The sequence below is a fragment of the Squalius cephalus genome (genome assembly GCF_949319135.1).
Source record: "Squalius cephalus genome assembly, chromosome: 4".
Taxonomy (NCBI): Eukaryota; Metazoa; Chordata; class Actinopteri; order Cypriniformes; family Leuciscidae; genus Squalius; species Squalius cephalus.
The window spans coordinates 32,456,199-32,528,287 of NC_137125.1; the positions used below are offsets into that span (position 1 = coordinate 32,456,199).

The 72,089-nt window shown below is 37.7% G+C and overlaps 1 protein-coding gene and 1 long non-coding RNA gene across 2 annotated transcripts; one reads left to right on the plus strand and one right to left on the minus strand.

Moving 5' to 3' along the window:
* Nucleotides 1–4,330: 4,330 nt before the first annotated feature.
* Nucleotides 4,331–15,081, minus strand: LOC307157144. The gene is made up of 3 exons (XR_013820880.1): nt 14,916–15,081; nt 14,729–14,814; nt 4,331–4,394 (listed from the first exon to the last, which is right to left on the minus strand). It is a non-coding gene; the product is annotated as an uncharacterized lncRNA (long non-coding RNA).
* Nucleotides 15,082–31,313: 16,232 nt separating this feature from the next.
* On the plus strand, nt 31,314–37,627 carry LOC307157772 (uncharacterized protein). The gene is made up of 10 exons (XM_079869695.1): nt 31,314–31,364; nt 32,154–32,294; nt 32,384–32,532; nt 32,691–32,827; nt 32,936–33,029; nt 33,170–33,269; nt 33,474–33,727; nt 33,838–34,024; nt 34,642–34,769; nt 34,855–37,627. The coding sequence occupies exons 3-10, from the start codon at nt 32,416–32,418 to the stop codon at nt 35,170–35,172; spliced, it is 1,335 nt and encodes a 444-aa protein (XP_079725821.1). The 5' UTR covers nt 31,314–31,364; nt 32,154–32,294; nt 32,384–32,415; the 3' UTR covers nt 35,173–37,627.
* Nucleotides 37,628–72,089: the final 34,462 nt, after the last annotated feature.

Consider the following 72,089-nt stretch of genomic DNA (forward strand, 5'->3'; position numbering starts at 1 on the left):
GCGCCGCTCGTCCAGATAGTAGGGTAATGACAAAAGCCACTTTAGATTCCTCAGTGGGAAATGATGAGTGCTGTAGGGCAAAAAACAATGAGAATTTTGTCAAAAATGATCGACATAGATGTGGCTCACCAGCATAGGCAGCAGGAGGAGACAGACGGGGCTCCGGATTGTAGGCGGGGCGATCCGTGGGTGGAACAGCGGGTGGTGGATTAGGCGCAGTGGGCGCGTGGGCAGGCTCGACTCTAAGATGTTGCTGTTGCGATGTTAAATCAGATACTTGCGTCACTAAGGCCTGGATTGCTCGACCAGAAGCTGTGATTTGTTCGTCCTGCCGATCGAATCGAGCATTAATATTGTGAAGGGCTTCTCTCAGTTTGTTAATACTCGCTGGATCCATAACGTGGGTCAGATCGCTATGTCAGGAAGCATACAACGGATCCAGTAGCGAGTCGAAAAAGGTTTATTGTAAACAGTCAGTAGAACAAACAGAGGCTGGCAATAACAGGCACCCAGCAGGTCCTAGGAAACACGAGAACAGTAGAGTAGAATCCAAGCAGGGTAGAAGAGAAGTGACGCGCCGTGAGTCCTCAGCACAGGCAGACCACAGTTCAGGCAGAACGACAACAGGAGATCCGTGCAAGCCGAGAGCAGGACCAGAACTGCACAGAACAGATGTCAGCACAAGAACCAGCAACCAAAACGATCTGACACAGAACATGAGTAACACAGCTCTACATATAGGACTAACAAACGAGAGACACCTGCGACTGATCTGATCACTCGTCAGCGCAGCTGGTGCTGATAGGCAATCAGATCAGCGCAGTACACACAGAATGAGCAAGCAAACCCGCAAACCGTGACAATGATGTTCAGTTTCTAAATACAAGATGCAATAACCAGTTTATTAGAAACCTTGTGACTCTAGAATTATATTCATCACTTTTAGATAAATAAAAGTATACAAAATACCTACAATATCCAATTACACCTGTAACTGCAGAGGACACTAGGAGACTGTGTATCTTGAGCAGGATTCTTTGAGAACTTACTGTGCCTCACTGCAGTCTAACTAATGCAGTGAAACAGTAGTTTTATTTACATTATAGTGGTCCGTCCTTACAGGTAAAGAAACACTCAGATCACAACTTTAAACAAAAGATGTAAACAGTTACAGGAATCTGCCCAGATTTTCACCAGCCCTGATTCAGTCCGCATAACTATACCACACTTATTATCATAAAGATTTGTCCACATATTATTTAAGCACTGCATTCACACTTAACACACTTAAAAGGTATTGATCAGCATCAACAATAGCTATCAATGAAAGGAATGAAACAAAAGGTGACAGCCTCAGTTACCATTGTTTTACATTTGTATACCCACACACCTAAAGCAAATAGATTTATTATGAAAATTTTAAACAACATTTATCCTTCTGCTGACTTTTGAGTTTGATTTCATTATATTTCATTTTCAGTTAGATCAAAATAATTGTGTCTTCTGCACTAATGAAACAACAGATCATCATTTCTTTTCATATACAATTGGAAATAAATTTGTCAAGGAGGAGTGGAATAACAAATGTATTGATGTGCCTTTGTTAGAGAGTAAACATATTATTTTGAAGTATTTTAGAGAATAAAAATAGTGGCTATTTAGTAAAATATACATTTATTCTTGCTAAATTATTTGTATAATTTTTTCAAGCCCCAACCTCTTTTAAAAAAATGTAAGTGAACTGGAGATAAATATTTCATCCTGTTCATTATATCCTGTAAAACAATTAAGGTTAATTAAAATGTGTTTTTATTCTAAACAAATGGTAGAGCTTTCTGTGGAGTTCAGTAGGTGTAAATTGTGGCTGTGTTCACTCAGTAGTGTGCTATTTAAATCAGCTTAGGCAGCAACTATGTGATTTTAACATCACAATAATTACTGAAGATATCACGGGATTGAATTAAGTTACAAAAAGTGTTGTCCTCCTAACAACTTTTTTCTAATAACAAAAAGAACTCTGAACATTAAAATACAATAAAAAAAAATAAAAAAAAATAAATAATATATATATATATATATATTTCAAACAGATTAAAGTGCAGAAGAACTATAAGAAATAATGTATGAAAGGCTGTGCTGTTTTGTGAATACTGTCATGGCTGAAGGACGTTGTTAGTCACAAAACAAAGCGGAGCTCACAATACCACTCCTCAAGTACCTTATTGATTTGACAGTTACTTACCACACAATACAAATATTAAAGTCAAAAATATATGTGATAATGTTACTTTTTTTTTTAAGTACAATTATTAAATTCCACCCTTCTGCTACAAAAAATATTCCCTGACAGTAACAGCAAACTGCAAGAGAATGTTCCTAGATGTAATGCCTTAAATAAAAAACAAAAGGTGTGTCCCAATTCGCACTTATGCATTATTCTATGCTGTTTTGTAGTACGCTTTTTCGTGTGTCTTTAAAGTCCACAAGACAGTCATTTTAGTTTTGAGAAAGCTCCCATGAGTGCTATATGCACCCTCGATGCGAGGGCTTAGGGTTCCATTTAGGCCTCTGAATGGGTCACTGAATCATTGGCTCACTCGATTTGTTAAAACTGGGGATTCATTCAGTAGTGAAACACCATTTGCTTGGAGACACACAAAAGAGCTGCATTTAACTCCGCTTTTAGACATGCACTAGCGAACATCCCTAAGCACTTCCCCTCGGGGGAATCCCGCCACCATTTTAAAGTGCGCTCAACTTCGTCAATTTTGACAGACCCTCGACCCCTCGATTTTGAAAGAGGGAGTGAGTCTACACTTCAGGCATCTCCATATACCACAATCAGTGTTATTCAACTATTATTTCCCTCCGATTTTAGGGATAACTTAATGTTATTCCAGGATCAACAAAATATGTTGACCCTGGAACGCGTCAAACTTGGCAAAATCAGGACGTGCAAAATCGATATTGTGCTTGAACTGTGGCGAACTTCACCCGTATGGTGATTTACCCGTATAGTCAAAGATTCTACAGAGATGGTCTTCTGCGGCACTCAGTATATAGACCATTGTCCATTAAATCTGGTGTGATTTAATAGGGCTTCAGTATTTCCAAATAAAATATACCTATAGCGTCAGCTACCTAAGCAATGTCTCATTCCCTCTAGTCTCTTTGAAACCTCCAGGAGTTTCAAAGTTGTCATCTGATTGGTTGAAGACGTGTGTCGTGCTTTTTAACCATCCCTCATGGAAGAAGAAAGCCGCCATGTTAACAATTGTGACTGAGCACTTATTGGGATCAACTAAACACTGGATTTTCAAAAGAAGTTCACACCAAAGCCTTTTTAAAATAGGTTCACAAGTTTTACACAAGTTCACAAGTTTTTGTTATTGTAGGGAGATCGAAATTATATTTTCACACCCTAAAAATGACGCGGAACAAAACTAACTGTCCAAGGAAAGCTGATGTGCAAGACTGCATTCCCTCATCTCAATGAATGATGATTCATGATTTCTGAAATTGGATACATGACTAAAAATTGTTTGTTTGTTTTCTTTTTTTCACAAATTTATGTGAAATTAAAGTTGATGAATAATGAAAAGTTACACCCTTAATTAACTAAACTACTAAATAAATAGAAATACTAATTTGAACTAAATTAACTTTTGTCAGAAGGCCTAAAGTACATTATATATGAGTTTATATGTGTGTGGTGTGCATACATATCTACAAAGGGACTTGATATTAAAGGTGCTGTAGTGATTTAAGCATTTTATTTATTTGATTTATGCATACAGAAAATGATCTTGAACAGCATTACTAGTCATTTTTTTAGAACAAATAATAAAGAAATTAATATAGCTGTACACTAAATTTTCAAACAAAAAAGTGTTTTGTTACAAGCAAATAAAAATTATTTTTATCAGGAAACAGAATGACACCCCCCACTGTTCAATGAAATAAAAGCTGCACTGAAATAAAACATGAATTTAACAATTAAAATGAAAGTGATTAAGCCATGTTTTAAGATTGTTGAAAGAGTTTACAATATATCACAATCATATACCAATATACTTTTTTACGTGTACTGCTGAATTAACAGAATTATAACATTTTTAATTTGTACTGAAACAGTGTCAATCCTTCTGAGAACACAGCTGGAGTCAAAGTGAGCCACCTCTGTTGCCCCCTCAAACTAAGTGCACTTGAGGAGAGTGTAAGAGAGAAGAAAGTCCATAATTTCTTGCAAATCCCAATAATTTGATAAATCAACTTACAATTGTATAACTAATATTTTGTTTTCAAGCACGTGAAAACACATTTCCATTTGGCTGAACTCTCCATGTCACTCTTGTTTCCTTTTCAATCCCCCATTCCTTCAGCTTCAGCTTTGTCTGAAGAAGAGAATTGGTTATTACAATTGGTTATTATTAGTGATTCAGGATAAGACAAAAACACAGTTTGGAAGATTCAGAGTGTTCCTTTAATAAAGCTGTTTTATTATTATTTTATTATTTATTTTATTATATATATTTTTTTACAAATTGTCATTGAATGGAGTTGCTTAACATTCACAAAATATTTAAATCTCAAAAGGACAAACTAAATATTACATTTAAGTTATTTCATTAGTTATTTTGGGTGCACTAATATGCCTTAATTCATGCTTAATTAAGCTATTCAATAATGATTGCTGCATCAGCAATTAAAAACCCCACTAATTTCTGAGGTTTGCCATTTTTAACTAAAATTGGTTGCAGGATTGAAATATAATGAAGCTGTCACTCAGCTAGTTTATGACCAAATAATGGTTTGTGGTTATTGCTAACTGCCTCATGCAGTAAAATTGTTGAGCTTGAAAATGTAGTTAAAACAACCGCTTTTCTGAAAACTAAGAAACTGGAATGAAATGATTTATCATTATATGAACCCTTTTTACAGCAGTTTCAGTGCTGTAGAAAGGGTCCATATGATGTTATTTTTTTGAGCATCACAATAGGGGGAAATGTCACAATATGGACACAGTAACATTGTACTGTCCTCCATATGTATCCTCTGTATACTTCGACAGCAAGCTAAACTCCCCTCATCAACTTCACAGACACAGAATGTCTCTTTCCAGATTTTAATAAGGGTAGGGTAAAACAGCGAAGTTACTAAAGGCCAAGGAGACCTGTGGTCTCTGCTAATTTCAGCACTATAATCCTCAGAACAGCCAGTAGGGGCAGACAAATGACCAATCAAACAATTACTCTTTAATTAATAACTTTGACAGTTACTGTAACAGAACACTCCCCGCCTGGCATGATTGAGCACCACCAATAAATAACTGCTTGTTGACACATTACTTCAGCTTGGATTCAGGAGGAAGGAGTACGACAATCCCTGTTACGCGTCTACGGAAGAGCTTGATGCCATCTTGTCTAGGAGCTTTTATTTCCACCTTGCAAACATTTTTTTATGTATATATATATATATATATATATATATATATTTTTTTTTTTGCATTTGTTTGGAAAGACCTGCGTAATAATTCCCATTGGCCATTCATTTCTTTTGGTTTGGCTATATTTGAGGCGCACAATGCTACCCTGATTGCCGATGGGTTGATCAGATTTCCACTTCCTACGTGTCTGTAGTAAAGATAGATACTGTTTCCTCCATCTATCCCAGAATATGTTAACTAGATGTTGGACTTGACGCCATTGACGCTGCAAAAGATTGAGCGACAGGGGTGCACACTTTCTGTGTGAGCAGGGCCGGCCCTGACCAATTTGCTGCCCTAGGCAAGATTTTACCTGGTGCCCCATGCATCACAGCCTATTTCACCCCGTCATTGTGTTCATGATTATTTACCCTATATATATATATATATATACACATGTATATATATTACATCTAGAGCATTACATCTAGCATTCAAGTCAAGTCCCCATTATCTTTTATAGCACGTTTTACAATACAGATTTAATGTAAACTTTGCTATTTTTAATAAACCTGTAGCCTAAATAAATATCATTATTAATTTTGGCAAATAAATTTTAAAAATGCCATATATCCCCCCCAAAACTGCACAACTGTAGAGTAAAATATTAATTTAAAAAAGTGATAAAAAATGCGTCTTAAAACTGACATGACTGTTACAAAATGTAACACAGTCTGGGGCCTCTGGAGAACTCAGAACAACTACTAACATTAAGTTTAAGGTAAAAATAACTGCCATTAAATTATAGTATCTTACTCCTATGCAATTAGATAAACTGTTCATTCACTACATCACTTTACCTCTGTCTTCATCCCCTTTTATCCTCTTCTCTTCTTTTTGGCACGGTATCTATCACAGATTATAATGCTAATTTATAACGTGTCATGTAAATTCGGCCATCCGTCCCAATCAGGAAACTTTCACCGTGTCTAGACCTGGCGCGAGCTGCCAGGCTCGTTTCTACAGGAGAACCTGAGTGTGTTAAGTGCCCTCAAACAAAAGCAGTGCTGTCTACATTGGATGCGGCGTCGCGCACGCTACACAACAAATTACCAACAACTGATCGCGCGCGCGCGCGCTCTGTTTCTGACGCACTTCAAGCACTTGCTGGGCGGGGGAAGATTGATGTGCCGGACTTTTTTTGCTTTATTTGGTAGTATTTCGAACTAATGGTTTTAAAATAGTATTATTAAAAAATAACTTAAAAAAAAAAGTTTAAAAAAAACAAAAACTATGATGAGTGCCGCCCCTAGCATTTGCCTATTCCGCCTATGCTGCGGGCCGGCCCTGTGTGTGAGGATAACAGAAGGTGTGAGGAGAAACTGGTAATTCGGATCAGTAGACACCAAGGCCTACAAGCCATCTTCTGAATTTGGAGGTGGACGGAAAGTTTTCGGCAAAGGACACAATGGTATATGATGTTATTCACAAGCTTCTTGCCCCCAATGATCCAACGACTGGCTGCACGGATAGCTCCTTCAGTGAGCAAGCATCCTTGATGCAACCAAACATTTACTCTTTAATTATTATTAACTTTGACAATTACTGTAACAGAACAAGCATGAATGGGGAATGATGCCCTCTGTCTAAAGAAGCTGCGTTTCGGTTAACACAACCTCAACATTGTGGTTGTAGCAGGGTGTGCAGTCAGACACTTCATATTAAATTAGACTGTTCATTCTTCCTTTCCACCTCATTTTATGTTGACAACACTCGAATTGTGCATTTTAAATGGCAGTTTTTCTCGCTCATGCTCTGTGCAACAATGCCCTCAGTGCATTGGAGATGTGCCTTGGTTTTTACAACCACTATGTTGTTGTTCCACTCATGGTGTATTCTGGGCCACTCAAGTTGAGTCAGCAACTTCGGGGTCTGGTTCAGGAAGGTCTGTAGCAAACTAGGGCACAGAATTAATCTATGCTCCTCAAATGTCACATGCTGACTGCAGATGTAGATATTTTCCGGTCTGCACAGTCAGTCAATCATATTGCCTTGTATGGGTCACAGTGCTCACTTTGAAATGTCTGATGCCTCTATCAGCTCATTTGACAGTGACTTCTATCAAATATGTCTTCTTAGGTTTTTCAAACCTTAGAGAAGGATATGCAATCCAACTACAGCTGACATGCTCCCCACAATGTTCGGTTGCTCAGAGACTCAGGAAGTTGAGTGACAGGAGGCTGGGGAACACAGGAGACAGACTGTGTGCTGTTGGTGTGACATATTTACATTGTCATTGCCGTTTGCACTGATGCACCCCCATACCATGGCAGATGTTTGCTTTTGTACCTGTCGCTGATGAAAGTCTGGATGGTCCATTTCGTCTTTGGGAATGAGAACTCAATGTCTGTTTTCCCAAGAACAAGCTAAAATGTGGACTCATCTGACCGTAGCACAGATTTCCACTATGTTTTGGATCATCTGAGATGAGCCCGGGCCCAGAGAACTTGCTGGCATCTCTGCATAGAACTGATCTATTGATTTCTCCTTGTGTAACTGAGATTCAAGTGGCATGCCTTGATGCAGCAGCAGACGTGTTAAGTAACAATGGTTTTCCAAAGTATTTCTGAGCACATGTGGCTGCATTTAACAGAGTAGCATGACGTTTCTCATGCAATGCCATCTGGGGGCTCAAAGGTCATGCACATTCAACAGAGGTTTCCTGCCTTGCCCTGTACATGAGATTTCTCTGGATTCCCTGAATCTTTTTGCAATGTTATGTGCGGTAGATGGTGCAATCTTGCATTTAGAAATGTGATTTTTGAATTGTTTGAAAATTTTCTCATGATATTTGGCACAAAGTGATGAGCCACGACCCATCTTTGCTTGCAAAGTCTGATATGCTCCTTTTACACTCAGTCATGATACCTTCACTTATTACCAATTCATTTACTTATTGTGGACTGTTTCAAAAGAGTTTAACTAGGATATTCTATAATATTTTTACTTTTATTTAGCCTCTGTCCCAACTTTTTAGAGTGTGTTCCAGCCATACCATTTTCCTATCCGTAGTTAAGATAAGATTATACACTTAAGAAATGTAATTTTGTAATAGCTTTTGTCCTAAATTGGGTCCTAACTGAAATTGCCATCGTTATCAAATGGATAAGATAGGATTCTAAAGTTAGGATCTTTCTGTAATGCGCCCCCTGGTCCCCAGACTGAGCCTGCGTTTTCCCCAAGGTTTTGTCACTGATGGAGTTTGGGTTACTTGCCACTGTCTCAATTTGGTTTGCTTAGATGAGGACACTTAATATTCTGCAATATTATTGACTTGACTGCACTGACACTATTGGATGAGAATTAAACTGAGCTGGATTATGACATCACTGCTTTCTCCAGAGCTGCTTTATAGATTAACTTAACTCTTTCCATAATTTATGAACTTTACACAGTCATTGAACTGAACTGAACTGAACTGAACTGAACTGAATCAACACTGAACTAATTTCACCTGAATAATGACTGTTTACCTAAATAGTGTCAGCCACTTATGTGTAATCAAGATGTTTATCAATAGCTATAAACCAACATTTGGTCTCAAATTAGCTGAATTAAAATTAGTCAATAATTACACTTTTCACTATAATGAACAGAACATCAAATCAATATATTACAACAAAATGATAACATCTGATTTTTGGATTGTTGAATAAAGGAGATGAAGACCCCTGACATACTGTAGGACAGGCCACACTCACCATTCGCTGATAATTTAAAGGAGAAGATACAGGTATTTCATATGTTTTAAGCTAGTTATTTTTCATGATGGGCTAATTTTATGTTATATAATAACATGGGATGTGTGCCACTAATGCTTCATGGGACATTAGATTGTATACTACAATACTACGTTCGGACGCTCTTGCTTACTGCTCCGCGCTTTGCTCTATCGCTTTTACATTTTATCTCCTATATTTTATTTCCTTTTATCACCTAATTTTAACTTCAGCAAACAGCACAGTGCTCAGACAACAAAGTTTGGATTACTACAAAAACGCAGAATTCTTTTACCCGACCAGCTTACATTCCGGGAAAGGAAAACACAACTGCCTACATTCATACGGATAAGAGAAAATGCCTCTTCAGGTTCAAGAATCTACTTGCTGCACTAACTGCCACAGACTTTTACAAAGGATTGCAGTTCTCGAAACAAAGTTACTTACGGGACCATCAAACCAGACGGAGCACACAACAGAGCTTCGTCATGAACACCCTCAGCATACCGGTGAGTCCCATGAAACTAGTGCTCCTCGACAGGTAGAGAAACAAGCCGATCGACTTACTAATCGATGGCACAAACAGGGAGCGAGACCAAAAGGCACTCGAGACATCAGATTGTCACGAGCAACACATATTGCCGCAGTAGCATCCTCTACCCCAGATACAGCTCTGACAAGGATTGCAAACACCGGTCTTCTACCACCGCCTATACATCTTGAGAACAGATTTGAAGTACTAATGAATGTAAATGAGGAATCCCCAAATGTGATGAATGTGATCGAACACAGACTGAATGGGCCAGCAGCTAACACTGATGCTAACTGGCGCTCAAGATCAAGCAGACAGCGGCACTCAGCTCAGAACGCTGCCGAACCCAGGACTCTGATAGTGGGGGACTCGATAATCAGAAACATTAGCAGCAGGGATACAACTATGTGCTGCCTTCCACAAGCAACAACTTCTGATATAAACAGGGAACTTCAGAACATTCTGATGAAACATAAGACTGCAAATCGACTCATCATTCATGTGGGGAAGAATGATATTCATAAAGAGCAGTCAGAACTCCTTAAGAAGGATTTCAATGAACTCTTTGAAACACTTAAAAGACTGAAAGTTCAAACATTCATCAGTGGACCTCTCCCAGCAAGAGGAACAAACAGGTTTTCACGGTTGCTTGGGCTAAATACATGGCTGCAAAAAACCTGCAATATAAAAGGAGTAAACTTCATTGACAATTTCAATCTTTTCTGGAGTCAGAGACAACTGTTTCATCGGGATGGCCATCACCCAAACAAACTTGGTTCAAGAGTGTTAAAGGACAATTTCTACTTCTCCCTCAATCATCCTTCTGCAGTGTGTGCCAATCCACTCAATCTGAACGGCACACACACACCTGGACACAGTATGAATGACCACAGGACTTCACTTCAGCAGCAAAATGGACATGCGGTTGACATATCACACAAGGACAATGATAACACCACTCCGCCACAACAACCTCTGCTCACGGACACAATCTCAGCTGAGCCCTGCCCACAGAGAGACATATCAGAACTGCTTGAAGATTCAGCACCCAAGGACGACTTCCTGGAAAACAGCCAGGGAAGCCAGGACAGCATATCACAACCTCCTATAACACCAGAGCAACAGCCCCTTTCACCAGATACGCTATCCCTCTCTCCAGCATCGCCACTTCTGTGTTTCTCACAGAAAATGGAAGAACTGGTGTATGCTGGAACCAAACTATCCCACTCTTTTGCTGCAAGCCCCCAGATACCAACCAAAAAACGGCAGGCACCATTACCACCCGCACCAAAGCCTGCAGGCCCAGCTCGCCCTCCCCCTCCTGTGAGAGCTCTTCGGCCTCTGCCACAACGCCAGGGCCCACACCCTCCTACATCTGCTCGAGGTGAACCAAAAACAACTGATACCAGCTCTCAGTGATGTGTTTTGGGTCCCCGCTCTGATAACAGTAACTTTCTCAAATGTTTACAGAACAAGCGGGAACCCAGTGTGCCTGTATCTTTCTCTATTGCTGTTTTATTACAAGATAGAAAATCTAAGGCCTTCAATAGCCGTACAGCAAACCTAACTAATCTGGTGCCTATTACACGTCAAAGTAAGATTGATGTGGGGACAAAAAGTAAGACTGTTAAGTTAGCACTTTTAAACATTCGTTCACTTAAAAATAAATCACTTCTAGTCAACGACTTAATAACCACAAACAACCTGGATTTTATGCTTCTAAATGAAACCTGGCTAGAAGACAGCTTTAGTGCAACAATCCTCAATGAAGCAGCCCCTCCTAACTTTACTTTTATGAGTGTCTGCAGAGCTGTTAAGAGAGGTGGGGGTCTAGCTGCTCTTTTTAAAGATATCTATCAATGTAAGCAAATATCATTTGGGAATTACCCTTCTTTTGAATATCTGGGTATTGTGTTAAAAGGTGCTCCACGCATTTTACTTATCATTATTTACAGGCCTCCAAAATTCTCTCTAGCCTTTGCTGAGGACTTTACAGAACTGTTATCAGCAATTACCTCAGAGTTTGACTGTTTTGCCATTGCTGGAGATTTTAACATCCACATAGATAGTGCAGAGAACAACATGGCTAAAGAAATCAAAACTGTTTTAAAAACTTTTGATCTGACTCAGCATGTACATGGACCCACACACAATCGTGGACACACTCTAGATTTACTTATCAGTAAGGGTCTTAACATTTCATCGATTGTTATTAAGGATGTAGCACTGTCTGATCATTTCTGTATTTTCTTTGATATATTGATCTCTCCTGCCACTGAAGCTAGATCTGTGTCTGTCAAGAAGAGATGCTTAAATGAGAACACTAGTGTACTATTTATGAAGGCTATATCCTTAACACCAAGCATATCTGCTGACTCTGTTGATTTTCTCCTTGATTCTTTTAACTCAAAAGTTAAAAGTGTGATTGATGATATTGCTCCTGTTAAAGTCAGGAAGAAGAGTGGCAGACAAAAAGCACCTTGGAGAAACTCAACAGCAGTGCAAAATATGAAAAGACAATGCAGAAAAGCAGAGCGCATGTGGCGGAAGACAAAACTTGTAGTCCATTATAACATCTACAAAGACAGCCTTCATGCTTTCAATATGGAACTAGGCAAAGCTAGACAGACTTTCTTCTCAAATATTATAAACAGTAATTTAAACAACACACGCACTCTTTTTGCTACTGTAGAGAGACTGACAAACCCCCCAAGCCAGATTCCCAGTGAAATGCTCTCAGACAACAAGTGCAGTGAGTTTGCTTCTTTCTTCTCTGAGAAAATCAGTAATATCAGAAAGGTGATCAGCACATCCTTGAGTTGCCCTGGGGTCAGACAGATCAAACCACCTGAGAAAGTAGTTACTATGTCTGACTTCAAAGAAATTGATGGCAAAATTTTGGAAGAAACCGTACGACACCTTAAAACATCAACCTGTGCTCTTGACACACTTCCCACATCATTTTTCAAAAGTGTGTTAAACAGTTTAGAAGCAGATCTTCTAGAAGTGGTAAATGCCTCACTTCTCTCTGGGAGTTTTCCAAACTCCCTAAAAACTGCAGTTGTCAAGCCCCTCCTGAAAAAGAGCAATCTGGATAAGACCATATTAAGCAACTATAGGCCGATCTCAAATCTTCCTTTCATAGGCAAGATCATCGAAAAAGTTGTCTTCAATCAGCTGAACAAATTCTTAAGCTCGAATGGATCCTTTGACAATTTTCAATCTGGTTTCCGACCGCACCACAGCACAGAGACAGCGCTCATAAAGATAATAAACGATATTCGCTTAAATACTGATTCAGGCAAACTATCAGTGCTGGTGCTACTCGACCTCAGTGCTGCATTTGACACTGTCGATCATAACATACTTCTTGACAGGCTGGAAAACTGGGTGGGGCTTTCTGGGATAGTCCTAAAATGGTTCAGGTCATACTTAGATGGGAGAGGTTATTATGTGAGTATAGGAGACCATAAGTCTGAGTGGACATCCATGACATGCGGAGTCCCTCAAGGCTCAATTCTTGCGCCACTCCTGTTCAACCTGTATATGCTCCCAATGAGCCAAATAATGAGAAAGAACCAAATCTCTTACCACAGCTATGCAGACGACACACAGCTCTACTTAGCCCTATCGCCTAACGATTACAGCCCCATTGACTCCCTGTGCCAATGCATTGATGAAGTCAAAAGTTGGATGTGTCAAAACTTTCTTCAGTTAAACATAGACAAAACTGAAGTCATTGCATTTGGAAACAAAGATGAAGTTCTCAAGGTGAATGCATACCTTCACTCTAGGTGTCAAACAACTAAAAATCAAGTCAGGAATCTTGGTGTGACACTAGAGTCAGACCTTAGTTTCAGTAGTCATGTCAAAGCAATAACTAAATCAGCATACTATCATCTGAAAAATATTGCAAGAATTAGATGCTTTGTCTCCAGACAAGACTTAGAGAAACTTGTGCATGCTTTCATCACCAGCAGGGTGGATTATTGTAATGGACTCCTCACTGGCCTTCCCAAAAAGACCATAAGACAGTTGCAGCTCATACAGAACGCTGCCGCCAGGATTCTGAGCAGAACTAGAAAATATGAACATATCACACCAGTCCTCAGGTCTTTACACTGGCTCCCAGTTAAATTTAGGATTGATTTTAAAGTATTATTACTGGTATATAAATCATTCAATGGCCTAGGACCTCAATACATTGCAGATATGCTCACTGAATATAAACCCAACAGATCACTCAGATCACTAGGATCATATCAGCTAGAAATACCAAGGGTTCACTCTAAGCATGGCGAGTCTGCTTTTAGCTATTATGCCAGCCGCAGCTGGAACCAGCTTCCAGAGGAGATCAGATGCGCTCCTACAGTAGTCACTTTCAAATCTAGACTCAAAACACATCTGTTTAGCTATGCATTTACTGAATGAGCACTGTGCCAATGTTCGTCCGACTGTTTGTACTGTACTGTATTTTTTTTTTTTTTTCTTAACTGTTTTAATTAGTCTTATTTCTTTTTATTATTTTAATTTCTTTTATGTAAAGCACTTTGAATTGCCATTGTGTATGAAATGTGCTATATAAATAAACTTGCCTTGCCTTGCCTTACTATTTGTGAAATTACAGAAACTACTGTTGTGGCAAACAATTTTCTATTACTGAATAAGTCTGAACTGAACAATTGTCTTTAAAGATTATTTATTCCCTTGCAAGGAAAGGTCAGCAATCATACAGTCATACAAATTGCCTGCAGAGTGTGACCATAAGAGTTGGGCATCCTTACTTCTTTATTGTCCCTACTTTAATAACAGTTCTTTGTTCCATCAATGTAGCAGAGAATCATGGGACTCCACATGCAATCCTCATGCATTTTACTACCTTAATCTAATTACTATGAATATAAGAAAATGCACACATATAGAACATATTACATTTCTTCCACACTACATATTCTCCATTATCGGTTTCAACACAGATAGTTTAATACTTACCCACTGTAAGATAACTTTCAACACTGTAGGGTCATTTAGATTCTGACCACTTTTTATCTTCACTCTCACAATCTGTTTCTTTGTACCTGTTAGAATAAAACAAAGCAGTCCAGTAAGAGTATTAGGAACACTGAAATTGGATTTCTAACATTTGTTAAAACAATCAGTAGCTAATGTTCAGACTTACGGTGCATGCAGAGGAAAGGAAGGACATTTGAGCAGAGCTGATAACTGATCATACCACCAGAATCTGAAACACCACAAGGTCTTTGCAGAGTAACCATGTCTAGTTGATTAGTCAGCCAGGTAATGGAGGAAGTGGAGACATTTGTTGCATCTGACCATTTCCACACGTCTCTGAAAAGACCAATCCAAGCACTTGTATATGGTTGCATCATCGCAGTCAGCTGGTTATTCTCAGTTTGATTCCGAATGATGACCAGGTCTGTGTAATACCGTCTGCAGTAGATCTGAGCCTCCTGCCAGGTCTTGCTATCGCTAACGAAAACAAACCTTTTTGTGCTGTTCTCTGTAATAAGAGTTGGTAAAATTACTTTTTTTTTTTCTGCACAGAGTAAATATTATAGAGTACATTTGTAAGTGCTTTGGCTAGATATGTTTAGTAAGTAATGATCCACTGTTTTGAAATGCCTCGTTTACATAAATACCTTAGAGTTCCAACCAAGCCCTTACGAAAAAAAAGTTTTCATTCAAGTGTGCTATTAGTATACTTCTCTTAAACTAAAAATAAGAAAGTATACTTTCAGTCTACTTTTTTATATACTTTCAGAAATAGGCCTATACTTAAAATTGTCACTTGCATATATACTTGACATACTGACAGAAAGGTCTAAATATATTTGGCCTACTTGTACCTATCTTTTGATCGAGATATACTTAAAAGTGTATACTTGGCTTGTAGTTGTGTTTAATCTTTTGATTGAGTAGCCTGTTAAATATTTTTTTCACATAGTTTTACATACTGTCTTATAAACTTATAAAACTTATAAACAGATAAGGCTATCTGTGTTTTCACTGTTTTACGGTAGGGGTTGCTATTACACATCTTCTGAAAGAGTACAGAATCTCCTGATCAAAACACAGGACAAGAATAAGCTGAAACAAGTGATAGAACATTGCTTATGCAAATGTAAAATAACGTGATCATCAACATTAAACAGCTTGTAAATCAAAACTGCCAAATGTTGTTGAATGAAATGTCAACCCAGGACGAGCTATAGGACTGTGAAGCTTTGGGGATGTTGATCGACTCGATCTACTATTTTGATCATCGTTCTGAATCCCATCCGGACAAAGTCTTTAAACAAAAAGCTGAGAAAATTACATTTTTGTCAAAGTGTTGTCTTTAAAAAAAAAAAAAAAAAAAAGTATTCAAATTACCCACATTCAAGTGTTGATAAAAAAGAACGCATGAATTAAAATGATTTAAAGTGCAGTTAAAGGTATATTTCAAGTATAAAAAATAATACCTAAATAGGAACATAGAAGTATACTTGTATTATTTTGTATTATGTATTATTTTTGCACTTTAAGTATGATGTTATGTTTTCACACACCATTTGTTTGTTTTTTCCAAGCACCTATCACCTGCAGGAAACTCCAGGCAGGAAACGTGTCAACAAACGTGTTGGTTTGTAGCATTGATCAGCGGTTTGCAGAAGCAGCAATGGCATCCAGCGATTTTTTGCAGGTTGTGCAAAAAAAAACATGAAAGTGAGTGGTATTTACACCCACTCAAGCGATTTGTTTGCTAAACTAAAGAAGCCATTGAGCATCGTCGAGAGGTTAAAAGGAATTGGATTGGATTAAACCTGCCAATAGCGTGCCAGGTGGATAAGCCAGTTTGTGATTGGTCCCCACAGATTTGTAACGGAAGCAACATAGAAGAATGGACAGGTTTCCAGCCTGAGCTGCAGGGCGAAATCAAATCGCCGGCAGATCGGGCTGGGTTTACCCAGTCTAGTACAAATGAGAAACGTAGTTGTGAAATAGTTGTGCACTTAAAGTTTACAAGTGTTACACTTATAGTACACTTAAACGTATACTTTTTATATACTAAAAGTGGGCCAATTTAGTCCCAAGTAGTATTGAAATAGGTCACTTAATAGTTTACTACTAGTAAATTGACATTAGTATTCTTACTACATAAAGTATACTTAAAAATATACTTGAACATTACTGAAGTATACTTCATAAAATTAACTTGAAGTATACTTCTTTTTCGTAAGGGGGGCATATGAAGGTAAAAGAGTAGCAAACCTCGAGAGCATGTAGATGTGAATTTGAGAAATCTTGCACAATAGATATTTGTACTTGTAAGCTCAAATTTACACTCACAGCTCCGATGTGAAAACCTGTCAAATAAAAATCTGAAGTTGAATGTTGAGATTTGCATACGCAGACAATAGTCACAAACCTGTATTCTGAATTTTAAGCTGCAGACAAGTAGTTACAAATGTGTAAAATGTCATTCACAGAAATACAATGACATACACAAACTTCTAGTACATAGTTGCACTTATTTTTTCATTCACATTCGCAGTATAACCTCACTTAAGCCCAATTTATACTTCTGCGTTGAACCTACGCCGGAGCCTCTACGCTGTAGGCAACGCGTTGGTTTTCATTTATGCTTCGCTCCTAAGCAGACCACACACACATCACGTGTGTCACAAATCAAGACTAGTTGAACACATGCTTCAGACGCAGTCACGCAGAGGCATTCCCCAAGCTTGCAGGTAAGTTATGAAATTTGGTACACAGATAGAGGACAGTCTAAACATTAACCACAGCGATTTGAGTCTATAACTCGATCCCTCTAGCACCACCAACTGTCCAAATTTGCACTCACATTTATGCTAATAACTTTTGAACTGTAATAAAATTATTTTTTTCTCTGATTCCTTGGCTTCTGATTCGACTGAACCCTATGACACCATTATCATCTAGGAAATTTTTCCTCCATTTTAATTTTCCGAATAACCTACTTTTTCGAACTCCTCATAGACTGTTTCTCTGAATTTTATGGAAATCTAACCAGATCATCAAACCATGGCAACAAAAAGTTATGGAATTCGTGTTGATTCATAAAATGACTATGCCAAAATGACCGTGAGGCTATATCTTCGCAACGGTTTAGCGTGCTCTGACCAAACTTGGTTTGTGTTATGACACACATGGCCTGAGTGTACCTGCACATTTTCAGCACAATGCTACCTAGTGGTCAAGAGATATGAAAAAATTGCTGTTTTGCTTACAACTTCTGAACGGTTTAACCAAAAATCACAAAACTCCTGTTCTTTAGAATCTTTAGAGATCTCTTTAGAGTCGGTGCAGCATGCTGAATCAAATAATATCCAATTTTACCATATCGACCATTTTGGGTTTCTGCCATTTAGAATTTTGTTACAAAATGTTATATTCTACAAAAGCATCACCGCATCATTACGAAACTAGGTATGTGTCATCGGCACCATGCCCTGAAGGCACTCAAAAAGTTTAGAGACAAAAATATATAATGAAATTTTAAAAATGCTAATAGCTTTTGATTTTTTTTCCTAATGTAATGAAACTTGTTTTAATAGATTCCTTGGGTCATGCCGTAAACATAGATACCAATTTTGCCATAGTCAGCCGGACTTCCTGTCAGCCATTTTGATTCTCTTTAAAAAAATTTTTTTTAAATGTATGGATTTCGTGTCTATAGACACCTAACTGAATTAGAGACTGAATCTATGGAAAGATTTGACATATTGACCTCAAACTTTATGTGTGTCATTGCCACCTCACACTGACCACTCCACATCAATTTGGTAAAAGCAAAACCAATTGTTAAAAAAATAATGAACCAATTAATCATATTACTAGTGATTGTATTTATGATTTTTCAGCCATGTTGACTTAAATCCTCTTAAAATATATTTAATTATTCATTGTTGTAGGTCTAATGCTCCAGCCATGCTTAGCTTCTTATTTAGCCTTTGTTGTACTTGGCCCCTTAACTGCTGCTTGCAGCTATATTTTCTTTTGTGTCTTATATTGTATTTGTCCTATTGTTTTCATCTTTGTTCCTATTTTAAATAACAAATATCAAATAAAAAATAGATTAAATAAAATGACATTTAAAAGGTTAAATAAGATTTTGGTCATATCGCCCACCCCTACTTTGGCCTAAATGGTCTGTCATTCTTTTTTCTTTTATGACTTATTAAATCTTTCCCCGACAGCGTTTTTGAAAAAAGTTGCCAGCCAGTGCCAGCTCTTAAAAAAAAAAAAAAAAATCATTCTCACAAGTTTCAAGGTCTCTAGATTATTGTTGTATGAACATATGAACATGCAAAATATCAAAAGAAAGAACAGATCCAATGCTTTTAAACAAAAAAATATTGTTTTACTCTAGCTTCATGCATTCTTTTTTTTTATCAACACTTGAAGGTAAGTTTCATAAAAAAGCAACATTTTGAGCAAAAATCTACGAAAAAAAAACGCGCTTTCGTCAAAGACTACATTTGGATTGGATTCAGAACTATGATCAAAATCCTATAGCTATTCAGTAAGGCAGTTTTGAATTATATGCTGTTTAATGTTGATGGTCAAGTTATTTTGCATACGCATCTGCTTACATATGTTATTGCTTGTTTCTGCTGCTTCTTTACATGTCTTTTTGGTTTGGAAATTCTCTTTCAGAAGATGCATAATAGTCTGAAATTTCCGCCAATGGCGGGGAAGCAGTGTTTTATAAATGATGGAAAATTCCATTAATGATGGTTAAGTATTTTGGCCGTACTGCTCAGTAACTTGCAAAATAGTCTGCATTAAATAATTTGCCATATCACCCACCCCTAATGGTTGGTACTCTGAGATTCAATGTTTATAAATTATGTTTATGGTTATAAGTTGGTATGAAAGGCTATTCACAGCATTGTCAACATTGTGAACAATAGTCACATTTTGCTTCTTACCATTGAAGCAAAAAAATGGAAATAGTGTGTTACAATTCCGATCATTCCATGTGCTATACTGCATCAAACCACATGCTTCATATCCACCGTAGTTGTTTGGTTCTACAGTGTACCATTGCTGGAATGTAATTTTTTCATCCTGATAACACCACCGCCAGCTATCAATGTCATTGTACAGTCCAATCCAAGCCATTTTAGCCATATTATAAACTGTGTCTCGTAGATTTGCCAAGTCATCATCATTTTGAAAAGTGGCCAGGTCAATGTGGTTCTCTCTGCAATAAGCTTGTGCCTGGTAAAAAGTCTTCTGTTCCTGGATTAGAACATATTCACGTGAGATGCCCCCAGTAAATGACCAGAATCCTGTTGAGAAGAAAGTTTAAGTTAAAATATTGCTTATTACTTACAAAGCACATGTGAACACTAAATTTGCAGCATCCCACCAGGATTCTCTTCAAAAAGGTTTGTATTACGTACTAAAATAAAACCGAGCTGATGCAGTTGTTTTAACAAACAGGTGTAGTCCTTCTAAATCAAATAATTGAAAATCATCTATGTAAGTAATTGTGTAAAACTATTGTTTAAACTTTAAAATAATAGGTGTGCCTTCTGTATTGGAGGTGAAAGGAATCATCTAATTGAGGTGTTAAAAAATTATTTCTATGTAATCTTGTTTGTATTAGTTTCTTGAGTGTGAACGCTGTAAAATAATCATAAGAAAATGTTATTTATTAGCCTAGAAATCTGGATGCACCCTAGCGGCAGCAAAATTTATTTTGCAGGAAGGATAGTCTAGCAACTCTCCGTTGACTTTCGAGCTGGAAAAACCAAACTCTAGTTAGGCCAGTCACATCGTGTATAGAGTCGGTGGGCGGGCTTTACATAATGACGACAGAGCTGTGACGGTTCCGCGTGATTTCCCTGCTACTTGAAAACAAAGAAGAGCTGCTGCTGGCGAACAGCGGTCTTTCGAATCGGCTTTGTCCATGACTCTGGAGGACTTGGAGTTAAGCTTTTCTTTGAGAAAAGAACAAAGAACGGCACTTAAGTAATTCTTAAAACAGGAAGATGTGTTCGTAGTTTTGCCTGCCAGATACAGCAAAAGTTTAATCTATCAACTAGCTCCGCTGTTGGGAAAACGCTCTGGTTGGTTGTAGCGCTGTCCTATTGCATGCAGAGCAAATTTGAAAAACAGCCGTTTATCCCGCCCCTCGGATTGAGCCCTGACAATGGTGAGTTGCCAGACCTAACATCTTGATGTAGGTCTGGCTTGCCAGGCTAGTTATTTATAGAATTTTTTCAAAATTAACAACATTTAAATAATACATCATCAGTGCTTCTTCCAAAACTAGTTTTTGTCTTACCCTGATTCACTATGGTATGCCCAGGGGTGCCATAATGGGGGTGCAGAGTATGCCAGGCCCAGGACCTAGGGGGCCCCAAATCACGAGTTTGGATTATATTATTATTATTTTTTTAATTTTTTTTAATTACATACACGAACACGTTAACTAATAATATTGTAGTAAAATAAAATGAAAATCTGTGAATTAAAGAAAGTAAGAAGTGAACGTGAGCAAGCTCTCACAAAACAGTAAAGGACAGTTTTCAAGTCAGTGGCAGCACCAGCGTTGATGACCTCAAAGAGACAGGAAGACTACAGATTTGTGAGAGTAAGGCCTTAACATTTCACATTGATTGAGCCAATAGAAAAGGTATACCAACTGTCGGTGAGAGTGAAGCAGGAAAAGTCAAGTCACATTTATTTATATAGCGCTTTTTACAATACAGATTGTATCAAAGCAGCTTCACAGTGATAACATGAAAATAATACAACAATCCAATGGAAGGTTGACATGAAACACCCATTTTTTTAAAAAACGGCAAAAAGAATACAGGACAAAGCTCGTAATAAAACAAGAATCAACATTGGCTTAGCTTTTCATAGATGGAGAACTCAGGGGTTTGATTTTTTGTTAAAACAACGTGGATATGGCAATTTTATTACTCAACAGTAATATGTAACTTTCTAACAGCGTTCATTGTGTAGTGAACAGCATGTTCCAGTGCCCAGTTTTATGGAAGGGCAGGACAACTGACAGACACCTCAAGCACAGAAAGGAGTTCCATTAGTCCACAGGCAGTTTCTGTCCTGCACCCATCTTGAGCCTAATCCCTAAGGTTTACACCCGAACCAAAGGATCCATCCAAATCCATTCATAACCATGTTTGGAAACATTAAAACTGAAGGAAACTACTACACTAATTTCATACTTATTCAGAGTGTAATAATATTGTAGTAAAATAAAATGAAAATCTGTGAATTAAAGAAAGTAAGAAGTGAAAGTAAGCAAGCTCTCGTCATTTCAAAATACAGCGCATGACGTTAACAGCATAAAAAAAGAACACGATGGATGGAAAGAAGCACCTGTCAGGAGCACAAAAGTGAAAACGTAAAAAAAAGTATGAATGAAGATGAAAAGTTTCTCTTACGAATTGGGTCCTTACCAATATGAATATACAAAATATTGGAGATGATTGTAGTGACAAACAGGGAAAGATTGGAGATGCTTGACAGTTCAGTCTTTCCGTCATGTTTGGACTCTATTTCTTTAGAATATTGCTAACGGTATTCTGATGGTGGTTTAGAAAGTGAGAAATGCACTGGAAAATCTTTAAACACGCAAAGATTATAGATTATGCCACACTTTAGATTATGCAAATTAATTCCATAGGGGAAAGAAATGTAACTCATGGAACCATCAAAATCCTTCTTCAGGAACTTCACAAAATGCTTTCACTGCAAAGGCCATGCAAGTATACATTTAATGAGGTGCTCTGAAAATAATAAGATGATGGTTCATTTCATAGTTAGATGGATATTTTCCATAGTTCCATTTCCTGCTTCTGGTTTCATACTATCACGTACCATTTTTGTGTGTATGTGTGTTTAGATTAGTTATGTTTGTAATTTTATTAATAAAACTTGTGCACAATACATATTTGGTTCTGATTCTCTGCTTGCAACAAATTTTATTTTACGATTTAGATTTTGACTACAGGCTCTTACTAGTACAATACAGTAAGACAGACATTTCCCTTCCCCGGAAATGAAAATTTCTTAGAATTAATAAACAATTAACACTGAGTGTTCATGGGACGAACAGGTTGATTGATTGATTGATTGATTGATTGATTGATTGATTGATTGATTGATTGATTATTGATTGTAATATTAATTTTACTACATTAAATTAATTCTGTTAACAGATCCAAATATTCATAATTAATTATTACAAGTTATGATTGATTATTAATATTTATTTTGAGGTAATTTGCTACAGAAGGGTGGGCCACACTAACTGCGTTTCCATTACCCTTCAAATTGCGCAAATTGAAATTGCGAATTGAAAATACGCCCAATGAAAACACGTCAATTTAACAAAATCTCCCATATGTTGCAAAAAAGGTTTTACACTTGCATGAGGTGGTTTTTCAGACAAAGTTGTTTTTCAGGCGAAAAAGGAATATTCTGCAATGGCAATTTTTGCGTATTTACAGGTCACCCGACGTACGTAAAAGTCGATCATTCAGAGCAAAGAGGACACGGACAACGCGCCGACAGACAGGACAAAGCAGGTTACTTTTGATATGAAAAAGTCTCAACTTTCAAATTTGGTAATTTTTTAAAGAAATTTAAACAATAAATACCGTTTTGTGTCTCCTTAATGTGTCGTGACAGATCGCTGTAGAGCCTCAATTAAAGCTGCTCGTCTCTTGCTTCTAGTTAATTTATAGCATCAAATAAACATGAATGAACATCAGAAGTAATGTTGTTTCAACTGTGGAAAGACGTCAGTACACACCGTTTTTCAAGTTCAAATCCATCAACGTTAATCTACTAATTCTCCTGACTGCTTTGTTGGACAAAAATGGCGGATTCGGCGGATTATGATTGGTCAGATCTCCTGTCAATCAAACTCCCTGCGAAGGGTGAATTGGCTCTATTATTTAGAAGGTAGGACTTATTCCAACTTATTGCCTTTGCAATTTCTACCATTCATAAGAAATATGAGTGAACAATCTTTATCTAAAATAAATCATGGCCATCTGTTTGACAAGCCATAAAGGGGATATAATTTAAGGCTTAGAATCTTACTTTTACAGTGAATATAAGGAATATGACCAATTCTTAACAACAGCTTTTAAATTTGCTAACATATTAGGAATGCTCTATTTTCATGGCATTAAAAAATAACTTTACTTGAAAATGTGATTTATAAAAGCATCATACTCAACAGATAGTTTTGTGTTATTTATATATTTGGGAAGATCTTAACTAACAGAATAGAACAAGCATTTTTGTTTGAATAAGAGACCAAACTACACTGAATTTTTTAAATTTTATTTTTACATAGGCAAATGAAAACCGTATACACTTAAACCATGGTTACTAAAATTTGAGCGTACGAAATTTCTTATGATGTCACTCTCTGAAGGGGCTTTTTTATAAACATGAATTCAAAATATAACAAATGGTAATACACTCAAAATGTAGAAAATCTACAATCTACTCGACTTTACTGCAAGCCAAGAGGTCATGCCATGACGTATCGATCTTTTACTGGTCACACGTCACGTGATGCGAATTTGCAGTTCTAATGCAAAACATTTCACATGAGCTTGCGTGCGTTTGAATGGAAGTCCATAGAAAGAAAAGTGCAGTTTGACTGCCCATTACAAATGCCAGTTGACCGGTAGATTTAAAAACAAAACGTTCATTCATGAAAACGTACATCTAAATTACCTTTGTGCTGTGGAAATACAACCCTTAAGACAGAACACAACGAGTGGCCCAGGTCAATATAATTATAAGTTTAAGTACAGCTTAGGCATGAAATCATTACGAAATCACTGGGAAAAGACGGATGAATTCGCCAGTTTGCGAATCGAGGAAGAGAGTATAGAGCTGGATTTTTGTTCGTGGTGACGAGAACGTGCTGCGGCCACTTGACTGGATGGAAACGCTGGGTTCGGGGGAGGAGGCGAGACAGCTGGGGTGTGCGCTGCGACAACTAGACGAGGGCAGGAGGAGCCGGTTTTTATGGCGGTGCCTGGACGAATTTGCAGGACGACGCTGAGGACGATGGCTCAATTTCCCTTGTTTATATGCGGAAGGGGAATCGAACCGAGGATCCTGGTGTTGGCTTGGCAAAGGAAGAGTATTCTGCGGAACACTCTTCGTTTGAGGTAAAGTGCTGCTGGAGCTCATCATCGGGTTGGTTGGGACATGGTTTAAAGGGCAGGGTGGGGTCATCTGCCGGAAGAATTTGTCAATCGGATGACGTGGTGTCTGCTGCTTATATAGTACACTCTTAATGATGATTTACAGGACTTAATGTTTAGGCCTCTCCCAAACCTAACTCCATTTAATGGAAACGGCGTCATTTCACAATAGTTTTTTATCGACATACAGAATATGTCACAAAAGTTGAACGCAAATCTGTAATGGAAACACGCCTTCTGTCTGTGCCTCCTCTGATGCTAGAAGCCAATCACAGCACTAGAATATACAGTAGAAGCATCAAATTGCAATATCCTCCTCATAGGAAAGGGATAAATGTAATTCCTTGTTCTCAGTCTCCGGTAGGAGACATTAACAGATACACCGTTCTGAGACTCCCACCTGCAAAGGTGACACAATAGTAGATACAACTTTCAAAGTTTCTGGCCTGTGAAGGAAAAGACATCACCAGATTCCATGTGTAGCAGTAGGCGTTCACTCCGCCTATTACTGCTCGGCTAGATGGTGATTTAGCTCTAGTTACGAGGGCTATAAATGTGTTGGGTGTGTGTTATATGGGAGGGGCATTATTCATGACATCATGTCATTGTTGTCTTTCCGGCGCGGTGTGCAAGAGCTGGAGAGTGGACTGAGGAATTAATCAGCACACCCTCGACAGCATTCGTTGTTGTGAGAACTTCTTCTGGTGAAGCGGATGAGGTTCGTGGTGGTTAATAACTTTCTGTTTCAGGTGTGTTTGCTGTGTTCTTTTCTATAGGAGACTCCCTACTCTCCTCTGCCCCTCGAGGTGAGTGATTTTGACTGCCGAACCCAATTTCTGTAGGAAGGAAGTGTCCAATTTTGATTATCCCTCTTATTGTTGATGGTTGTTTTTTTTTTTTGTGATTGTTTGAATAATTTTAATGAATAAAATTTATTTTACTATTTGTATACTCCACCTATGTCTCATGCCTGACTCCAACCGATACGAGCCTGCGAGTCTTGTGTGCTTCTAGTTTGATTGGGGCGATTCCCTGCTATTAAGCCCCCGGTGTGGCATAGTCGGTTTGTCAAAGTCTGGTGTTTTAGCACTACATTTATTTATTTAATTCATTTTTTGTTTATTTATTTTTCCCTGTCATCTCCTGAACGCCACACATGCTCTGAGTCTACAGCTTGTGAGGCAGCAACAGATGCGACCATGCATGAAAAGTTTCCTAATGTTTTCTAATGTTGTTTTGGATTCTCCTACAACAGGTTTACATGCATCAAAGGTCAAAAAACTGTTTAATTTTCTCATAATATACATTTGCACATCACCACATTTTCAATGATTCTTAAACGACTTGTCTAATGAATCAATCTCTCTAAATCCCTCCTTTCCGCATGCTACTCTGCTCTGATTGGCCAGGCAGCTCAGTCTGTTGTGATTGGCCTACCACGTACAGCGCGTGTCGAAAACAAAAACGCCCATTGCCATAACAACGTCAGCTCTGCTTGTCCCGAGGCTTCCTACACCGTAAACTAAACACAGTAACGAACAATGACGTCGATTTTACCATGTCAATCCGAGCGCAAGTCCGATGATGAAACATTGGAAGAAATAGTTATTCAACCTGAACCTCCATCGCAAGGACAACTCTAGCAGGATGTTTCTCAGTGATACACTACTCAGTTTGAGGTACATTATGGGATGTTGCAACTGTAATTCCACACCATCAGCATTAACAAGTGCATGTCCATCAACAAACCGATTATTTTACTTATACTTATTTATTCACAGAGTATTTTTCTAATGTATTGCGGTGAACATGTGGAAACTGTATTAATTACAGTGCATACATTAGCTGAGCTCTAGCGTGAATGACTGATGTAACAGAAACGTTGGTAAAACTAATCTTTCTCCATGTTTAATCTTTTCTCAAAGTAGTAAGAACGACAGACGATCTGCATTAATAGACAGAGTTTTAGGTAACACTTATTACTAATCAGATTGACTTTATTTCTGTCAGACGTCTACAAAAGTTTTTATTGAGAATTAACAGAGGTTTAATTCTAATGTTTTACATTTGAAGTCACCATAACAGTGATTAGTGTTTCCATTAGTTGGGCTCTTAACTCTTATTATATATTTTGTACTTTTTTGGCTACCGTGACAGTGCGTTTGTCAAACACATCAGCAGCAGCAAAGAAAGCTAAACTGAAATGAGATCAGGTGATGATGGTTACCTGTTGATGGCTTTATAATCGTCACAAAGTAGCCTGCTTTACTGCTAAACTGAGATAAAACTCACCCTGTAACAAAGCAATAAAACGCACCCTGGACAAAAGATCGCAAAGAAAGAGCATAGGACATTGTCTTGTCCAAACTTATCTCCTTTTTTATATATGTATCCCCCGTCTCCATCCTCAAGTCACTAAAAGTTCACTGAGATTGTCTATATATCACATATGAGGTATCTTGTGAATCTACTGTTTTTCCTTTTCATGTTTGGTATCATTTTAAATGTCTGTGCGATTGGTAAAATTGTCTTAATTTCATTGCAGTCATTGGTATATTGAGAAAGATTGAGAACTTAGGAGACCTGCTCTCCTCTCTGGGTGATGTCTCTTCCAGATATCTCCCCTATCCCCCGAAACCAGGTGCTACCCCCTGGGGTACATGAATTGACCCAAAACAACTCTAAAAAATATTGGTATAACCCTTTTGTTCTGGTCTGGGTATTTAAGGCTAGGTGACAGAGCAGTCTTTGGGAAACTATAACCAGGGAAAACCCTCATGCATTGCTGTGTCAGTGTTTTCTCAGGTCTTACACTTGGAACACACTTACACACAACTGCATGCCTCTGTCAGGAATGCATTGCTTTCTTTGAGTAATTGATGTCATGTATTTATTCTTTCAGAATTGGCTTTTAATCACTTGTGTAATTGGCATGATACATTTTACCTGACAAATAAATGTTACATTTTTATCAGAAGGCAGATGGCTGCTTTGCTGTGACTTCCTGTTCGAATGCGCATGCGTCGCGTCTGAACGCGTTGTTGTCTTTGGAGCTCCATCGATTGATTTATAATTCTTGATTTCTCTTTAAACTCACTTACAACGAACATTTTCTACTTTTCCTCACCTCATAGTTACAACGCGGACTGTTGAGCAGACGCGTCTCAAGCCTAGTGATCCAACGCTGGATACTCTTATAGGTTACGTCCGTGGATCACGGCTGAACGCGTCTTCTCCGCATTCATTTACAAACAAACATCTTTTTTTCGCCTATCGTGCGTCTACTCTACACCCGTACCACTAAAAAGACGGATTATTTCCAAGACTTAAGCCATAAATTAGTATTAATATTGATAGCATCACTGGTAGCGTCGTTGCTAACTTAACGTACTGTCCATCTGTTAAAATGGCAAATATATCAGATGTAAGTAGCCTACCTTTTGGTGCAGGTGAGGATACATTTGAGCTGCACGCTGTGCAGTCTGAGCTGGAAGCTGTTGAGAAACAGATCCACGACCTTTTAGTGAGACAAGCCGAGCTGATAGACCGGCTTTTGGCTCTTGAAACATCACGCGCCGATGCACACAAATCAGAGATTAACGTTACTAACCCGCTGACTCCGACCTCGTCTACTCCGTGCGTTTCTCAACATCGGTCCCGAGCGTCGAGGTCGAGGTCGCGATCAGCCATGGTCTCGTTCACTCCGGCTCCAACATGCCACCACGAAGCCTGGATAGTTCCGCAGCGGAAGACGCGAGTCAGGTCTAGACCAAGAAAACTCTCTCCGACCCTCCCGGTTTTCGAGATATCCACACAAAACCGCTTCTCCCCTCTTCGCGAAACAGAACGCGATGCTGTGATCATCGGCGATTCCATCGTTCGACACGTACACGCTACGTTAAATAAAAGTAAGGTGCATAGTCACTGCTTTCCTGGTGCTCGTGTCTCTGAAATCGCCGCTCGCGTTCCCGAGATTCTGAACGAGCGCGTCGGGAACTGTTGTCCTGCACGCGGGAGTGAACGACATCAGGCTGCGCCAGACGGAAGTTCTGAAAAAAAACTTCAGGAATCTGATCGATACGGTACGCAGCACATCGCCTGATATAACGATCATTGTGTCAGGACCGCTTCCCACGTACCGACTAGGTCATGAAAAGTTTAGTAGATTATTCGCGCTAAATGAATGGTTAATGTCAGGGTGCACTGAGCAGAAACTGCTCTTTGTAAATAATTGGAATCTGTTTTGGGAGCGTCCTAGGCTTTACCGTGCTGATGGCTTACACCCAAGCAGATTCGGATCGGATCTTCTGTCAGATAACATCTCCAAAACGTTAAATACCTTTTGACTAGTAACCAAAAGTCCAAATCATAGTCTCTGCTGCACCAATTTAACTGATATAAATAGTGTTGAACATTGCATAAAATCTGTGTCTATTCCTCGTTTAGTGAGATCAAATAATAAATCTACTGCAGGATCTAGAAAAAATCTAATTGTTATTAAAACAGAAAATGTTGCTATTAGTAATCAAAAACAATTTCTAAAGCTAGGTCTTCTAAACATTAGATCACTCACACCTAAGGCAGTTATTGTAAATGAAATAGTCACAGATAATAGCTTCGATGTACTTTGCCTTACTGAAACCTGGCTTAAACCAAATGATTATTTCGGTCTAAATGAATCTACTCCATCAGGATACTCCTATAAGCACGAACCCCGTCTGATTGGTCGTGGCGGCGGTGTTGCAACAATCTATAGAGATATTCTCAATGTTACTCAGAAAACGGGCTATAAGTTTATTTTGTTTGAAGTACTTGTACTAAATGTTACGCTCTTAGATGTTAGAAAAACATCCCTATTATCTCTAGCCTTGGCTACCGTATATAGACCGCCTGGGCCTTACGCTGATTTCCTAAAAGAGTTTGCAGATTTTCTCTCAGACCTATTAGTTAATTTCGATAAAGCATTAATTGTTGGAGACTTTAATATCCACGTAGATAATTCAAATGATGCGCTAGGGGCTGCGTTTACAGATTTATTAAATTCCTTTGGGATTAAGCAAAACGTTACCGGACCAACTCATCGTTTTAATCATACACTCGATTTAATTATATCACATGGAACCGATCCAACCGATATAGATATCATTCCACAAAGTGAAGATGTCACTGACCATTACATGGTAACTTGCATATTACGTACCCCTGTAATATATCATGCTGCGCCGCGTTATCGATTAGGCAGAACAATCCTTCCATCCACCATAGATCATTTTTCAAATACAGTAGCTTATCTGATTTGTCTCAGCTGCTCAGTGAACCCAAACAAACAGATGAACTTGAGGAATTAACTAGCACTATGAGCACCATTCTCTCTGGTACATTGGATATTGTTGCACCCATTAGACTAAAAAAGGTCAGAGAGAAAAGTAAAGCACCATGGTACAACAATACTACGCATGTTCTAAAGAGAGAAACCCGTAATTTAGAGCGTAAATGGAAAAAAACTAACTTAGAGGTCTTTAGAATCGCATGGAAAGACAGTATGTCACGTTATAAAAAGGCCCTAAAAGAGGCCACACAGTAAAACTAACAGTGTTAAACAAGCAGTGTTACTCTACATTTACTCTTAAGGAGTTAATTTAACAACAACTAGTGAAAGATACCCCCTAGTGTTGGTGAAAATGATCAGAGTTAAATTATGTCTCGGTAACTTTACACCGTGAAGCTCCGCCCCTCAACCTAACCAGATCTGACTTGAATTTCCTCGTGGTTGTCGCCATTTTCTTCTACATCGCACCAAATGGTAAGCTCTTTTAAGTAACACTTTAAAACATAATTTTAACATTTTATGTGAATACATGTGTTAATATTACTGTATATGTTGTAGTTTGATGAACTTTGTGTAATTTGATAGGTTCAAACTCCGAATGGAACAGCTTCGCGGTGAGTTCATGTGGTGGAGAAATATTTTTTTCGTCACAATGTGGTAATTTAATCTAGAATGATGTCAAAAATCTTATTTAATTTGTATTTCTGTTGGTTGAAGTTGGTATTGTTATATCCAGATAATTTGTATATTGTTATTTTTGAACGTTTGCATTAGCCGTCCGATTTTATGGGTCGGTCAAAATGGCAATGTTCAAATTCAAAGACCTAACGTTAGGCTAACGTTAACGTTAGTTAAAAATACTGTATGTAACAGAATTTTGTTACTTATTTAACGTTATTTGTTATAAATAGCAGCCCTTTTCCACTGTCATCTGTGTAAAACTGTCTCCTACAGAGCATGCTGGTTAAGGTGAAACTTGGGGATGGTCAAAAATTTGTTAAAATAACCGAACTGAGCCTGAAGGAATTTTTGTCTGCTGGTAAGAAAAATATATTCTTTTACTGCGATGAATCGTTTAATTATCGCGTTCTCGATTTAAATGTGTTCTGCTTTTCAGTCGTTTCAAACACGCATCCTTCGAATCCTTGTTTCTGTGTTGCAAATATTAAAATGAATAACTGAAGTACTGGGATAAACGTTTAATATCTGGATATAAGCACTGATGTCCATGGTAGAGATTAAAAATCGAGCAAATCACCTTTTTTACACTTCAAATTAAGATTGTAGCTACCAATTACATCGTTACGCCTCAAGATGGCGCCAAGAGACTGTAAAAAATGTATTTGTCCTTGAATCATTCATTCAAGATTAGTTCAAAAGGCTGATTCATTCGGCAAAGAAACATTTAATTTAATAATTCATTCAAGTTAAAAAAATATTTGGACTGCAGAAATTAACATTTTGTGTTAATTTAGTAAATTACATGTTATTTTGTTGTCTATTCAAAATCATGGGTGAACCATGATCTCAGTTTGAAACAAAAAAAAATCATTATTCTCCATTAATTTTAGTATTTTAATGAATTTGTAAAAAAAAAAAATAATAATTATATATATATATATATATATATATATATATATATATATATATATATATATATATATATATATATATATAATATGTGTGTGTTTGGTATTTGGTCATTTTATTTTAGAATATATACTGTCACATGTTATATTTGCTCTGATGTTAAGAGTTACCAGCAAGTAATTGATCAACCTTGTAATGTATACCCTTTCTCATTAATTTGCATACATTTTTTTTCCAGCTTTTTTAAAGTTCGGTGTCCCAACTGTACCCGAGAATGTGAAGGTCATTGATGAATCGGGGACTGAGGTGGATGATGATGTTTTTGAGGATGTTGTTAAGGATCCCTCAGTTGGTGTTCTCACCATAAAACATGGTGCAGGTTCATGTTTATTTTATTACTTTCTAGAACATTTCTCAATGCTTATTTATTAGTATCATGAAGACTTTGACCACCCTATATGCAACTAGACTTGGAATCTGCCTCTCCACAAGCCTCTTCTATGCAGTTGAATCTGTCCCTGTGTTCATCAATTGACTCCACTGACTCACAGGATACAGTAATTATTGAAGAAAGCTCTTCAAGTAAAAGAATGAGACTAGATGATGAAGCTAAAAAGGTGAGCATCAAAGTTGTTATTTATAAATGTTGGGGGGAAAAGTTAAAATTCATCAATCTGAAATAGCCTATTTTTTTTTTTAATTACACATCTTGTTTGAGGTAATGTTTTGTACTTTAACATGCCAAACTTATGCTTTTTTATTTATTATTATTAAGTTGGTGGAATCCGTTCTTGTCCATAAACCTGGTGGGGAGCATATAATAAATGAGTACAACCGATTTAAGACTTTGGGAGATGAAACAAGGAGGAAAATGGTGAACATCCTGGCAGCTGACATGACAGAAAAGAATGGGTAATCTGCATATCTTTAACTGGTGTATATGATCTCTCACTGTAGTTCTATCATTTCTTGTTTTTTGAACCTGTGCTAAAGATAGGTGATTTTTTTTTTATTATACAGTACATCACCACCAAGGCAGGTTAAAGAAAAATACGCCAGAGGAATTGTGTCCTTGTTCCCTTACCTCAGTGACCCCATGTCCAAAAATGGATACGTAAGTATCACACCTTTTTAAAATTTTAATTCTGTGTTGACATGTCTTAAATGCTGATGATCACACACCATACAGGTGGTGTATTTTGCTCTTGAATTAAGACTTTTTTTTTTTTGTCTATGTATTTTTGTCTATCTAAGGAGCATTACTATGATGGTGAGAGTGGCACTGGGTACTTGGCATGGAGAATCAAAACTATACAGAGAGGCCTGGCTAAAGAACGAAAAGCATCATTTGAAGGTACAGAATGAAATTCAGAAATTACCTTTATTGCTTTTTTTCATAGCTCATTGTGCCATCTATCATGGTTTTGCAGTTTTGTTGCTACTGAGTTGCCTTAACTGTGACATTTCAATTTGTACAATTTTTTTTTTGTATATAGTATGAACTGTATATAGTATTCTTTATGCAGTGTTGAAGCTTTTAAAATGCTTTATTCATCAGGACAAGGATTGTCTGCTGAGGTGATGTCTGGTGGACCAACTGTAAGACGGGAGTCAGAGTTTACTCCGGAGACTGTCTTGAGTGAGGATGAATGCAAGGAAGCTATTGCATTCATGAACCATTCTGCTGATGAGGACGCAGTCAAGAAGAAGATGAAACTGACATTTGACTATCGCCGCAACATGGTTCTTGACCCTATGCAGTCAAGCGATATATTGACAGTCTTTCCACGTTTCAAAGATGTTAAAGGTTTGGTAAGTAAAGTCTTTATAATCAAATATTTAAGGATTTTTAAAAATGCATTGCTGTTGTCTAAAAATAAGTTTCTTCAGGGTTTATATCTAATAATGATTCCCTTTCTTAGATTGAGCAAGACTTTGTTCTGATGTTTGGAGAAGGAGTGTCAGGCAAGCTACTGGAGAAGTGGACGACTGCGTTCAAGAAAAAAGTGATTCAGCAGTGCAAAAAGCTTCCAACCACCAGTGATGTTGGAGAACTCCTGCTAGCAGCTGAATGTCCTTCTGATGACTCCGAAGAGGGTGTTAATTTTGGTAAGACATTTAAAATTAATTTAGTAATATTCGTTTAACACAGTGCCTCGCCCAAAAAAAAAAGTCACTGTTTGGATTTAAATAGGCAAATGCTTAAAAAGTATATGATTTGATCATCATTTGTTTGGGAACAGTTCTTTTAATCCTAATTGATGGGGTGTGAAGCTTTTCTGAGAGTTGCAGACATTTATGGTCAAGATCTTGTATTGACAATGCAAGAGTTAAACACTCTGTAAAGTCTCCTTTATGGGATGTGCTGGAGGAGACTTTACAGAGTGTTTAACTCTTGCATTGTCAATACAAGATCTTGACCATAAATGTCTGCACCTCTCAGAAAAGCTTCACACTCCATCAATTAGGATTAAAAGAACTGTTCCCAAACATATAACATGATAGAAACATAATAATCACTGCAATGATGATCCAATCATAAACTCTTTAAGCATTTGCCTATTTAAATCCAAACAGCGACTTTTTTTTTTTTGGCCATGCAGTGTATTTTGAGGAACATAAGGGTGATGTATTTAGTCCCTATAAATGTTTTTAATATTTATTCTTTAGTATCAGTTTTCATTATTGATGAAGTTTTGCTAACATAATTAATATTGTCTAAACAGTTTGGGACACTGACCTCTCTTCTATACTACTGCTGTTGCATCTGATCCCACCTTCTGCCCAAGGCCGGAAGAGACCAGGAAAGGTGTCTGCTTCTCAAGCAGAGAAACATCTTGTTGTCTTCAAGAAGGTTCGTTTTTTTTAAGTTTTTTTTTTAATAGTTTTATTTAACATAGAAGAGTGATGGTTCTCTTCAATTTGCTTGGTGTTCTCAGAGTGGAACAAACATTGAGGAGCATCTTCGAAACATCACTGCTAGTGCTCAGCCCTATCTTCTGGCTGTGGGACCTCAGAAGAAATCAGTTCACCAGTACTTCATCATTCTCGATCAGCATGCCATTCCATGCAAGTCAACCTCTTCTCTTGGTGCCTTTGACGAACTGTTTAAGGCACACTTTGTTTTTGGTACCTCTTACAACACTATGCTACACAACATGTACACTTTCATTCAGACCACTGTGTACAACATAGATGTTGGCAAAGTGAAAGAGAGTCCTCGTGTTGCTGAGGTCAGAGCAAGGCTGCTTAGTTAGGTCCCTTAAGTTTTTCTGCCCCCATGAAGTGTTTTGTTTGTCAAGCTGATTTAAGTGGTTCTAAAATGCTTCTTAGGCACTTCAGATTAGTTCATGGTTTTGTTCCTGGAAAGAATCTTCGCCTTAAATGCATAGAAGCAGGTTGTGGTTCTGTGTTTGGTACGTTTTCAGGTTTTAGGAAACATCTGCACTCAAAACATGCTGAGCAAATTGACAGTGAGCAGAATTTTGACACCACTGATAGCCATGAGACTGCCCAGGCAGATGGACAAAGTAGTGCTGAAATATTTGATCAGATTGACAGTGCCGGAGAGGTGGCCACAACATCTGAATTGTTAACGTCAAATAAGAGCACTTTCAATATGTGTGCGTCTGCTATTGCACAACTAAAAGTTGCTGGATTAAGTCAATCTGCTATAAATGGTTTTGTTTCATCTATGGAGGAAATGGTTTCTGAGATTCATAGTCAGGCCCAGGATGCAGCTTTGCTCTGTCTGCCTTCACAGGACACTGCTACTAAAAGAAAAATAGAAAATTCATTTCAAAACTTAGAAAATCCATTTACTTTGTTAAATTCTGAAGCCAAACGAAAGAGACTCTTTATGGAAAAATGGGGAATTATTGAACCAAGCGAAATTGTGCTTGGCACAAGATTTGACAGCAGGAGAAATAAAACCACAGGAACATTTGATCAAGTTGTTGTAACTGATAAATTTGCTTATATTCCCATTTTTGAAACACTAAAGGCAATTTTACAAAATCCACAACTTGCTGATTTGTTTAAACCCAGGCATGTTCCAAAGGAAGGCATTTATGTTGACTTAAGTGATGCAGCATATTTTAAAAGTAATCCTTTATTTTATACAGAAAAAGATGCCTTACAAATTCAGCTATTTTATGACGATTTTGAGACCGCTAATCCGTTGGGATCTAAAAGGGGCATACACAAATTGGGTGCCATCTATTTTACATTAAGAAATTTCCCCCCAGTTTTTAACTCCTCATTGGTGAATATTCATTTATGTGCCCTCTTTCATGCACAGGATATTAGGCGCTATGGTTTTAATTCTATACTTGAGCCTCTAGTTAACGATTTGAAAGTACTTGAGATTGAGGGGGTTAAGAATCCAGTGACTGGAAGTTGTATTAGGGGTACTGTTGTTCAAGTCACTGGAGATAATCTGGGCTTGCACAGCTTGTTTGGGTTTCTTGAGTCATTCGGGGCTCGATATTGCTGTCGTTTTTGTCTTCTCGAGAAAGATCGCTTTCAGTCTGTGTTCTGTGAAGATAATCCTGAGGTTGTACTACGAACATCTGAGATGCATGCTCTGCACTGTGAAACTTTACAAACTAATTCTACACTACCTCATGTTTATGGTGTCAAACGGACATGTTTGTTAAATTCACTCAAGTATTTCAACACAGCCAACAATTTCGCTGTAGATATAATGCACGACATTCTAGAAGGAGTTGCTCAGTTAGAGGTAAAACTTGTTCTGCAGTACATTCAGTGTAATTTTCTGAGCGCTGATGAAATTGCTGGTAGAATACATGCTTTTGACTATGGTTACAATCAGCAGAGGAACCGTCCTCCAGTGGTCAAATTGTTCGATGGAAGCAATGATTTGGGTTTAAATGCAATCCAATCTTGGTGCTTGTTGCGCAATATGCCCCTATTATTTGGTGATTTAGTCCAAAGAGATGATAAACATTGGCATCTTTTGCTTTTACTTTTGCAGATTGTCAACATTGTATTTTCACCAGTCCTAACAGAAGGCATGACCATTTATCTTAAATTTTTAATAATTGAACATCACCAGCTATTCAAAAAATTATTTCCCGAAAGAAATCTTCTGCCAAAGCATCATATAATGATACATTACCCACAGTGTATAAGAAAAATTGGACCAATTCTTCACACGTGGTGTATGCGTTATGAAGCTAAACACAAATTTTTTAAAACGCAATTAAAAAGTTTCAAAAACATCACCAAAACATTAGCCAGAAAGCACCAATTTTGTATTGCAACGTACTGGGAGTCTTTTAGCCAGTACAGATTGTCTTTTGGCCCAGGAAAGATGGTAGAACTCTGTGAACTTAAATGTGGCCAAGAGATTGCTTCCAAACTAGGAGTGGTAATGTCAGAAGTTGTCTATTCTGTAAAGTGGATCAAACACCATGGCACAGAGTATCGTCCTGACTTTATTATCTGTACAGAAGTAGCATGTGAGATGCCAGTGTTTTGTAAGATCAAGATTATTGCTGTAAAAGACGAAAATGTGCTGTTGTGTGGAACACTGATGGAAACTATATGTTTTGATGACCATTACCATGCATTTACAGTCAGACTGCATCCAGACAGAGTTTTTAAGGTAGTGAATGTTAATGAGCTGTGTTCTTTCAAACCATTTGATCTTCAGATGAAATATGGTACAACAGATTCTGCACTGCATGTAGTGCCGTATTGCCATTTAATGCAGATGTGATGTGTTTTTGTTGTATGTGCATGTGTCCTGAGCCAGAATGTTGTTTTAATAAATGTTTTAAATTTGACATTGTTGAAGTTGTTTTCTTTGTTTTGAAAACTTGTTTTAAGAGTTAATTTGACATTGTAGAGGAGTAATTTTTACTATACTTGCACACAAAGAGAAATACTGACACTTATTAACCGGTTGCACCACAAATGGGTTTTACTCTTGAGTGAGAATTTTTCACTATAAAAAAATTAAATAAACTCTACATTAGTGAAATATTAACACCAATAAGAGTTAATTTCCCCCTAGTGTTAAACTGTGGTAACACCAAACAGAGTTAATTTCCCCCCAGTGTTAAACTGTGGTAACACCAAACAGAGTTAATTTCCCCCAGTGTTAAACTGTGGTAACACTATTCGGTGTAGAGCAGTGTTGAATTTTTACTCAAAATAGAGTTAATTTTACTCTGAAAATTGAACACTATGACTAGAGTCAATTTATCACCAATTCTGAGTGGGACCAAATACACTCGGACCAAGTGTTAAATTTAACTCTTATAGAGTTAATTTAACACTGCAAAATTTACTGTGCAGGGTTGAGCATCTCCGCAATCTAATAGAAAACAACCATAACAATCCTAGGTTCTTATTTAACACCGTGGCTAGACTAACAAATAAACAGATGTCTCCTGAACAAAATATTCTGTTACAGTTTAGTAGTAATGATTTCATGAAGTTCTTCACTGAGAAAATAGAAAACATCAGAACCACAATTGTAAACGTTCAATCCTCAATCGCGCCTTATAATTCGGCCTCAATTATCACCCCGCAAGAACAATTACAGTGCTTTACAACTATAGAACAAAAAGAGTTAAATAAACTTATCATTTCATCTAAAACAACAACATGTTTATTAGATCCTATACCAACTAAACTATTGAAAGAAGTGTTACCTGTAGTGGAAGAGCCTCTCCTCAATATTATTAACTCATCTTTATCATTAGGTTATGTTCCAAGAACATTTAAACTGGCAGTTATAAAACCTCTCATTAAGAAACCACAATTAGATCCACATAATCTAGCAAATTATAGACCCATTTCAAATCTACCTTTTATGTCTAAAATACTAGAAAAAGTTGTGTCCTCTCAACTGGGCTCTTTCTTGCAAGAAAATGACATCTATGAAAAGTTTCAGTCTGGGTTCAGGCCGCATCATAGCACTGAAACTGCGCTCGTTAAAATCACAAATGATTTACTTTTAGCTTCTGACCAAGGCTGTATCTCAATACTAGTTTTACTTGATCTTAGTGCTGCGTTCGATACTATAGATCATACAATACTCTTAGATCGACTACAAAATTATACTGGTGTTCAAGGACAAGCATTAAGCTGGTTTAGATCGTATTTATCTGACCGCTACCATTTTGTTTATTTAAATGGAGAAAAATCGATCATAACTCCAGTAAACTATGGAGTGCCGCAGGGATCTGTCTTAGGCCCTCTATTATTCTCAATATATATGCTGCCACTTGGAAATATTATAAGGAAACATGGAATTAGTTTCCATTGTTATGCTGATGACACTCAAATATATATTTCATCACGGCCGGATGAAAACGCTAAATTATCCAAATTGACAGAGTGTGTTAAAGATATAAAAGATTGGATGACGCGCAATTTCCTTTTATTGAATCCAGACAAGACAGAGGTAATACTTATCGGTTCAAAAAACCACCCACAAAACCTCTCACAATACAACTTTAACATAGTAGGATGTCCTGTTACTTCATCCTCTACAGTAAAAGACCTGGGTGTTATACTAGACTGCAACCTGTCTTTTGAAAATCATATTTCATATGTTACAAAAACAGCCTTTTTCCACCTTAGAAACATTGCTAAGCTACGTAACATGCTATCAGTTTCTGATGCAGAAAAGCTAGTTCATGCATTCATGACCTCGAGACTAGATTACTGTAATGCTTTATTAGCTGGTTGTCCTGCATCCTCAATAAACAAGCTACAGTTAGTTCAAAATGCCGCCGCTAGAGTTCTAACTAGATCAAGAAAATATGATCATATAACACCAATTTTATCATCACTACATTGGTTACCTATAAAGTCACGTATTAATTACAAGGTATTGCTACTGACTTATAAAGCCCTAAACGGCTTAGCTCCAGTCTATTTAACCGATCTTCTATCGCCCTATAATCCATCGCGCTCTTTAAGATCACTAAATTCGAGGCTTTTGGTCATACCTAGGATATCCAGATCCACCAAAGGAGGGAGAGCATTTTCACATTTAGCTCCAAAACTCTGGAATAGTCTTCCAGATACTGTTCGTTGCTCAGACTCGCTCTCCCAGTTTAAAACTAGATTAAAGACGCATCTCTTCAGCCAGGCATTTATATAATACTTTTAATCTTACAGTTAAATCCGGTCTCTAGTTCATAAACGCCAGAGGAGAACTGGCCCCCGACTGAGCCCGGGTTCTCCCAAGGTTTTTTTTTCTCCATTAGGTCACCTGATGGAGTTTTTCGGTTCCTTGCCACTGTTGCCTTTGGCTTGCTCAGTTGGGGATATTTGGGGATATTTAATTGAATTAATCAATCAACGATACCATTGATCAGCATTACCAAACGTGGACGTTCCACTAGAAACAAACATTGATGTATTGTTTTAATTTATTACTGTGAAGCTGCTTTGATACAACCTATGTTGTGAAAAGCGCTATATAAATAAACTTGACTTGACTTGACTTGACATCTTGATTTATTCTGCATTTTTCAGAAATCATTATTCCTAGTAGATTAATGTGTAGTCTGGAGTTCCCGCAAAGCTACTCCAGGATAGATCAAAACAAAGGCACTAATGAATGGAGCATGGGGCACATCATTAAGGAGACCTTCCGATTTCTGACTATCACTGACTTAGCATGTTGCATCTTGCGACTATTACAAAAAATTACACCTTTTGGGAAGCATGGGCAACTGCTTAAGGGTAAAATAGTTTGCACTGCATCCTCTGACTATTGCAGAACTGGCTACGTTTGTGATCGTGAGTGCACATTTGCGACGTGACGTCTCAAAGCGACGCCGGGTCCTTAATGAATGAATAATTGAAAATATAGGATACCCAGAATAATCAAAGATCTAAATTAATTCATAATCAATATTTTTGATTATTTTCTAATAAGAAACACAATCTAAATTTGATTATCATTTGAAATTGGAGTCAGATTATTAAGTAATATTGAAACTAAATTCTAATAAATTAAGTGAACTTCACTGGAGCGCTGAAAAGACATATACGCATTATACCTTTGCCCAGACCGTTGGACTCCGTCTTTGGGCCAATGGGTGGTCTTTACAATAGAGTGCATTAAGGTCATATAAAAAGAACTGTGATTAACAAATTGTTTTACAAACATTAAAAAGTTATTTTGGGAAAATCTCACTTGCCTCTTAATTTCATCAGTTAATAAAAAAAATGCTACAATTAACAGTTTTATTTTTTTTGTACTTTTACTAGTCATGTTCTGTTTAGTTTCATTGGGCCTCATTTAGGTAACAAACATATGATAGGAAACTGCGTATGTTTGTTTCCACACAAAACTTGAAATTTATCAATATGGACATGAGCGGCGGCTACGATCAAATCTCATGTCTGGTCTCAGCTTGTGTACGCAAGTTTTTAAGTTAGAGTGAACTTGCGTGAGGCATAGTAAATCAGGTGGAGAATTGTAATGAGAGCATTTTTTTCATTTAAATTCGACAACTGAAGCTCATTAATTGATCATTAAACAATAAATGACAAGATTAGAATGTTAAATTAAAATTAAATTAAATTAGAATAGATGGGTGTCTGTGACCAATTAAAAATAATACAACAAATGTTATTTTTGTTTTGTTTGTTTGTATTTAGCTTTATATGCACAAATAGCAGCATATGCAACAAAACTTGAGGATTCACACATCGTCACATCACGCACCTGCAGTGCTTCTGTGAACGGAGAAAAACAGAATAAAACTAACTATATAAAAGAAAGAAAATAAATAGGTATGCTAGCGTTGCTAATTTAACATTTCAGCCATTATTCATCAAACATAAATGCAGTCAACCAAACATAAAAGTTACACTGCTCAATTTAAATGGTCCACTGTAAAATCAGCATGCCCAACGCCCAACCTGTATATAATAGATTGGAGTAAGATCAATTCTCTTTCACCACTGATCAAAGTACGATCATTTGTACTTTAGATTGATAAATGAGACGCATGATGTCCTGTTTTGTTTCTGTTTTTATCTGCCTGAGTTCTCATTTGTTTGTTACCATGGTTTCTGATTAGTTACATACCTGTTTCCTGTTTCATTAGTGATCAATCTCAGTGTATTTAAACCTTCTGATTTCTTAGTTCTGTATCCTGTGTAAACGTTTATGTTAATGTGTAGTGTGCTTTTTATTTCTCTGTTTCATTAAAGTCTTCTTAGATCTTGGTTATTCTGCATCACTCATCTCTTTTTAGACTGATAAACAGTGGTTACGTGACACTATTCTAAACAGTATGTCAGATAACCTGTGAGAATGGATTGTGTCAAGGCACAAATCTGGGATTATGTTTTATTTTTCCAGTTATAACAGGCATATACACATGCACACACAAAACATTGTGGAAAAAAAAGAATACTCACCTGGAAAAAAAAGCAAATGAAACAGCCTTTCCATTGTTGATGGATTTACAGAATGTATGGAGCCTGAAACTGTAGAAACAACTAGAATAATGACAAACACAGTTAAATAAACAAGAGTCAAGGTTGTAAGTATAATATAAGACAAAACTCCTGATTAGACCCCTGCAACATGAATGAATGATCCCTGCGCATATTTTTATACATTACCTTTCATGCAAATCATCTTTCCTCAGATGCAAAATGGACATGAACAAGTGATTAATTTACATTTGGACTTTGCTTACTCTTTATTCAAAAATGTAAATAGTCAGTGCCTAGTAAGTACACATACTGTAGTTCTCCATCAGTCTTTTGAAACCCACAACAAAATACAGGCTTTTGATATGTGCTTTAATGGGTTATGAAAACCTACAATATATTTCTGAGAACAGATATGCATGTGCTGTATGTTACAGAACTTGTTAAATGTTTTAAGTTCTGTTAGAAAACTGTTTTAAGGGACATGCTGTATTGACATGATAACTCCTTTTGTGTTACAAAGGGAAAAAATAGTTTCAAACCAGTATAATAAATTAAAAGAATTAGGCCCATTAAACCTAATAGAGTCATACCTTCAAAGACTATTTGCTTTCAAGAAAGTGTTGTGGATAATAGTATAACAACCAACCCGAAACAAACTTAAAGGGTTAGTTTACCCAAAAAAAAAAAAAAAAAAAAAAAAACGTCATCAATTACTCACCCTCATGTCGTTCTAAACCCATAAGACGTACATTCATCTTCGAAACACAAGTAAAGATATTTTGAATGAAATCTGAGAGAGTTCTGTCCCTCCATTGACAGTCCATGCAACTACCACTTAAAAAACTTCAAAAAGTTAAAAAAGAGATCGTAAAACAAATCCATATGAATTGAGCGGTTTAGTCCATATTTTCTGAAGAGACACAATCACTTTATATGATAAACAGATTTAATTTTGGCTTTCATTCACATAATTATAAACATTCATCAGTGCACACATCTGATATGGTAAAAAGAAGCTCAAGCATGCTTGCTTAATGTGCGAGAAGCAATAAGGTTCATTCTTGTGATAGGCAGCAAGTTTGAGCTTCCTCAAGAACCAATGAGGTTCATTCTCGTTTTTTTTTTTTTTTTTTTTTTTTTTATTGAACAATGTCATGTACAAACAACATGGCAACAAAAATATATAATTACATAATGACAGTAGAATCAGGTGCAAAATTGCATTACCAAAAAAAACAAAAAAACAAAAGGAAAATAAATAAAATAAAAAGAGAAAGAAGAAGGGCTAGGGTTTATAGTGTGGGGAATTGTGTTATTTTAGGAACGGTTCATATAGATTTTTGCAACTGGTGTTTTTTTACTTGCTAGGACCCCACTGAATACAAAACAACCTGTTTCCAATTTTTTTCTTCATTTTTAGTGCCAAAATTCAAGATGGCAGACAATATATGCAGAAAAATCACAGAAAATAAAATATATAATAATAATAATAATTAATTACATTTATATAGCGCTTTTCTAGGTACTCAAAGCGCTTTATATGAAAGGGGGAATCTCCTCAACCACCACCAATGTGCAGCATCCACTTGGATGATGCGACGGCAGCCATATTGCGCCAGAACGCCCACCACACACCAGCTTACTGGTGGAGAGGAGACAGTGATGAAGCCAATCAGTATCAGTATATAATCTTTTCACTTCTATGAAGGCTTTAAAATGGTAAACATTTTGATGAATGTATTCCTAATAAGGCAGACAAGTGAGACCCAGACTATTTTAAAAATATTTACTGGATCATTTGCCAAAAAATTGGGCAAAAAAAAAAAAAAAAAAAAATGGAAAAAAATCTGGAAAAAAAAAAAAATCTGCATTTTGTTTCATTATTGAAGAGATCAACAAAACAGTCAGTCATTGTCACTAAAGTATTTATCCTCATCACTCTCACTGTCACTGTCACTGTCTGACTTTTCAATATTGGTGCATGTCTTCTCAGTATGGCAAGCCGTTTTAACTTTTATTCATTTCCAGGATATGAATTCTTGATATCAACAATTCAATTTTCACTAGTTAAAACGGTAGTTATTGATATCAGAAATTAGATTTCTACTAGTAACAATGGCAATTTTTGATATCAGGAATTACATTTCCACTAGTAAAAATGCTAATTCTTGATATCAACATTTACATTTTCACTAGTTAATAACCCCTCTGGCCTTCTTCGGTCAAAAACGTATGAAAACTTTTACATTTTGAATTTTTTTATTTTTAAAAAAAAAACTTTTGTTGTATTAGCTATGTGAACACACAAAAAAAAAATCATGGACATGATTCGGATATGTTAAAGGGTCGTAAAAAAAATAGTCACACTTAGCTTCCTCCCGGTCAAAAATGACCGACATAGGAAATGAATGGGAAATACGAAAAAATACGAAAACTCAGAGAAACTTTTGGTGGTACAAACTACAAATCAGCCACTGTGCAGAAAAAAAGTGCACAGCATTAAAGGGGTGACACTCTAAAACATCAAGAGTGCAAATATGACACCCCAACCACACACACCCACACCCACAAACACACACCAAATTATGCTCCAAACTATATAAAAACTATATAATCATAACTCCAAAACTGTAGCAAGGAGAGTCAAAAGGTAGGTATCATTTGAAAGAACTCTTTTTACATTTTTTGAAAATATAAATTAGATTACATTTGGACACTGTCCTGCCGAGAAACGGCTGATAAAAGACAAATATATATATATAATTTTTATTATGATTTTGCATATCTTTCTTATTTGTCATGGAATAATTTAGGAAGGAAATAAGGTAGGAGGAAAATTATTTTTTAGTGAAGTCCCCCTACATGTTAGCTGCATCTGGATAAAAAATAAATAATTTTTGGATAAAGGAATCAAAAGTTACAGCATTTGGAAAAGAGAGCCTTTTTGTAGGCTTTTTATCTTTGACACCCCCTCATGGGCAATTTTTTCTCCATGAAGAATATCTTGTCATAAAAGCAATAGATTATGTTAATTTTGGACTCATTTTAATTGTAATAATATGCTGTAAAAAATGAAGTGCCATTTTCAATGATCTGTGAATGTTTCATGAGCTGTATGATGCTTTTGACACATTGCAGTACATTTTTTTTATAGATTATGAAAAAAAAGAAATTCTATTTATCAGCAAATAACTCAGCAATACTTAAGAGTTTTTCAAAGTGTATACATTCACTGTAAAGTTCAGACTCTAAGCTTTCAAATGACATCAACTTTGTGTTAATCAAGGCAAGATTTTAGAAAAATATGGTAATGAATATTGTCGCAGCTAGGTGGCGCCTGCTGGCGGTACACTCGGTTTTAGAGGGATTACTCAGCACTCGTTAGGAGTTAATAAATGTAATTAGATGCATTAAAAAGCTGAGATCCTAAGATGAATATAATAGAAATATAATTTTTAATATCAATAATTACATTGTTACTAGTAAAAATGTCAATTACTGATATCAATAATTAAATTGTCACTAGTTGAAATGTCTATTCTTGATATCAACAATTTAATTGCTACTAGTAAAAATTTTCATTTTTGATATCTGAAAATGTATTTCTGATATCAATATAATTTCAGATATCTAAAATGGCTTTCTTACTAGTAACAATCACATTCATGATATCAGAAATTAACAATGTCACTAATGAAAATGGAATTATTGATATAAAAAATGAACATTGTTACTAGTAGCAATTCAAATGTTGATATCAAGAATAGACATTTCAACTAGTGACAATTGAATTCTTGATATGAAAAATAAAGGTTTTTACTAGTAAGAATTGTATTTCTGATATGTGAAACTGGAATTTCAACAAGTAAGAAATCAATTCTTGATATCAACAATTGATTTTGAATGGCAGCCTATGGTGACATTTCACTAGTGAAAATACAATTACAGATATCAAGAATTATAGTTTTTACTAGTTGAAATTCAATTGTTGATATCAAGAATTATCATTTTAACTAGTGAAAATGTAAATGCTGATATCAAGAATTAGCATTGTTACTAGTGGAAATGTAATTCCTGATATCAAAAATTGCCATTGTTACTAGTAGAAATCTAATTCCTGATATCAATAACTATCAATTTAACTAGTGAAAATTTAGTTGTTGATATCAAGAATTCATATCCTGCAAATGATTAAAAGTCAAAATGGCTTGCCTATTGCCATTCCCAGGATATAAATTGTTAATATCAAGAATTATAGTTTTTACTAGTTGAAATTCAGTTGTTAATATCAAGAATTATAGTTTTTACTAGTTAAAATTCAATTGTTGATATCAAGAATGAAAATTTTTAATAGTTGAAATGTAATTCCTGATATCAAAAATTGCCATTGTTACTAGTAGAAACATTATTCCTGATATCAAGAATTATAATTTTAACTAGTGAAAATTGAATCATTGAAACATGGATAAAAACGCGTCTCATTAAAGTTCTAGTAAATTTCTGTAATCGTCAACAATGCAGATGTGGAAATAATGCGTAACTGGGTAATGGGCTCCTACACTCATAGCCAAAGTGTTTTGAAAGTAGTTCTGCTTACCGCGGACTCTAGTCTACACTTTCTCATCTCTCTCCTGATCCTCCTCATCAGCCACTGGAGCTGATTAAGGTCCTGCTGCTGCAGAAAACATATATATTTTGACACATTTTACAGCGTCTGCTTGAAGGGCCTGTATCTATTTTTCACGCTATTTCTCTGTACATTCCTTGCGTTTCTTCTCCATCTCTCAGACTATTTTGACAGATACACACTTGACACTGCACGCTCACTCAAAGCCCAAAGGGGGAGGTGTTTAAAGATGTGATTGGGCCAGCCCACTGTCAATCAAGAAAACAACCAATGGGCCGCTGATCTACGGGTTTTCACGGGTTTCAAAAAAACTAACGCTTACTTTTTTTGACCAATGCATTACACCGGCACTAACCCAGCGCCGTCAATTAAACAAAACAAAACGAATGGGCCGCCGATGTACAAGTTGTATAGGCCGTTAAAAAAAAAAAGTATGAGATGTATCGGCCCAAAAAGCACGTTGGCCGGTATGCCAGATTACCAGTCCAGCCCTGGATATCAAGGATTCATATCCTGGAAATTAATAAAAGTTAAAACAGCTTGCCATACCTCAGAGCCCTCACACCTGCAAAGTTGCGTGCATGGTAAGTTGTTGCTCTTGCAAGAACACCTTCTACTGCATTGGCTGGCAAGACAAGAGCACTTCACAAGCTCCACAACAGCCTCTGGTGCTGGTGGAAGTTTTGACAGGACAGGAGCCCATTGCCCATCATCAACTTGCCTCCATCCCAGTGATAGTGCGTCAAGAATCTTTGGAGCAGGCACTGCATCTTGTGCCCAAACATTTGCTTGCCAGTGTGCTCTCAGAATGTGCACTCTAACTGCTCCTGAAGTGGGACATAGTTTTCCCACTCCCTGGTTGGGTTTTAGAGTGTTAAACATGTTCCACCGAAGGGCTTTAGCTATTTCATAACCAGGTTTGAAGAGCTGACACATGAATTTCTGACATCCAGCTAACACGTCTGGAGATGGATGAGGACCTACACCAAGCCTACAAAATGCATTAATGACATCATCATCTGTCTCCATGAATGACTTGAAACAAGAAACCTTTCCTTTCCCACGGAGATTCTTGACGCACTATCACTGGGATGGAGGCAAATTGATGATGGGCAATGGGCTCCTGTCCTGTCAAAACTTCCACCAGCACCAGAGGCTGTTGTGGAGCTTGTGAAGTGCTCTTGTCTTGCCAGCCAATGCAGTAGAAGGTGTTCTCGCAAGAGCAACAACTTACCATGCACGCAACTTTGCAGGTGTGAGGGCTCTGAGGAGACATGCACCAATATTGAAAAGTCAGACAGTGACAGTGAGAGTGATGAGGATAAATACTTGAGTGACAATGGCTGACTGTTTTGTTGAACTCTTCAATAATGAAACAAAATGCAGATTTTTTTTCTCCATTTTTTCAAATTTTTCTATTTTTTTCACCCAATTTTTTTGGCAAATGATCCAATAAATATTTTGAAGGGAAGGGAAAAGATTATATATTTTATTTTATGTGATTTGTCTGCATATTGTCTGCCATCTTGAATTTTGGCACTAAAAATGAAGAAAAAAATTGGAAACAGGTTGTTTTGTATTCAGTGGGGTCCTAGCAAGTAAAAAAACACCAGTTGCCCAGGCTGGAAAAATAATTTCCCTCTTCCTGCAAAAGCTCAAAAGTTTCATTCTGTTTATCGTTTCCTAGTAACAAAGGCTGGCTATCTTTCCCATCTTTCCATTGGCTTCATGTAATCCATTCTCCCCAATAATTTTCCATGTCATCTGATTGTTAACAGAATTATTGTGGTGAGCGCAGAACATTATTTTAATTAAAATGATTATTAGGTTATATGAAGGAAACTTTTAATCAGTCAATGCATTTTTCTGGGTATGCCAATAAATAGCATAATGGTGGTTACACCCATCATTGGTTGATAATCATGATAATTCATGTTACCCATGGTCATATTTATTACCCAAGTCAATCAGTTAATTAGAAAATGTATGTATATAATGATATACCTAACATATATCCATTTGAAGTGTTTAAAAAGGCGATTATTTGCAATTTTTGGTGACATATCCGCCATCTTGGATTTTGGGCCTGTGCAGCCCGGGAAAAAATCGGAAACAGGTAGTTTTGCAAACTATAGGGTCTGAAGAAGTCAAAAAATATAATTTGCAAAAATCTATATGAAATGTTCCAAACACTTTATTTTGCTACATATGGCCCTGCACTATTACTCTTCAAGTCATATTCTTCTATTATAGCAAAAAGTTTTTTAGCATTTTTACTTTTCATCATTTTAAGGGAATTTGTATAAGAAAGAAACTCATTGTGAAATTCACAGAATTTAGGATTCACTTTCAGGTATTTAGATTTGTGTATATAGAATTTAACTAGAATAAGGATGCTATTAACCAAAAAATCGTCTTTGTTGCTTTCCATAACGAGTCCAAAAATAATGTCCTTGTGAGAGAAGACTTCGAGATGAGGAACCTTTGGATATAGCCAGTCATGAATATCAAGCCATAAAGCCTCTACATACATACAATGAAAAAATAGATGACCAGTAGTTTCAATATTATCACAAAAAACACAATTACTAGTTTCAAATCCAAATCTTCGCTGTACAAATTCACTGGATGGATATACACCATTTATAATTTTAAAATGGATTTCCTTAGGTTTGGGAGTTAAAGGAAATTTTAAGTAAGTTGTTCGTAACCTGTGAATATTTTTTTTTGAGAAGAACTGTGAAATCAAGTTTCTATATGATGCTATGGGGGATAAGATGTTATCAAACATATTTCTAATAATTTTGTTTGGAAGTTTAATTTCTTTAAAATTGACACCTTCAACTAAAAGTGATGGGAGACAAAAAATGGGAGGATTCGTTGTTGAAAGGTATCCTTGAACCAAACACATGAAAGCATTGGGGATAGCTTTAATCATAGAGTTAAATGTGTTCTGACTACAGGTTATATCATATTTGAGACAGAAACTCTCATGTGATATAAAATATCCTCTGCTATCGATTAAATGAACCACCGACCATATACCTTTCTCCATCCACTCCTTTTTATACAATGATTTGTTTCTTATTGTGATATATCTATTATTGCACACTGGGGTTTTGTGTGGTGTAAAATTATGGTTGTATAAGAGCTTCCAGTACAACAAGACTTGCTGATGAAACTGGGATAGTTTGATAGGGAGACGCTGGGGAATGAAATCACATCTAAGTAAAAATTCGATCCCTCCCATTTTCTTAAATATTTCTCTGGGGATGTGAAACCAAAAGTTATCATTATTAAGGAAGGATTTCAACCAGTTAATTTTAAGAGTTCCATTTATGAAATCAAAATCAATGGCTTGTAGACCTCCATCTTTGAATTCTTTAGTCAACTCTGCTCTTTTAATGTAATGAGCTCTCTTTCTCCAGATATAATCAAAATTAATCTGATTAATTTTTTTAATCACTTTATTTGGTATCGATAATGAGTTTGCAGGGTAGATACATCTTGATAAACTATCTATTTTGGTTAAAAAAATTCTTCCCAATAAACTAATATCTCTCAATAACCATAAATTAAGTTTGGATTGACAATTGTCAACTACTTTCCACAGATTCAGATTTTCACATTCCATTATATCTTTAGAAAGATATATTCCTAAATATTTCACTATAGATTTAATAGGGATGTTATAGGCCTCGGTTAACTGGCATTGATGAACTGGCATCAACTCACACTTTTGCAAATTGTAATTCTAAGCCAGAAGCTTTAGAATTTTTTTTTGATTTTTTGCAGGATTTTGGGGACTTCCGAAAGCTGCTTCATAAAGATGGTAGTGTCATCAGCTAACTGGCTTATGAGAACTGGATGCCCAAACACCTCTAATGGAGCTATATTTGAATTTTTAAGAAAGATAGAAAGCAGCTCTGTGGTTATTATAAAGAGAAATGGGGATAAGGGGCAACCCTGTTTAACTCCACGTTTGATAGAGAATCGGGGTGATGTACCTCCTGATAAAGAAATTGATCTATTTGAATTTTCATAAAGGGATTCAATTATATTTCTAAATTTCTCTCCAAAACCAAATAATCTTAAACTATTCAAAATAAATGGGTGTTCAATTGAATCAAATGCCTTAAAGAAATCAAGAAATAAAATAAAACCATCATCATCAATAAGATGTCTATAATCTAAAATATCCAGAACTAACCGAATATTGTTATGGATAGATCTTCCTTTCATAAAACCTGATTGAGAGTCGCTTATAATTTTATGTAGGAATTTGTTCAGTCTGCTAGCGTAGACAGTGGTTACAATTTTGTAATCGGTGTTTAATAGAGTAATGGGCCTAAAATTATTTAAAAATTTGGAGTCCTTATCAGGTTTAGGGATTAAAGTTATTACACCTTGTTTCATTGTAAGGGGGAATGTCATATTATCTGTAGCTTCTTTTAACATGAGAGAGAAAGGATCTTTCAATAAACCCCAAAAGTGTTTATAGAAATTGGCTGTGAAACCATCGCTGCCCGGAGATTTATTTACAGACAAACTGTCTACAGCTTTATCCAGCTCATCAGAGGTAATATCAGCATCACATAACAGTGCATACTCATCATCTATATGGGGAATCAGATCTTTAATATGGCTGAAAAATGATTCGGCATTATCCGAGGAAAAGGTTGAGGAATATAATTTTTTATCGAAAGAGACAGCTTCCTTAGCAATCAAAGATCGGTCTGTGACTACATTACCATTAATTAATAATGCTTTAATAGCAAGTCTCTCCTGCCTTCTTTTTTCTAGACGACAGAAATAAGCGGTACTTTTCTCCCCTTCCTCAATCCACTTTGCCCTAGATCTTATGAAGGCTCCTTCAGCTTTTTGAAGATAGATATCATCCAGTTTAGTTAGTAGACATTGTAACATCCGTTTATCAGTATCGGTAAGTGATGTTCTGTTATAATATTTGTTTATTTCCTTAATGACGGTAATTTCTGTTAATTTGTTATTTCTATTAAGGGATTTTCCAAAATGAATAGAAAATTCTCTCATTTTAAATTTAAGGAATTCCCACATAGCAACATAGGACATTATTGAATCATCATTCATAACCTTAGAGATTATGTTTTTAATACCATCCTGAAATGATTGGCATTTTAATAGATTAGAATTAAATTTCCAATACCCCTTATTATTGCCTCTAACACCAGAAGGATTGAGAAGTAACTTAATAACAGAGTGATCTGTGAGAGGTGCTGCTGACATACAACAATCAGAAACAATATTTATCATAGAGGAGGAGATTAACCAGAAATCTATTCTTGACTTTGCTGTATTATTTGGTTTAAACCAAGAATATTGTTCAACATCCGGATGTTTGATACGCCAGGGATCTAGTAAGTTGTGCTTGCGACAGAAATCAGACAGGGTAGGGTTATAAGAGCTATATTGACATTTGGGAGGATATCTATCAAGCCATTCATCATATACCATGTTAAAGTCGCCCCCCATAATTATGTTAGCAGTTGGATAGAAAACTTTAAGGCCATCCATGACGTCTGACACATCTGAAATCAATTGTCTGTTTTGAACTAGATTATTATATCCATAAACATTTATTAGAAAGATATACTGGTCATCAATGGTCAAAACGCAAAGTAACCAGTGACCGTTATTGCTACCCCTAGATGTCACTACTTTACCAAGTGAATTGCAAAACAAAATAGCTAATCCTGCAGATTTAGTTGAACCATGGTCAAAAAGAATTTTGTCTCCCCATTGGTTTACCCAAAATTTCTCATCCTCAGGTTTTGAATGAGTTTCTTGTAATAAAATAAAGTTTGCTTTTTCACCCTTACAAAACAAAAATATAGACTTTCTCTTAATGTTGTCCCTTAATCCCCTAGCATTAAGTGAAATACCTGAAAAACAAATATTCATAATACACAAATAAACAAGCAACTGTAATTAGATGCAGTCCTAGTCCAACAGACTATATAAACTGAAGAAGCCAGAAAAGGCAACAAATATAGGAAAAACCTGAAAACAGGCACAGTCCCTTAAATTCCTTTTCAATAACTGTGTAACTGTCATCCATTCTGATTTTGTCCACAAAAACAGACGGAAGACCATTTGTATATTTAACGCAACAGGCCCTCGTCAGTATACCTCATGTCATGATCTCAAGTGATTCTCTGTCCATTGATGTATCCAGCACCACCTCTGTAGTACGCACGTTTGCTGGCTGCTCTCGCTTGCTGTATCTTTGGCCACACCGCAAATCCCTATCAGTCTTACAGTAATCTTCCAGGAAGCCGATTCCAAGATCTTTGCATATGGTGAGGTCTTTGGTCATCCGCCACAACGCGTCTCGGTGTATTCTCTGAGTGAATTGAATGATGACGTGCCTTGTTTTGTTTTCTTCACGTCTACCCATGCGGTGGACTGTATCAACGATGTGGTTGATGTTCGGGGACCATGACGGGGAGATTTTCACCAGCAAGTCGGTAACCACCATGCGTATATCTTCGCCTTCCTTTTCTTTTATTCCACGAATTCTGAGATTCCAGCGGCGCTTGTACCGTTCTAGTTCTAAGACCCGTTCCCTTAGCTCATCGTTATCTTTCTTTAACACCGAAACTTCTTGACCAGTAATTTGCAACTGGGATTTACAGTCTTTAATTTCTGCTGCGTTAAACTCGACAGCCTTCACAATACTAGCTAGCATTGCAGCATTTTGCTGAAGTTGAGAGCCAAATGAGTCAACTTTATCAGTTAGATGCTTTATAGCATCCAAGATAGCATTCATGCCCTCTTTACCTTCTGACCCAGTGTTTTTCTTTTTAGTTGCTGGAGGATTCTTCATCGGTGAGAAGGGGTCTTTCCTTTTAGCCTTTTCAGTGGAGTCTTCCATCCTTAGGCCTACGGCATATTCGTGGCAATCCATTGCCTCACTGCAGCGGGTTAGAGTAGAACTCTTTTTCGACGTCATGGTGCACTTATTTTCAAATATTAACTGTATGAAAGCTAGAGGGCATAAAAATTAAATAAAATGGCAAAATAATAATGAATGGATTACAGAACGCAAATAAATACTGGGACTATCCCACAGAGCTCAGAACACGAGATGCACCTGGTCCGCCATCTTGCCGGAACTCCTCCATTCTCGTGTTATGCAGCAAGTTTGAGCTTCCTCAAGAACCATTGAGGTTCATTCTCGTGTTATGCAGCATGGTTGAGCTTCCGCAAGAACCAATGGTTTGTTCTTACGCATCAAGCAAGTACAGTTGACTTTCTTTTTATGTTCGCTGATCAATGTTGAATGAAATCAATTTGAATAAAACCTAAGTTCAATTTGTTTATCATATTAAGCTATCATGTCTCTTCATAAAATTTTGACTAAACTGCTCTATTCGTATGGATTAGTTTTATGATCTTCTTATGTACTTTTTAAAGCGACAAAGTGGTAGTTGCATGGACTGTCAATGGAGGGACAGAAAACTCTCAGATTTCATTTAAAATATCTTAATTTGTGTTTTGAAGATAAATGTATCTTTTGGATCGCACATCACTTTAGGTGTGGTTATGAGTAAATTAGATGACCACCTCCCCCCTTTGGGGCACCAGTCAAAGTCTTTTATCGTGGCCAAATGAGAACACTACCAATAAGGGGCTTTTCATTCATTTAGAATTAATGTAAACTGGTCAGCTGATTTATCTGAAATTGGTGAGATCGATAATTTGTAGAGCCTCTTCAGCAACACAAGGCAGACACAAGTGTAATAAAATACATTTTATTAACAAAAGACAAACAAGAATGAATCAATGAATCCCATACATGATAAAGGAATAAAGATGAGTGTGGCTACGGAAGAGTTATGTTATCTTATGGAAAGATAAACTGTTGTTACTTTGAAACTAAGGTGAAGAACCTTATAATGCATCAAACAAATATGATAAAGTATGAAGCACATTTCCCATCAAGCTTTGTGTTTTCTGAAATCATGGTCTGCTCCAGCTGTTCCCTCAGTAGCCTAGTTTCCATTATAGATTGGTGCAAAACTTTTGCAATATTCTCTAAATGTCGATAAATCAACTATTGTGAAATGAGAGCGTAAATTGGGAATCAGAAAGCTTATGTGGAACCAAGTGCAGAGTGTTTAATGAATCAGTAGGCTGCAAACAGCCTAGCAAAACAGGCAAGGTCAGGAACCAGGGTAAACGGTCCAGACAAGGCAAATGGGAAAACCACAAGGAGTCCAGGGCAGATACTGTACACAGAAAAATCCAACACAAGGTTAAACACTCAGTTATTCTACCTAAAAGGAATAACAAGACTTTGCAACTCAAGCTTGTGGAAGCTGGGTTAAACATAGCAAGACTAATGTAATGAGCATAATGCAGTTCAGGTGTATGGTGACCTGGAACTCAATACTCAGGCGATGGCTACCTCCTGTGGTGAACAGGTGGTATTTCAGATGAAGGTACAGGCATGACAGCTTACTTACAACTTGCGCCGGAGCAAACTCTCTTTTGGCATTAAAAAACTACTGTCAGGAATTAGCGATGAAAAGGCGTGGACCTTTGCGGCTGACATTATTGCATATGCATTTGTAGGTGTTTCCCTTTCAGATGCAAAATTTATGGGAGGAGAGTATTTAAATGAATCATGCAAGGTGATTTACTAAGGTTTGCACTTATCAATTTACTGGTGTTTGCACCATTATTTACCGCCCATAAAAAGCATGCTTAAACCAGACACGAACTGGTAGATTGTGTTGGTCATTATGGAAATGATCAGGCTATGGCAATGGTAAAGGGTAATGGAAACGCAGCTATTGTTTTCATGAGTGTCATCAAAGGAAAGGACTGGACAAGTGTCAAGTCCAGATCAAGCTCTAACCTTTTCATAAACTGAAGTTCCCTTTCGAGGGAACTCGCGATGCGTCAATGACGCTTTGGGAACGCTTCTGCGTGATTGCGTCTGAAGCACTTGTATCAACTAGTCCAATGGCGAGAGTGGGCGTCACGGGCGGGTGATGTGACGACCAGGAAAGGATAAAGGACATCCGGTTTAGATCCGCGTTAGCTTCTGTGCCTCAGCAAGCGCTCTGTGTTATACTGTCTGTGTTATTTATTGTTGTCTGTCACAAGCATAGATATTATGGCGAACAAAACAACCTTATATCGTGTGTTTCTCCCTGCCCTCTGTCTTTACGGGTGGGGATACACACGATGTATGTGTTGTTTGTTTGGAACGGAGCATGTTCTGTCAGCGCTCGAGGGTGCGGACTATGAGCATTGCGAGTTACTATCGTATCACTCTTTGAGGAGGGTGTTCAGGCTCGCGTTCCTCGCAGTACCGACCCCGTGTTGCCGAGGCAGCACGGAAGTTGGTATTGTGGGTTCGCAAATGGATCTCGCGGAGAGGTTAGAGACGGGCTCCGCCTTTTCTCTGCTTTTATCCGGGGGATCCAGCGCTCTCTCTCTGCGATCGGAAGCCCGCGCTGTGGCTTCTTCCGTCCTGATTAGAGAGCCCGGTGTTTCAGCAGTCTATCTCTGAGGAGGTAGAGTGCTGAGCATCGATGCATGTCCACAACCACAAGCATATTATATATATCTAGACAGGAGTATGGGGAGCAAACAGCTCTGGATTGTGTGTTCCTCCCTGCCCTCGCTTCATTACGAGTGGGGACACACGCGATTCATGTGTTGTTTGTTTGGGAGTGGAGCATGCACGGTCAGCTCTAGTAAAATAAGGGGACTGACAGTGTTCATTCATAAATTCCCGACGTGTATCTTTTGCACTATTGAGAGTTTAGCTCTGCTCCCGATGGCTTTCTTCTCGAGGGAAGAAAGTCAATAAAGATTATTTGGCTCGGATCTCGCGTTTGCTGAGGCAGCGCGTAGATTACGGGTCTGCAATAAAGATTCTGTTACTCGATCTCGGATCTCGCGTGTGCTGAGGCAGCGCGTAGATTACGGGGTCTGCAATAACAATATAGTGGACTGGATACGTTCAGTCATGAACATTACCGATGTGTGCACTATCAAAGAGAGTTTCCCCATGCTACTGTTTATTTAAAAAAAGACTGCAATAAGAGTCCAGTGGTTATACAAATGCAATTCATTGATTAAAGTGATAAACATAGTGTATTGCAAGCTACGAATTTAGGATTCTTTTATTGTATGTTGAAACTATTTTTATATATAAGCTTATATATAAATATATATTCAGCCACAGACTATATTATCTTGTCTGGTTGATCTTTTGCTGTTTGATTCTGAGGAATTAAATAAGTGGGCTGCATTTAAATTTGCTTATCTGACTTTCATTAGTTAGATTCATGTATAAGTTCAGCATTTCATCCAGACTGTGTAACTTGTCTGGTTGATCTTTTACTACATTTTATTTGGAGGAATTAAATGGTAAAATTATGTGCTGAGCATCGAGTTAAGGGAATTGAAGATTCTAAAAACCATCTCAATCTCCTGTGTACAATGAGTTTGTAGTTTATAACTTCATAAATGGGGCTGCTGGGCGGAGCAGCACTAGCCATTAACAAACTCCTTGTACAGGCAGAGTGTCATTTCCTGTGCTCCCCCTCAGAAAGATTGGGGACCAGAACGGCATTCTCAACAGAAGCCTTTAAAGCAGAAGATGGATCTGAGGACTGTTTTTCTGTGAAAAAGGCTTCGGCCAAGGTCCTGATGCCACTGGTGTCAGACCTCTGGGGGCAACCCCGACCGGGGTGGAGCGGTGTTCACCTCAGTATACGGTGCCCGCCCCACCTCGGTGCCCTCAGGAGGCCGTTCTGCCAACCCCGCACCCTTGGTCTCGGGGCGCAGCGGTCTCCAGCGAGCACATGGCTCAGTGTCACCACGACACTGTGTCAAACTCGCACCCTCTTAGGGGGGTTCAAAAACAGTCAGTTCGGTTGTTTCCTGCCAGGATGCTTCAGGTCACCGAAGTGGCTGTTACAATAACATCAGAGGCCAGTCTCGAGAGACTGGTACCCTTAGTAGATTTTCTGACAGAGTGGAATAATCTGCCGAATATATCTCCATGGGTCCTGCAGATAATAGAGAGAGGTTACAGAATCCAGTTTCGTTCTCCTCCAACTTGTTACAACGGGGTGCTACTCGTGTTAGTACATCCCGAGCAGGCTCTGGTAATGGAGCAAGAAGTAGAGTCTCTATTAGCGAAGGGAGCTATAGAGCAGGTGTACTCGCCCGACAGAGAATCGGGGTTTTACAGCGCTACTTTATTGTTCCGAAAAAGGATGGGGGGCTGCGTCCCATTTTAGATCTCTGTCTGTTGTATCGTGCAGTCATGAAACTCAAGTTCAAGATGCTCACACTCAAACAGATCGTGACTCAAATCAGATCCGAGGACTGGTTTGTCACGATAGATTTAAAAGGCGCTTACTTCCATCCTCCCTCTACAAAAGAAGTTCCTGTGGTTTTCTATTGGGGGCAAAGAATACCATTATCGGGTGCTTCCATTCGGTCTAGCTATCACCCCGCACGTTCACAAAGTGCGTAGATGCAGCTCTGGCCCCGTCAGGCTGCAGGGCTACGCGTTCTGAACTACATCGATGACTGGCTGATTCTGGCGGAATCAGAGCAGTTAGCGGTTCGGCATCGAGATGTCGTCCTCGCTCAGATTAAGAAATTGGGGTGAGACTCAATGCCAAGAAGAGTGTGCTTTCTCCATTACAGAGAACAACTTTCCTTGGTGTGGTATGGGATTCAGTCACGATGCGAGCCACACTATTGCCCGTTCGTGTAGCTGCTATCCTCACAGCCACAAAGAGTTGAAGCTAGGCCAGTCACGCACTGTAAAACAGTTTGAGAAACTGTTGGGCCTCATGGCAGCAGCGTCCAATGTGATACCCTTTGGCCTACTGTACATGAGACCCTTGCAGTGGTGGCTCAGAACCAGAGGGTTCTCCCCGAGGGGAAACCCACTTCGTACGATCAAGATCACGCGGCGGTGTCTCCGCGCCTTGGTTATATGGAGGAAATACTGGTTCCTATCTCACATGAGCAGTCACGCATTATGAAACAGTTTGAGAAACTGTTGGGCCTCATGGCAGCAGCGTCCAATGTGATACCCTTTGGCCTACTGTACATGAGACCCTTGCAGTGATGGCTCAGAGCCAGAGGGTTCTCCCCGAGGGGAAACCCACTTCGTACGATCAAGATCACGCGGCGGTTTCTCCGCGCCTTGGTTATATGGAGGAAATACTGGTTCATTTCCCAGGTTCCGGTGTTGGGAGCTCTTTGCCATCGAGTTGCTATCTCGACAGATGTTTACCTCACCGGCTGGGGAGCAGTAATAGGAGGCCGCTCATCCCAGGGCCTGTGGAGGAGTCATCTTTTTTGGCACGTAAATTGCCTGGAGATGATGGCAGTCTTCAATGCGTTGAGACATTCCTCCCAGACCTGAAGGACCTTCATGTGCTTGTCCGTCCAGACAACACATCGGTGGTCTCTTACATAAATATGTTGGAGCAGATATCCTGTTGAGGCAGGGGCTGAGGCCCGGGGAATGGAGGCTCCACACCAAGGTGGTGGAGCACATTTGGGGGGTTTATGGTCAGGCACAAGTGGATCTCTTCGCGTCTCAGGATACGACGCACGGTCCACTTTGGTTCTCCCTCACACACCCAGCTCCCTTGGGGCTGGACGTTGTGGTATGGACATAGCCGAGGCTACGTCTGTACATTTTTTCCCCGATTACTCTGCTCCCAGGAGTTCTGGAGAAGGTCCGCCGGGATGGATAATTATACTACTAGTAGAACCGTACTGGCCGTGCCTACTGGTTCTAGGGACCCGGTGTCTCTCCTCGACGGCTCTCCCTTGGAGATTCCAGTCAGGAGGGACCTTCAGTCTCAAGTGGATTGGGTGATCTTTCACCCAGCCCAGAGATTTGGATCCCGTGGGTTTGGCCCCTGAGGGGGCCCAACTCATTGACTTTGGTCTCTCAACTGAGGTTGTGGAGACCATACTTCACTCCAGAGCTCCCTCCACGAGGAAACTTTATGTATTAAGTGATGGGTTTTCACTTCATATTGCGGGTTTCGGACAGTGGGGCCTAGTTTACTGCCCGATTGGTACAGTGCTGGAGTTACTGCTGGTTCAGTTTCCGCAGGGTTATCCCCTTCCACACTGAAGGTGTACGTGGCGGCCTTATTGCCAATCATGTCCCTTTTGGTGGTATTTCCCTGAGGGGGAGGGGGCCTTTGGTTGTTTCTTCCGTGGTGCTTTTAGACCAGGACAGGAGTATGGCGGCTTAGAAGCCTTATTATATATGTAGATATCCCTGTAGGATGTGGTATGCGGCAGCCTGGTCCTCTCCGCTCACATTCTTAAGGTTTTGCAACTTCGACCTGGGCGCTTCCCCAGGTTCTCAAATGCTCTTGTCTTAGTTGTGCAGTATTCACACAGACAGGTTCTGTTTCGTATGGCGTATTGGGCATTCTCGTTCCCAAAGCGTCATTGACGCATCGCGAGTTCCCTCGAAAGGGAACGTCTCAGGTTACGACTGTGACCCTAGTTCCCTGAGAAGGGAACGAGACGATGCGTCACTTTGCCATACTTCCTACATCCCTGTGATCGACTTGCTTCGGCCCTTTTCGAAGCTAACGCGGATCTAAACCGGATGTCCTTTATCCTTTCCTGGTCGTCACGTCACCCGCCCGTGACGCCCACTCTCGCCATTGGACTAGTTGATACAAGTGCTTCAGACGCAATCACGCAGAAGCGTTCCCAAAGCGTCATTGACGCATCGTCTCGTTCCCTTCTCAGGGAACTAGGGTTACAGTCGTAACCTGAGACGTTTCTCACCAGTTATATATAAGTTTAAATAATTTGTAATTATTAAATATTTTATATTATATTTATTTACATTTTTATACTTTTATATCACACCCACATCAAGCCTTTCCCATTATCTCCATCAAAAATAAAAAAAGAGATAAAATATTATTTATAAACAACAAACATATTTTTTAAAAATGTAATTAAACATGGGCTAAAAAAACCATACACAAAGACAGTGTGTGTGCACCATCTACATCTTCCAACATTGCCACCCTTTAAAATCGGAGCGTCAACAGGTCCACCAATCATGTTCCTCCATCAGCAACCAATCCCTGCGCACATATACAAAAGAACAATCCACACAGGAACACGGATGCCCAGGATCATAACGTATGGTCTGATGAATTACTTTGTAACTTTTTGCCAATCATTTTAAAGGGGTGATGAACTGAGAAATCAAATTTTCCTTGAGCTTTTGACATATAAGAGATCATCATACTATAATAATATCCTGTAAGTTTCAGAACTGAAAACTACCTTGTTAGTCCAATAAAAGCTTTTATAGACATCAGGCTCAGCAAACGACTCGTTTTTCAAAGTGGGGAACTATGACGTCAAAGAGGATAAAACACCGCCTCCACAAAAGAAGATCAACGCCTACTTCAACACGGCCTGTTTAGCCCCGCCCACCGATTCGCCCAAACATGCTAAATAACATAGGACGACATGATGATTGCTAAACCGGATCGAGCTACTTACAAGCAATAAACATGCTGTTTACTAAATATTGTGCAGCGCCTGTTTGTGGAAGAAGACAGTCATAAGCTTCCTTCGGATTCCAGCATGGTTAAACTTTATTAAATCAGTCAATCACAATTTCCCGACGGATCTGCCAGCAACATGTAAGTAACCATGTGTATTCTAATGCCTGATCTGCGATCAGTGATTTCTGATGTGTAATTATTCAAGTTCAGATATCTTTCTCTTAAAATCGTTCAATACTGTTTATGCATCAGTGACTAAACGATCAACTTCACATAATTTCTCGTAGTATTATGAAAATAATCTTTTTAAAACTGTTATTAAATTATATACAGAAAGCGATCAAAGAACGATCCCTTTCCATTCGCCCAAGCTGTCAATCAAACAGCACAGCGCGAGCCGCGAGAGCTTATCTGGGGTGCGTTTCCCGAAAGCATCGTTGGCCAACTATGGTCGCAAGTTCATCGCAATGTCCATTGAACTCTATTGGTAACGACGGAACTTGCGACCATAGTTGGCCAACGATGCTTTTGGGAAACGCACCCCTGGACACTTACCAAACTCGTGATGACATAATGACACTGTTACACTACACAACGAAGCTCTTAATGTGTACTCACATCGTGTTTGCATTGTGATTTGGTGTAAGCATTTGTGACAGTGCAAAAATTGCGTTGCAATGATAAGATCTTTATTCACGCGATCAACAGACTGTCTGTCATATGCTCAGTCAGTGCTCATCATGCTGCAACCTTTCATGCGATGTAATAGATTTAAATATAATGCTTTAAACGATACTTTTCACGATTTGTTAATCTTGATAGCTGTAATAGTAAAAACGTAGTAAAAGTTTTCGAGAGAGTTCATGTAAGCTATTTCATATGCAAGCATGTCAGCCAATCACAGCAGTGGGCGTTTGCACTGCAGTCTCACAGCAGACACGCCCCTTAAAACGGAGCGTTCAAATCTGAGGCTGAAATCAGGCTTGGAAAAATGGCTTTTATTTATAAATTATGACAATTTTTGCTGTAAAAATCATACTAACATTATAAGGGCACCCCAGGCAACATTATAAAATAATAAAACAATCCAGTTCATGACCCCTTTAAAAGGAAATTATGTGTCACTTTCACAGTTGTGTCAAGTCGCTTATACACTGTGTCAATGTGTTAAATCTGTGTGACAATGTGTTAAGTCTAGTAGAAGTAAATGAGGAAAGTTGAGTTAAAACCCTCCTTGTCCGCACATGTAACGGAGGCCGGTAAGGTAGTAAGAGCTCTGCAGGTAAACCTCACTCTCCTTGTTATAGGCTGTGGTCTTTAGCGGGGTTAGCATGCCCGCCTACCATGTAGGTTCACTTTGGTTAGAATCCTGCTGTAAGGGTGGTTTTTAATAGCATAGAGGAAATGACCAATCACATGTTTAATCTTGGTCAGTATAATTGAGACATACCTTATGCACATCATTTGCTTGAAGGTATGACTCTATTAGATTCAAAGGCATAATTCACCATTTCATAATTTATTTACCTTTTTTGAAACTCTTATGACTTTTTTTGGAACACAAATTAAGTTGTCAGTGTAGGAAAAATGTGATATGTGTGCTCTTACTGAGCAATGGTAAGATTTCCATGCTATGTACAGCTATATTTGAATAAAGAAAATACAAACTCCAAATGAAAATCACTGTTTCTACAAACATTTTGCATCTAAGGAAAAGGTTTTGCATTAAAGGTAGTGTATAAAATATGTGTAGGGGTCATTCATTTTGTCTTTTGTTGCAGGTAACTTCTGAAATCTGCTTTTGTGGTGATTCAGGGTAATTCAGTCTTCTTGTTTTATCCTTTGTGTATAGATATAATTTTATATTTCCAGACAGATGATAGTTCTTGAAGAGGAGAGAGAGAGAGAGAGAGAGAGAGAGAGAGAGAGAGAGAGAGAGAGAGAGAGAGAGAGAGAGAGAGAGAGATTGATTAAAAATATCCTTTAATTCTTAATTAACATTCCAAAATCATCAACATTATTGCATCACTCTTACAGACTCTTTAAATGAAAGATAAAACCATCCTTCCATCATCATCAACAGAACAAAGAACATTTGCAACAGACCAACAAAAATTTTTTAGTCAACTTGTGATAAGCCTATTCAATTTTAAGGCAATCTGCTAATAGTCCTAAAAACACCCCATAAACTTCTTTTGACCCTTTATTCTGAATCATATTTTTCCTTGAAAGCCATATAGAAAGTTTAGCCACTCCAAAAACATAATTCAACAAAATATGTTTGTTTTTTCTTAAAGCTCCACTATGTAACTTAGGTACTTGACCACAAGAGGGCGCAGTTTCAACAATAACAAAGGCGAAGCTTGATGACGCTTTGAAGGAGGTGACGATGGGAGATGTCGTTTTCAATGCGTTTTCACCATAGCAATGGATCTTAATGGGATAAACGAATCATGATCACAGATGAGGTAATTTATTCGTTTTTGTATTACCTGTAAATCTGATCGTATTATTTTATGTCATCATAATTAATGAACTGCAAGGAACGTGAAATGTTATACTATATTATCCTGTTACAACTTACAGCTATTTGTTAAATGATTTTTTGGATTAATGTTGTGCAGTGTTACGTGTTTATGGTTAATGCCGTGTAGTTTAACGTGTTTAAACCAATCGTTCTAAAAGTAAATTTGAACGAACATTTGCAAATAATGACTAAATATATTTTTTAACAACACATATCCGATTGTATTTAATTGTACTGCCATAATCTCGGTCACCACACGTGATAAAAAGCCTTACCTTAGTACAAAGAGCAATATAACTTTGTTTATAAGTGCCATTTTTGACAGTTGCATGTGTTGCAGGGAAACACAGATACATCCTCACTGGAATTATCAAATCCAGATGAGACCTGGAGTCCTCCTAAGAATATAAGCAATGTAGCATCACAGGGTAGAGGAGGACGAGCATCCACAGGAAAGAGAAGAGGGACAGGAAGAGCAAAAGGGATTGAAAGAGCGTACAGGGTGGAAAGAGAAAGTGAAGAAGTTGAAGTTGGCAGTGCAGCACGAGGAAGAGCAAGAGGCAGACAGAGGAGGGCTACAAGAGGAACACGTACAGCTAGAGGCAGAGGAAATACAGCATCATTGAGTGAGGAGGACAGATTGAGGGTGGATAGGCTTCGGGAGGACAGGAGGTTGATGACACAAGTGAGTGTGGACATACTATCAATTGCCCTGGAAAGGTTCTGTATTTGGTAGTAAAACTTTTTTTTTTTTTTCAGGAGATTATACAGGACATGTCTTTGGATGATGCAAGAGGTCTTTTACTTCGAGTTTTTAATAGAGAACCTGGCCTCATCCTTGATGTGCTTCAACCTAATGCTCACAGAGAGGATCAACCACTACAGGGTGTGCCTAGATGGTGCTTCTGTACAAATTGCAGGGAAATGCCATCAGATGTGGAAAATAAATGCTGTGGAATGACAGAGGCAACATGTATAAGCAAGCTACCTCACATGTCTTTGTACATTTTAGATGAACATGTATTGCGATTGTCACGCCGATTGAGAAATGATATTTATGCACTACATGACACACAGCAACCTGGGGATGACAACCGGGAATACCGCTATGCTGCATATAGAAATTATGTCTTGTGGCAGTGTGGTTCACTTGGGCCAAGAAATCGTGTGGTCATCCCCAGTTGCTGTGTGTGCACAATACGTGATAAATATCCTGACCCAAATAGCCAGTACACTGGTTTTATAGCTGAGGTTTTGTAATTGCAGAGCATGCTGTTGTTATCCTAAGTCCTGTCCTCGTTTAGACCCGTGTTTATTTTTGTGGAAATAACTGACTGGACAACTATTTATTTATGTAATGCTGCATGTAAATTATTATTTTTCAATTATCTTGTTTAAATTTGATTTTATTTGATAATATTTTTTTTTTTAAATAAATGTTAATGTTGAGTTCTTTACTGACCGTATTTAATAAATACTGTATTGTCAGAGTAGTATAAATAAAAAAACAACAATGTTATAGTGGATTTGCAATATTTATTTGTTTGCATGATGTATATCAAATATTTCTATATCAAATATTACCTGTGTTCCAAAATATATACATGGTTAAGAGCAATTTAGTGAGGTTGCACACTCAAATTATATTCGACAAAGGAAAATGAATGTCTGATTCCAAAACTTTATAAACAAAATAACTTATTTTGGTTTAGACTGTCCAAAACAGAGCTCTGGTGGTGTGGATGAGAGGTTGTAATTCAGGGCTCATCTGTCTCACATAGTGTAGGAATGGCTCCTTTTTGGGGATAAAAAAAACATTGCATTAAGTACAGATAAATAAGCACAATGTACCAAACATTTCACTGATTCATAGCAATAGAAAAACAAACATACGCATCAAAGGAACTATCATAAATTATTAGCTTGTAACAGATATCTCAGCAGCTACTATGCACTACTAAGCAAGTGATATTTTGATGGACATACCTATCCCTCTATTCACGTGAGACTCAAGAATAGTGTCAATTGGTGGAGGTGGGACTTTTGGAATGAGGCCCAGTCTCCGTGGATCCTCTGGCCTTAGAGTCCGACGCCTTGGCATCCCCTTGTCAGCCTGTAGTCTTTCATGCAGAATTGCTGCCTGTAGATCTGGTATGTAGCTGTAGTCTTTGTTCACCTTCATAGCATATACCGTCCATCTTCCTGTTTTTTTTTGAAACACTCGACGATAGCTGTAAAGAAAGATATTTTATTAGTGATACAAACATATACCATATTTTATTTGTCAATATGAATAACACAAACATAAATAGTTGTTTGAAAATCAAAACAAAATTGTTGAATTTCACAATCATACTATGCTATTGCCTCTTATGGAAGCAAGGCATGTTAAATTATGATATTCTTACATCTTTTCCCCTTTTTTGTTTAGCAGTGGTGGTCTATCTTTATGGTGGTTGTAATCCAGGGCTGCCAGGAGAGTTCTTGCCTCGTACACCATTGGTGAATAGCTGAACCGCTTGCTGGCATACATAAGCAAGTGGTTGTGGAACGCCTCAAGATGACAGGTCGATCTGTTCAAATAATTTGTATTTATATTCTCAAACACAGGGTTACTAAACACATACTGTAACCTAATCAGTATGTTAAATTAAATAATCTGTAATTACTCAAAAATATAATTTAGAAAATTGTTGAGCAATGGAAAACGAAAAAAATCTAAAATCAATTTGTCAGTAAGGAGAGTGCTTCCTGTAGTTACCTGAAAGGTAGATAACGGTGGACATCTCTGAGCCACCTCTTCTTAAACACTATTGCTTCCAATTCCTTATGAGCCTTCGAACCACTCTCCAGCCATTGTCTGTCTTGGTTCTCTGGCAGTGGCCCATGCCGGCAGTGACCAAGGTACCACTTGTGCTTGTTTGTTACGTGGTGAAGCACACTGCTCCACAGTTTCTAAAATAAAAATGTTTGAATATAATCACATAGTTTAACAACCGCATAATTGAGATATTGTAGGTGTCGTGTTGTGTACTCATTATGCAGTGCTCTGAGAATAAATAGCTTTTTTTAATGTATAAAACCTATCACCAGCCTAATATGTGAATAAAGACTCTAACATAGCACATAGTTGCACAGGAGTAGACGTTATATAAATTTAATACATTTTATTTATTTTTTGTATGAAAGAAATTGGATAGAATTTGCTAGTGTAATACTTACAATAAACTGTTGCTCCGTGTCTGCCGTCTTGCAGCAGAACCAAAAGTGATTGACAATGTCTTTTAGCCAGTGGAGAAGGATCTTTTGTCCAGATTGCTGTGCAGCCTTAGTTTGCAAATAACATATGTGGTTTAGGACATTTTAGCATAAAACAGCACTAGATGTATACCAGCAACAAAGAGACTCAAGAATGACAAATTACCGCAGAGATCATCTTGGCTAAATTCTTTGCCCCATGCCATATGTCCCATGAGTGGACAATTCCTTTCTCTTTATAGCGACCAGTTGTTTTATCTTACAAGGGAGATAAGAGCAGCTTAAAAATCATACTGTACACATGTGTAACATATCAAAAGCCTTTTCTGGGAGTGGTTTCAATCATACAAACTTACTCATAACGGAGGCAATTTGTGTGTGAGCATCAGTGCAAATTTCTGCAATCTTAACTTCACCAAGAAGCTTGTCCATGGTCGTGACAAAAGCCTCTTTCTCCATGATCACAGAATTGCGTGCGGTCTGCCTCTTATCGATGGTAACAACTGAGATGATTTCTTTTGAATCATTCTCCATGGCAGTGTAGGAGCAATACTGGGCACAGTAGCCAGGACTGTCCATTCGTCCATCTGCTGTACAGGACACAATAAATCTGTAAATGATCACTGATATACACTATAAATGATGAACAAGCATAGTATTAACAATAAACAAACATTGAAAAATTGCTATATTTGTTAAAAAATATTTTTATAAAGAAAGAAAATCTATAACAAAAATCATATATAAAAATCAACTAGTACATAATTCCTGTGGTTAATTGCTACTTTAGTCCGTTTCATTAAAATAACATGTTTCATACCTAATACGACAATACCATCTTTACTCTTCGCACGTTGAATGGCTGCAGATCTCTTCTCCTCCCACACGTTCTTTATTGCTCCAATGCAATAGGTGTCCTGAATATTAAAAAATGTGTCCTTCCCTACAAAGCCCATGTTCATATAGTTGAATAGGTGTGCTACTTTGTAGTAATTATTTCCTGACAGGAGAATGTTTGTGGCCATCATGAAATCCCCTGCATGCATGCCGTATTTAAGAGTGGGCTGTGAATTCCACACCCACACTTTGTGTCCATTTGAGCACATCTAAAAGACCATGACACAGTAGATTAATTGCATTTACGCACTGACACATAATATGTTATACACTACTAACAAATTGTAATAAACACCAGCTATTTCACATTAGTACTATGTGATTTTAAGTTCAAATTAAAATTTTACATTTTAAGCTGATGATAATTACATTTATTTCAAGAATATATAGTATGATGTTTTGAATGGAACCTATTACAAAAAAGTCTATTTTTACTTACATCAAAAACCACAATAATTAAATATTTAAAAAGAAAAAAATGCATGTACATATATTTACCCAGCATATGACAGTGCCAGTTCCTCTTGAAGAAAGCTGGACTTCAAAAGGTCCGGAAGCCTGGCATGACTCTTTTGTAACTGTCTCAATGAAATTACACCTCACCATCGGCAGCTGCAAAAATGTGACCAGGTGTTTCAGCATTGACTCATAGACGATTGATGCCTTTTGTCCAATGATGTCCTCTTCACACATGACATGTTGGATGCCAGAAGACATGGATACATGATCTTCTCGTACTGGTACTACTTCATTTTGCGTTGCAATATGAACGGTCTCTTCAAGGCCAAGAACTGGAAGCTCCTGAATCTTCACAAAGTCCGTTTTGACTCTTCCAGTTCTGTAAATATTTAATGTAAATATAAAATCTCTACTTTTGTCATATTCAAAGTTAAAAATCTTTATTGTCACCCGGGAGGCAAAACAGTCTATACTAGTGTATGCCACAAAAAAGTAATTCTACAGAATAGGTCTTCAATCCTGCCCCTATCATCTCATAGTCCTGCAGAGTTTAGCTTCTACCCCAACACAACATAACCACCCGATCAAGCTCTTTCGGGTCACTTTTCAAGATAACATTCTGAATTTGATTTTATATAATCTATGCAGGACAGTGATCTTTCATGAGCAGGGTTGAAGATTAATCTATTCTACATATACACAAGCTAAAAACATGACTCCTGTAGACAAACCTGAGACAGATGGAGGGTACATAATCATCATCTGAAGTGCTGTCCTCACTGTCTGTGTCCCTTGTGGCATCATCGGTATTTCTCCATTCAATCCTGCAAAATAGGCATTTACAATAGTAACAAAAGTAATAATAATATTATATAATTATTATAATCATCATTTATGTAAACAACAATTACATTTTTATAAAACCTACAAAGAAATGAATATACTGCAAATACATTTGAATTGAAAAAATGCATCTGAACACTCACACGGTATTCTGAAGATCATTGACATCTTCATTCAGGGTTATGGTGGACTCATCACTAACACTCATCTTTGAAAAACTAAACAACACATAAGATCTTTTTTTTAATTAATTAATAAGAATGGCTTGGTGAAAGATTGAAGTTTGTGAAAAATAAAACATCATAAAAGAATTAATAACAACATCCCTAAAATAATATAGAATATAAAATGGCACCTTTCATGTAACTGCTCATCACTTTCTGCCTTGGAAAGTTGTTCTATTCCAGACTCCAGAAAACAATGCTCTCTGAAATGTACATAGTAGTATTTTAGCCAATGTAGTTCTATCAAACATCTTCTAGAATTGATATTCAGCAAATGCTACCTGTCTTATTGAGAGTCACTGGAAGAAGCTATGGTAGACAGTGTCTGAAGAGGCATTACAGGTCTTTTACTAGGAGTAGACGTTGATGGGCCACCTTTTTGGAAACTGAAACAGTCCATTTGCCACGTTATGTTATTTTCTCACAGGTAACGTTATTGATAAAAAAATGCTACAGTGACAGAATGTACAGGCATGTGGTGTAATTCATATCTATTAAAATCATCTTTACTATAACTATTACGTTACTTGTACAATATAAAAATAAATAATTGATTTGCTTACCTGTCTATCAATACACTTGCGAGAGCAGAGTCTCTGTCAAGTCCAAGATTTTCGCGCAGCTCTCTCCATCTCGTAAACGACTGGCCGATATTTATCCTGGTTTTATTCCTCCGTTTGTCACACAGTCTACGTGTATCCGAATATGGACGCTTACGTTTTACTGGCACTTCAATACTCGCCAAAGAGTAATCGTGATCCATAACAATGACAACCAAACCATACGCGCGACTATAACATAACCACCACTTCCGCATTTCACCATGTGATATTCCGGTGTGGTGAAACATCACATGGTCTACATCGGAAAAAAAGTATAGAGCGGACATTACGTCACTGAGAGGCGACATTTCTTTTCCGGGACGGCCAGTTATTTAAAATCGGAATTTCTCTGAAATAAAACATCTATGGAGACTTTTGAGATATTGTAAGTACACAACTAGAGGAAATATATCACACTGTGCAAGTTATTTTCGGAAATTTTATTACAAAATTGTTACATATTGGAGCTTTAACAGAATACTTTGGTCTAAAAACAAACAAATAAAAAAAGAAAAACATTCTCCCAAATCGAACACCACTGTTCTAATGAATTCAATAACACTCCTAACCAACATCATCCACAAAACAAATGCACAAAAGTTTCATTTTGGGTACAAAATGGACATTCCACCCCTTGACTGTGTAGAATTGAAAATAATCCAAGATATTTTAAATAAACAAAGATATTTGCTTGACTGTTTTTCTACCCCCTCTTTCTACCACAATGACCATTTGGAGTTCCTAAGGCACAGAGGGGCTGATAGTGATCTAGGCCTGCAGGCCAAATGTTTGTACTTTGGGGGTCGATGAATTGTCACACCTTTAGTACAGTGGTGGAAGTGTAATTATCTGATTGGTCAGTTTGAATGTCTCACATTTGGGTTTTAGTCACATGGTCAGGAAAGGATAAAAGAAGATTGTAACTGTTGCTCTTTGATACTCTGGCTCTCTTCTTCTCTGGGTCCCTTTCTTGGGGCTCTGTCTCTCTCTCTCTCTCTCTCTCTCTCTCTCTCTCTGGTAACATTTTTCATATATGCTGGGTACAATTAATAATATAAGTTATTATCATCTCATACATATATTTTGTAACTATTTTAAGTGTAACCATAAACATAATTTGTCATTAAACCTTTTCAATTGCAACTAATGTGCTAACTAGTTTTGATTTGATATTGACTTTGAAGTGCTACATATTGCAATACAATATCGTCACTATCTATAGCAACGCTCTCCCACAAATATTAAGCTATTGTAACTGCACTTATTTCCGTCGTTGGTATAAGTGGCAGTGGGTGGTACAGTATAGACAAGAAATGTGCAGTTCCCTTTCGAAAGGGAACTCTACACTACGTCAGAATGACGCTATGGGGAACGCCTCAGGCGTGACAGGTGTCTGAAATCACTATCAAATCACGGCAATCATAATGACCGGCGACAGCCCGTGAATCATTAACGTGAATGATTAACGTGCGACCTGCAAGTATAAAAGGGGCGCCTTGCGAACATGACAAACATCTTTTTCGTCTTCAGGGACTGTCTGTTTGATTATCGCTGGAAAAAAGTCGGCAAAGAAAAAGTATGAAACGCACGGAGAAGGCTGAAAGCTTCAGGAAGTGTGCAGATCCGTGCCCAAGGTATTTGACGCCGGGTGATACACACGAACTGTGCGTTCTCTGTCTGGGCAAAGAGCACGCACAGGCGGC

Bases quoted from the DNA above. Each gene is read 5' to 3' on its own strand.
- LOC307157772 (XM_079869695.1), top strand. From the start codon at position 32,416: ATGCAGTTGAATCTGTCCCTGTGTTCATCAATTGACTCCACTGACTCA. The intron at 32,533-32,690 runs GTGAGCATCAAA...ATTATTATTAAG, and splicing joins TAGATGATGAAGCTAAAAAG to TTGGTGGAATCCGTTCTTGT. The intron at 33,030-33,169 runs GTAAGTATCACA...TGTCTATCTAAG, and splicing joins CCATGTCCAAAAATGGATAC to GAGCATTACTATGATGGTGA.